The following is a 72,089-nucleotide window of genomic DNA, read 5'->3' as shown; positions in this document are numbered from 1 at the left end:
GGACACAGAAGAAGCAGGGACGTTTTCCACACATCTCAACCGATCATCTCCTCATACTGTGACAAAACTAACTCCCGCCAAGTTAGGTTGAGGAGGAGGCCTGACCTGCAGTGGATGCAGATGGGCACGTCATCGTGGGCCTGATAGGAACGCATCTCCTCCAACATCTCCAGAATGGGAGGAATGGTGTCCGGCACGCCGTGATCTGGCCAGTTGACGTAGTGCAGCTGTTTCAAAGTTCGGCTGCACTGGAGAAAACGATGAAAAGCATGGAAACAATTAGAATGCAACAACATGACTTAAACGACATGTTTAAGTCCAAGGTTATCGATCAAATACAAACTAACGCATTTACAAAGCTTCTTGCTATGTGTCACTATGAGAAATTATATAAATGAAATGATATAATCACTAGATCCTATCTCAAACATGTGATGTGTTTGTTTGTGATTTCAAGATTGAAATATTTGCACAACTGCCTCTAGCCACTGTAGCAACTAACAACATCTAGGCTTGATAATCTCTGTTTGAGATATGAGATTTATCCTGACAGTTACGCTCACAGTCGGGGTATAAACACGACTTACGTTGTGATAGGTCACCCTGAACGTCCTTGTGAGATAATCTCCTTTAGTTTCCTCAGAATCCTGTACAAACAGAGCCAGAGATGCAGCTTTAGATTATTGGAATGGAGAAAACCTTACTTTGGTGTTATTTAATTGACATGTGCATTTATTTTGTAACGCATTAATCACAGTATCAGCAAAACACTTTGTGGCACTCTAGATGCCCGGGGAAGATAGCAATGCAAAAACGTCAGCAGGCCAGTAGTGAGTTTCAGGAACCAGTTAAAGCAGGAAGCGGTCTAGCTGACAAAGTAAAGTGCTACTCACACAGTAAACTGTGAAAGGTGCGCAGACAAACGTCTCCTCTTTCTTCTCTGGCCAGTAGCGCTCACACTTTTTCTGCAAAGGAGTACAATCAGCTTGCAGGAGAATACATCCCAGTGAGCTAACGGCTACGCTAGCTCAGAGACTAGCCAATCACATGGATGGGACTCAATCAATCAAGCAACTTTTATTATCAGACACAAGGTCCATAGAAAAACACATACATGAACAACACTTAAGAAAAATAAAACACTATTTAAAACGGTTGTGATTTTTAAAGAAACAAACAAAACAAGACAAAAAAAAAAAAATGCATTTCAAACTACACGTTCAACTATGACGTTCAATGAACCATTCATACATTGATGATTTACCGTAATTCTGAGAATATAGTCTACAAAACGGCGCTAAGCTGAACAGAAATCCTCACATACAGTAATATGCATTCATACATTGCTGAATAAGTGATATGAAATATTACTGGCACTCGAGTGACAGTAGAAATGTGTTGAGTTTGGCGAGTGAATTAAGCGACTGTGTGTAGGTGAATGTGAGAAATGGTCGTACCTTGCCCATCTCAAACTCACGACAGGCCATCACTATGACCTGCAGCAGAAGAGAAGACCATGACAGATGCAGTGCACCAACATATATAAGCACAGAACAAAGTGTTTGTTCAGCAATGCTCTGTTGTTTATTCAAGCAAAGCAGGCCTCAGTGGATCATTTCAGCAATGAATTATTAAATATGAATAAATATGAAATATGAATTATGAATTATGCTCATGGCTGTTTTGTTGTTGCCTCACCTTTGTATCGTACTCCCACAGCATCCTCCAGAAGTCCAGCACCGTGTGGGGCAGAGGACCCTGCGTAGCGATGTAGGCCCTGGAGCCTGACGCACCCTGTCCACACCACAAGAGACACATATGAGAATTCATGGTAACACTTTTACAATAAGGGCAATTAATTAACAGTTAATTACAGTAACGTGTCTATTAATCATTTACTTAAGGTGTTCGTGTTTAAAGGGATACTCCACTTTGACGGGAGTTTAGCTCATTTGCCACATCCCCCCCACATAACCAAGATACACCATGCCTTTACCGGCACTGTCCACTCAGTTCACAGTGAGCTACAGTCGTGAAGTTAGTTAGTATCACCTTAGAATGGAGGCTAATGGTACAGCTGTTAAAAATCTGCCAAAACACACATCTCACGGCACCAAAATACATGTTGTGCTTCGGGTACTCACCACACGATGAAATATTAATCCAAAATGCACATAATCGGTCTTTTTGGAAGGAAAAGAGGTAGCCGGCACTACTCTCCAAACATGGCCGCCGACCCCTATCCTACTCAAAATCTTTTTTTTGATTACCACTGAGTCGCTGAGACACGTCATTTGACCCAGTGGTAATTAAAAGATCATTAAAATAAAATAAAAAAATAATTAAAAAAAGTAATACAAAATTGCCCTTGTCCTTGCACCCAGCGTAAGATATCGCTCAAAGGTCAAAGGTCGAGCATTCATGTCTACTGACCTTGATGAAACTGCCGTTGATGTAGTCGGTGTCATTCTTGGAGGTGCTGAGGGTGAGCACCACCCTGCTGTGGTCAACTGAGAGGAGAGACACAAGCAGGTTACATGAATATAACACTGTAGTCAGTTAGCCTGAGATTGCATATTGTACAGAGGTATTATTATGACTGTGAATCTGGGTTAATTCTGGATTGTGGCATCAATTCTTGCACCTGTGCCAGACAGTATTTGTGAATAATTCTCAGATAACAGATGGGTCTGATTCCACATAGTCAAATATACGGTAATGATTGCCAGGATGTTTTGTCATATTAGGCCTACCAGCATGAACAGACTGCACTCATCTTCTCTGTTTAATCAAGTAACTCTTCTTCATGTCGTTTTGAGATGAAACAGAATCCCACAGCCATATGTTCTGGCATTATGCGTTCCTCAGTGGTTGCGACTGAATAACCATCGCAGTATAATATAGTCTATCAACTTAATTAGTCACACCTGCAGACTATATTACATCATTACTATCATTATCTTTCAAAGTCAATTTGATAGACTTTCTTCTCATTCACATCTTGAATGAATGAATGAATGAATGAAAATGTATTTTGAACGTTAAAAAAAGGAAATATAAATGTACACATATATACAATCAATCAATCAATCAATCAATCAATCAATCAATCAAATATACATGTAATAAAATAAAATAAGAAATAAAAAGAGACCAAAAAAAACAAAATAACAAATAAAATGGTCATGTCCGAAAAGGAGTAGGAGTAAGCAGATGCTTGTCTAGTCCTACCTCTATTCTCTAATATAATCTGTTATATCATCTTCATCTGAGCTGCTCTGATGCAGACTTATTATTATTATGCGTAAGTATTATTTGCCACACATCTGGCCTGAGCAGAACTTTGAAAAGAGCTTCCTTACAGGGAACGATGTCCTTGTAGCGGTTCTTCTTGAAGTTCTCCTGCTTCTCTGCTGCCTTGGTGGAGTACGTCTTGTCAGTGCGGTACTTGGTCGACTGCCTTTTCAGCCTCTGGGGGGGGGGGGGGGAAATGTAAGAAATCAGTGAAATCAGAAGCACATTCGTGAACAAGGAAAATTCAGTCATGATTTGATTATTCTGAAACCCTTTCACTATGATGATTACATTTTCTACATGTGGAAAACCACATTTACATGGGTTTCACATGTAATCACATGGGAATTTACATGGGTTTTTTCCATTCCAAAACCATTCCAAAACCACACGCTTCCCATGGGCAAAGCACGTTTCACATGTGTTCCACATGTGAAATTGAACATGTTTTCATGTTTTTGATTTCGCACATGTGCAATTTCACATGTGATCACGTCATTTTGCACATGTGGTCACATGTGATCTCATGTGATCACTGTGATCACATGTCATTTTGCACATGTGATCACATGTGATCACATATCATTTTTCACATGTGATCACATGTGATCACATGTCATTTTGCACATGTGGTCACATGTGATCTCATGTGATCACTGTGATCACATGTCATTTTGCACATGTGATCACATATCATTTTTCACATGTGATCACATGTGATCACATGTGAAAAATGATTGCACATGTGAAGTTCATGTGGTTTCTCTGTAAGCGCGGTGAGGCACTTGTATTGTAAAGATCAGATCTTTTTGGCACATTTGCATTCTTTGTCATAGTTTTGGAGCCAGCAGAACACAGAACATGACTCATGTTTGGACTAGAAGGCTGTGACCCGGCAGACAGACAAACTGAAAGGATTTCCACTCGGCATGGACCCGGGCTGGAAGTCATGATGACACATGCTTTGCTTACAGGACTTTCCAAGAGACACTGGTGTTTTTGTTCAGAGCGCAGTTCTCACAGTTCACCACCGTGAGTTAAAGGCCCTGCAGACCCATCGGCACAGAGAACCTTGTTGTTCTTCGAGGAAGTGATGCAACGGAGCCGGAGTGCTCGGGGTGGTCGCAGGCATGAGACAGGCAGCAGGGGGGCGACGTGGAGCACATGGTGCCGTCCTCAGGGCAACCGACATGTCGCTCGTCGCCATGGCAACCGCCTGTTGGTGATGTCACCCGGAGGCACGAGACTGTGCGTATGTACTGTGTGCAGACGTGCGTGTGTGTGTGTGTGTGTGTGTGTGTGTGTGTAGTAGATTGATCAGTGATAACTGACAATGGCTCTGTATCGAGTCCATCACATTTGCCTACAGTTCTCCTTCCTCGTTCAGTGACAACATCAACACAAAGAGGAAGCTACAGTAGCTCTGTGGTGGCGACGGGGTCGTTGACACAATAGCAGTCTCACTACCCTAAAAAACATGTCATTTATGAAATCATTTAATATGCAACTTTGGAATCACTTTGCACTCTCTCACTATGTGTCCAATAATACACATTTCATACACTATCATCAAACAAGTTGCTCGTTCGTTACGGGCGGCTGTGGCTCAGGAGGTAGAGCGGGGTCGTTCCACTTAATCAGAAGGTCGGTGGTTCGATCCCCGGCAAGACACCGAACCCCAGATCGCTCCCGATGGCTGTGCCAGCACCCTGCGTGGCAGCTGGCCACCTTCGGTTTGGGAATGGGTGAATGTAGGTAAACTGTGCTAAACAAATTCAGTCCATTTAGTCTATTTACCATTCAAATGTCAGTGGAAAAAACCGCTCCATTCTTCGGGGGCTTCTTCAACTACACTTCAGGTGCCTACAGTGTTGTTCTACCAAGATGGACATGATGCTCGACTCACCAAGAACTCCGCCACAATGCCGTTCTCTGCGTCCCCGTGCACAGCCACCTTCCTCTCCAGCTCGTCCAGGAAGCTCCTCAGTATCCAGGCCTGCTCCTCCATGGCTGGTGGCTGTCGGCTGACCTGGGATAGGGCCACCTCTCTTCTCAGGCATGTCAGAAGACCTCCTCCATGTCAGAACAGAAGGTCCTCCTCCACGGCCTCATGGAGCCCACGGCAGCAGCAGGCAGGGGGGGTTACGGGCGGGCGGGGGGCACAGCACAGCCGCTCTGTGTACTGCTGCAACGAGCACGTCTCTGTTGCAACTGTCACATGAAGGAACTGAACGTGAGGGAGTGTATGAGCTGTCTTAGAGGAAGAAGCATGAGTGAGCTAACAGGTTCTGTGGTCAGATTAAAAATATCGCCTCCACCGCCGCCCCCCCTGGGTGTCTCTCCCTGGGTCCTAGAGCCAGCTAGTGTGCGATTGCATTTGGCTGCGTGTCGGAGAGAGGGAGTGGGGAGGGAAACACCCATAAACAGAGAGAGAGAGAGAGAGAGAGAGAGAGAGAGAGAGAGAGGGCCACACATCGTACTGTATGTTGCACTGCTGCATACCCAGGCGTGAACAGCTGTTCCTACCCAGAGTCAGAGTGCCAGAGTGCACACACTGCAGGCGGGCGGTCGAGCCTGTTGGACTACATTCAGGAGACACAGGAGGAGTGCAGGAGCGATGCATTGTGGGTAGAGATGGAGGCAGCGGGAGAGGTGAAGAGAGGGTGTCGCGGGGGTGGGGGGGGGGGGGGGTCCTGCCAGCCCACCCAACTGTCTGGACCTCTTCATCTGTACCTGCTTCATCTGCGCGCGCGCGCACACACACACACACACACACACACACACACACACACACACACACACACACACACACACACACGTGTTGCACAACATCCAGTATTTAAAACAATTAAGCGATCAAGCACTTGCAATCAATTTCCTCTTTCACCCCTTGCTGTTATACAAGTGTGCTATGAAGAGGAAACACACACACACACACACGCACACACACACACACACACACACACACACACACTATTTCCAGTTACATGTGAAAGAATGCCTTTTGTTAGATATGAGATCATGAAAGCCTGCACATTCATAACAGACTGCAGAGTTCAACAGGTAGGCTACATACTGTAGATTGGTAGCATGATGCCCTCTAGTGGCTCATTGGTGCATAAGACCATTCTGACATGGAACTGAGTGGTTCCTCACAGTCAAAGTGAACGTCACTTCCTGCTTCAGCACTGTACCAGAGATTTTCATCCGCCATTTATTTTCCAATAGACATTTCGTAAAATGCTTATAAAAACAGTTTTACTTGTTCAAACCAAACGGTACAGATATATTTAGAGACAGGAGAGACCACATAACATTTCACTCAGACCAAAACGTAAAAAACTGCGGATTTAAAGAAAATATTTTTTCGATTTCTTTTAAGTTTTGTTCCAAGTGAAATGTTCTATGGTCTCTCCTGATTCTAAATATATCTGAACCGTTTGGTTTGATCAAGTAAAAAAACTATTTTTATAAGCATTCTGCGAAATTTCTATGGGAAAATAAATGGCGGATGAAAATCTCTGGTACAGTGCTGAAGCAGGAAGTAGGCGTTCACTTTTCCTCTGTATTTAACCAGCCCCTCTTGGTGTGGGACAGTCTGACATGTTTGAGTCTAAAGTTGTACTGTGTGCTCTGCTCTCCCAATTAACTCAATACAATTATGATGGTATCATCACCTTCAGGTTAGAATGAAGACAGAAACATCAAATGTTCATCAAATCTAAATGTTGAAAATGCATTTTTCCTCTTGTAAAACCAAGTCCTATTCTATGTGACCGTAATACTACAATGAGACTAAAGTACAGGTGTTTTTGTGTGAGATCAGTCAGATGTGTTCTTCAGTGGCGTAGGAAAACCCAAAGGCTGCACTGCACCTGCCACACTGCAGCGAACCTATAGGTGACAGGAAGCGGCTCACCACCGTCCATCTCTTCAACTTCCTGCGTCTTCATTATGAACTTCATGAGTCAAAAGCTGACTTTTGCCAACATGATGAAGACACTGTGTCTGATGTTGCTGTTCCATGGTGAGTAGACTATTATTTACAGGAGTATTTATTATTATTATTATTATAACTTTCAAACTGTACAGTTGGAACAATAGTCCATTTCAATCTCTATTCTTCTATTCTTTTATTCTTTTCCCCCCCATTTTTGTAATTTTATTTTGCCCTGTTTCCATTTTATATAAGATTTTATAAGGAATACAATGATTCTTTTTTCTGTGCAGAAATTTAAAATACAATAATGACATTGTACATAGGAACTGTTTTCACAAATGTCTGCTTCACTCAAGTTTATATTAGTTTATTGTTCAACATAATCCTTGTAATAACAATAGGAACTTGGTCTTCATAAGAACTGATTTATGGATAATACTGGATCAATAATATTGTTCCTTCTGACATGAGTAACTCCGTATAACTGCGCGTCCATTTTGGTGAATCTGGTACCCCAGATTTTAACCACAGCAAAACCACTATTTGTGCTCAGGAGCAGCTACAGCCAGAAACAAATGAACTCCAAACACTCATTTGTCACGTGGTTAGTATTGAAATAAAATGTTGAAATAAAAAAGAATAAAAAAATAAAAATAAAAATAAAAAAATAAAACCAAAAGTCTTGAATAATGCAGCTGTACAACCTGAAACCATGTACCTATGTATGACAGTGATCAACCTCTGTTCCACCCTCAGCCAGTGTTCAGCTCCAGTGTGACAAAAGACAGATCAGGGCAATTGTTGGAAGTGAATTCACTCTGGTCTGCAGCTACGACACAAGCTTTCGCTTCAGTAAGAAGTACTGGTGCCGAGGAGACTCCAGAAGCACCTGTAAGATTCTGATGGATTCAGACGGCGTCGCCAGAACCGAATCCAGGCACAGGTCTCAGATCATCGACGCGGGACGGAGAGGGCTGTTTGTGAAGGTCACCGGCCTCCTGATAGAGGACACCGGAACCTATTGGGTTGGGATTGACAAAATATATGCCGACATCATGGCTTCAGTCAAAGTGGTGGTCACTGAAGGTAAGAACATGACCGAAGCTTTGAATGTTGGATGGGAAGGCATACATCACTAACATGATATTAATGCTAGCATGTATTCCTCTGTCTATATTGTCAAGTTAAAGTCGAATTAACTCATATTATTTTTACTTCCTGGAAAACACAGCATCTTTCATGGTGGCCTCATGCTGCACTAGTATGTGTAAGAATTAATTTCTAACCAATAAAACCATCAGATTTTTTTACAGCCCCCCCCCCCCCCCCCTCCTGCTTTTGTACTCTGTTAATTATTTGAAAACTACTAGGCTATTAATAGTGCTCTCACCATATAGATAGACAAGTCGAATCAATAAAAATAGTAACATTTAGCTGCATGACTTCATAATTATAAGTCACCATCACCATCTAAAATACAATGAAATAGCAACAATTAACAGCAATTAAATACTGTAAGGATATCTTGCCCTCTACTGGCCTAAAATGAGTACAACACTTTCGGTGTAGGCAGACAGTATGCTGCCTGGAGCTGTATGGCTAAATCTGAGAAAAAACCTGAAAAACTCAAATGTCCAATTAATTTAATGTGACTTGTGTCTCTGTGCCAGTGCCGGTGTCCAAACCCAGGCTGTGGCCCTTGAGCTCCCCCCTGGATAGGCTCACGTGCTGGGGGAAGCCGGTGAGCGTGCGCTGCAGCTCACCGGGCAGCACCAGCGTTCACTACGCCTGGTACCAACACAGCCCGCACCAGGACCAGGACGTCCTGCTCCACAGCACGTCAGACTTGGACCTGCACTGTGGCCGCCTGGAAGAGGACAGCCACCAATACTACTGCAACGCCAGCAACGCCATCAGCAGCCAGAGGAGCGACATCCTGTCTGTGCAGGTTCTGATGCGCGCAGACAGCAGCTGTGTCTATGTCGTTAACATACAGGGTAGGAATCAATGTGATTGATTGTGGCTGATTGGTTTTGATTGATTGCCCAAGGTTCAAATTGTTAAGGCATTCTAACACCTTTATTATTGAAGCCCTCTGAGACATGCTTGTGAATTAGGGCTATATAAATAAACTTGACTTGACTTGATTTCTGTTTTATCAGACCAACCCCCTTATGACTGTGCCGATAGACTGAGCACCAGCACCACAGCAGCCACAACTCTGGATCTGACCACCTGCCAGCCTCCCCATGAGCCGACCAGGAACACCACCCAGCTCTTTGAGAGGAGAAACATCACGTCTTCACACATCAACCAGACTGATCAAGATCTGCTTCCCAGCAGGTCAGAGTAGACTGTGTGTGAGATCCTCAATGATGCCTCTTCGTGTCATAAGAGGATGAACTGGAATTAATTTTCCAGTTATTCCATTTCCATGGTGTTGTGGAATAGAATTGGCCATCCCTCATCCGCTATATAATATTTATAACAGCTTATATAAACCAAATTGAATGAAGCCAAGAGTTTTGGATGTGTGTGTGTGTGTGTGTGTGTGTGTGTGTGTGTGTGTGTGTGTGTGTGTGTGTGTGTGTGTGTGTGTGTGTGCGCGCGTGTTCCCTAAGCAAGGTCACTTAACAAGTTTTTTCTAAAGGCCAGAGCAAAGGGGGAATCTCCTCCTTGATAACTGTCTGCCTGTGCGTCTCCATCATGGCGTGCATATCATGTGATAACTCATATCATCAATACAATGTGTATGCAATTATAGCTTATTGATTATTAAAGGAGCCAATGGAACTTAGGTTTTCTACAACGCTTGGTGCAAACGTGCTCCAGCAGTCACAGCACGTCTGTGTTTCTGTCAATCTTTTCTTTCTCCGAAAACAAAACAACCCGATCTCTCACTTTTCCGGACAGCTATTTACTATAGTGGAGGTTCGTGGCTAAAATATGGTGTTAGGAAAATGTCAAGTAAAAATATCTTACAGCGGCTTCATGAGTGTTAGTTTCCTGAAAACTGTTTCAAACCTTCCTTTTTTTCCCCTCTGTCTCTTATGTCGGTAGGGAATGGACCGGACTTCCACTCTGGTACACATCACTGAGATGGGCTTCCTTTGCGTTCCTGCTGATAGTTCTGTGCTCCGTGCACAGATACACAGAACCAAGAAGCCGGACCACATGTGGCTAGAGACAGAGGCGGGTTTACTTCAGACCAAACGTCCGATTCCGCTCATCATTGATCTACATGTTAGTTACATGTGGTAGTTAGTTGGAAAGCATATCAACTTACTTGGCATTGTTTTGATTGTTTTATATGTGCTTATTAACATGATAAAAATATTAATGATTTATGTATATACTATACTATAGCCTACTATACTATACTATACTATTATATGTGCTTATTAACATGATAAAAATATGAATGATTTATGTACAGTATATACTATACTATAGCCTACTATACTATACTATACTATACTATACTATACTATACTATACTACGGTATACTATACTATACATGAGATCCACATGTTTATCTTTGTGCTATCTTAGCACCATTTATCAACTTTGGTCATCATTCACACACACACACACACACACACACACACACGCACCTCAGGTTTGTCTCAAATGTAACTGTGTTGTATGGAATTGGTAACGATTTAATAAAGTGTAAGAAAAAAATAGACTATGAATCAAGCCCTAATTACGGTATGTTTGAAATTATGACCATTGCCAATGATGGGAGAGGAAACCAGGAAGTTCTCCGGGTGATTTCAGAACATGACTTTTGGTGAAACTGTGGTTCATTCTTATCAGCTATATAGTTAGGCTGAAACTGAAAGTGTTTATTTGCACCTACATTTTTTCCAGGAAACGGGCGGCCACACAGAACATGAGGTTAGGCCCCATGGTTAGGCCTAGGGGTGTGTTTTCAGGGCTGGACCTTTCACAATGGAAGACCAAACCCATCAGATCCTGACCAGAAATGACCTCATTCTACCAGCAGTATTCAGATCCTAATGCACTCCATAGAGTAGGTATTGCTGCTTCTAGTAAACTTATTTTTAGTGTTGGCTTGATGTTGTACCGACTGATGAGACCATGCACATGGGAACGCCCACGGCCGGATTCAAACCTAACGATGATGTCACTGCAGTTATGACATCACAGCAGGTGTCACCTGTGATGTCATCATCGGTGATGTCATAGTTGCTGCGATAGATAGATAGATAGATATACATGTAGATAGATAGATAGATAGATAGATGATAGATAGATAAATTATTCAAATTAAGATCTGTTATTAATTTCTCTGTATATTATGTCTTAAGGTGACACATAAACCATGGATTCAAGTTTTTACCCACTGACCTATGTTTATCCCATAACATATCAGACACTTAAGCTTATTCAGTAAAGTCGTGCTTACCTTCAGTCCTTTGAGACGCGAGGTTACCCTCAGTCATGTTACTGTCTCTTTAAGAACCGCGCCTCTTACCAACTGGAAATGACAACAGAGCAGAGCACCCTGAAAGAACGGAGAAAGAACCCGACAGAACAGGCAGCAGCTAATGTAGCTAACAGCAGCAGCAGCACAGCAGAAAGGTAAGAGTTGCTCCAGCAATAGTCTGTGCGCTAGCTCATTTTCTCGGTAAACCCCATTACCATTAACACAGAAGAAAACGATACCGCGCTGCGTGTATTGTGCTAATAATGTTACGACTAGATTATTATCGACTACCGTTAAGCCGCCTTCAGACTGTATGATGAGAGCAGGCGCAGAGCCATGCAAATACTAGAAGGCCTATCTCTCTCGCACACAAACGCGCTGTGAAGATATTATTGTTGTACAATTTAGGTCAAAGTCTGGTGCCGCGTCTATGTGCTGACAGGCCGCAATGCCGATAGCCCACAAGCAGAACCAGCTGAGCGAGGCGGCTCTTGCCGTTGACAGCTAACGCCAACCTCTCCCAGCCCCCACGCCAAACCTAACCTCCCCCCATGCCTAAACCTAACCTCCCCCAGACCCTAACCCAAAACCTAACCTCTCCCACCCCCACGCCTAAACCTAAGGTCGGCATTGCGGGTGGTCGGCATAGTGGGTGGACCCCCCAAAGTCTGGGGCCAAAACATGGGCCAAAGCGTAGCACCAGGGTCATCCGGCTATATGGGCGGAAACATACCACAGAAACACCGGGGCGTTCCGCTCTAACCTTGCTGCCTTCCGCTCAGAAATCATGGGTGGCGATCAAAACGGTAAAGAAGATGCGACGATACGCAAGAGTTTGTTTATTTTGTTCATTTTCTATTCGTAAGGTTACTCACGACGCGTCACGCGAGCAAGGGGGGCATTACCGGACCCGGTGTTATGCCGAGAAATGCCCCCCGGCGGCAAATGCCCCCCCTGTTCAATTTCAACAGCCACCTGAAGGGGGGGGGGGGGGGGCATATATCGGCAGCTGCAAAAACCACTCTGCCGAATATCGCACCCCCTGTCCCTCATAGTCTGAATGAGTTGGCTGTAAGTTATACAAATCATTTTCATAACTTAATTAATAATTCTGTAAATAATTCATAATTAAAAAAAAAAGTAAAGACAGACATAAAGGACTGATCAATTAGACTTCAGAGGGTTACACACTCCAAAAACATGTCATTTCTCTGTACTTACAGGGTAAGTAGAGGGTATGATGTGAATTTACCCTGTAAGAAGCCTACTTCTTACCTAAAATATCAGCCGGTAACTGTGTTTCACGCTAGAGTCTCTGAAAGGAAATTGAACAGGGGGGGGGGGGCATTTCTCGGCATAACACCGGTGGAAACCAATGTTACCAATGGAAACTATGAATACATCAATTATAGACATGTACAGTAGCGGTTACAGGTTATTTGTTATTGGCTAACGAATGTAACCTGCTACAGATGTCCAGAGAACATAATCTGTAACGTTACCTGTCTACAATGTTAACGTATTCACTGGGTGCAACGGTCGATCGCTGTGTGAAATCATCACTGGTATCAACATCAAAGAATTCAACCAAGGTTATTAAGCTATTGAACAGGGATTTTAAACTCGACAAACAGATTAACTCTGTAGTGAAATCTAGCTTTTTCCAGCTGAGGCTTTTATCTAAGGTCAAGCCTTTTTTAACCTTTTATGACCTGGAAAAACTTATTCATGCTTTTATCTCAAGCAGACTCGACTACTGTAACGCCCTTTATGTTGGGGTGAGCCAGGCCTCCCTCTCACGCTTACAGCTGGTCCAAAACGCTGCAGCTCGCCTTTTAACAGGAACTCACAAGCGTGAACACATCACCTGTACTGTACTGGCCTCCCTCCACTGGCTGCCTGTTCGTTTTAGAATCCATTTTAAGATTTGATTGTTTGCTTTTAAATCGCTAAATGGATTAGCCCCTAACCTATCTCTCTGAGCTTTTAACTCCGTATGCCCCGACTAGGTCACTCAGGTCCGCTGACCCCCAGTCTCTTCTGGCCGTCCAGAAGGCAAGGCTCAAGCTCAGGGGAGATCAGCCCCCAAACTGTGGAAGGAGCTCCCGCTGCATGTTAGGCTGGCCCCGCCCCTACACTGCCCATCTTTACATCTCGCCTCAAAACACACCTTTACGACTTTGCGTTTAATCAGAACCTAGTATGGGAGTCGCGTTTTTTCTACTTTCTGTTTTTTGTCACTATTTTAACTTCTGTCTTACTTGTCTGTGCTGAGTATTTTCTTTTGTCACTGCTATTTTTGTTTGAGTGTACAGCACTTTGGTCAACTCTGTTGTTTTAAATGTGCTTTATAAATAAAGTGGAGTGGATTGGATTGAACTAACGTCATGTTTCTCACATCTGAGTTTGTCATTTGCAGAAGAGTTCACCGACTTAAGCCAGACCTGCCGGATTACACCATGATGCCCGTGCGCGTCACCTACTTCCTCTTATGGTGCTGCCTTGGTCTTGCTGGCACCGCTCAAGGTCAGTGACAAGAGGGTGTGACCTTGTGACGTTAGCGTGATTAGATAAAAGGTTGATGTTTAGACTTGGTTGAACTTGTTTATTTAATAGTCATGTTTTTTTTCATCTGTATTTTATTTGTTCTTTTACAGCTCAAAATTGTTCCAAACCTGTTGGAGGAAGCAACATGGATTTGAGTGACGCTGACATCGTAAAGACAACATTTGTCGATGGATCAGTCGCAACCTTTAAATGTGCAACTGGCTATCAGAGTGCAGGGGGGGGGTCCCGGGCCCAGCGCATCACCTGTACTGCTGGCAACTGGAGTGCTGTGAACCTTCGATGCCAGCGTAAATATTTTGAACTTTATTTTTGTGTATTGTATACTGTTTAACTGTAATAATAGTCAATAATATAATAATAATATTTCAAAATATGTTTAAATCAGCAATACTTACAGTAGATAACTTTGTTACCGATTTTCCAATGCTCTTTGAGATGGATGACTGTTCTATTTCTCTGGACCAGTCTGTCATGTCAAGCGCATCACTTCGCCCAGTCATTGTTATGCCTCCGCCGGCGAAGCCAGGCCGAAGGCATTATGGATCCGGGTTGTCCGTCCGTACGGCCGGCCGTCCGTATGGATGTTTGTTAACGCCATATCTGAGGAACGCCTTGACGGAATTTCATCAGATTCGCCTTAAACATTCACTTAGGCTCAAGGATGATCTGATTAGATTTTGGTGGTCAAAGGTCAAGGTCACTGTGACCTCTCGAACGCCATTTTCAAGCTTGTTAACGCGATATCTGAGGAACGCCTTGACGGAATTTCATCAGATTCGCCTTAAACATTCACTTAGGCTCAAGGATGATCTGATTAGATTTTGGTGGTCAAAGGTCAAGGTCACTGTGACCTCTCGAACGCCATTTTCAAGCTTGTTAACGCGATATCTGAGGAACGCCTGGACGGAATTTCATCAGATTCGCCTTAAACATTCACTTAGGCTCAAGGATGATCTGATTAGATTTTGGTGGTCAAAGGTCAAGGTCACTGTGACCTCTCGAACACCATTTTCAAGCTTGTTAACGCGATATCTGAGGAACGCCTCGATGGAATTTCATCAGATTCGCCTTAAACATTCACTTAGGCTCAAGGATGATCTGATTAGATTTTGGTGGTCAAAGGTCAAAGGTCAAGGTCACTGTGACTCTCCAACGCCATTTTCAAGCTTGTTAACGCGATATCTGAGGAACGCCTGGACGGAATTTCATCACATTCACCTTAAACATTCAATTAGGCTCAAGGATGATCTGATTAGATTTTGAAGGTCAAAGGTCAAGGTCACTGTGACCTCTCAAACGCCATTTTCAACCTTGTTAACGCGATATCTGAGGAACGCCTGGACGGAATTTCATCAGATTCGCCTTAAACATTCACTTAGGCTCAAGGATGAACTGATTCCATTTATCAAAGGTCAAAGGTCAAGGTCACAGTGACCTAACAAATGCCATTTTCAAGCTCGGTAACGCCATATCTCAGTAACACCTTGACTAAATTTCTTCACATTTGACTCAAATATCCAATTCTGCAAAGAAACGCCTTGATGCAATTTCTTCCAATTTGGCTCCAACATCCACTTGGACTCAAGAATGAACTAATGGCGGAGGCATAAGTCCGCGTTGCGGTCGTTCTAGTTGATAGATGAATTCTCTCCTCCTGACAAGGTTCTTCTTCTCTTCAGGTAAAGATTGTGGCTCCCCTGGAGAAGTGGAACATGGACACTGGGAGATGGTTGGGACTGAGTTTGGGGACACCGTTACAGCCCTTTGCAACACTGGGTCAGTGATGAACCGTTGTTCTTGATAGTTGAGTAGAGAAGCTTTTTTTTTTTACCAAAAATAATTTTTATATTTTTCAACCCGGACCCTATTTTAATTTTTTTATCTATAACTAAGTAATGTGAACAGAAATATTTGAAATTGGAGCAGTATTGAACAAGATCGCTTCAGTTGGCAGCCGCTTTTCCCACATGCCCGTACTGCACTAAACAAGCTTGTTATTACCACTGACACGATCAGATTATTCCAAAGGGTTAGCTTCCATACCGCTCACCTGGCATAACCCAAGTCTCCACAAGCCCTGAGATGCCAAGTTGACTTGAAAATAAGTTATTTATTTTACACCCTGTTTTTAGCTGAAATATAGCCCATATGTACACCTGGACGTGCCTGATTTATTATTCCTCCAGCACCTGGCTACATATAAAATAATATGAAAATAGGATCCAGGTTGAAAAATACAGAAATTCTCCTTTTAAGTAGGTTAACTCTAAAAAGGTCAGTGTCTACCATTAAGTTTCCCAGTCCAAAAACAAATGACTCCTGTCAAAGTGGGTGTTGGGCTCACTTATTATCTAGCAGTGACCTTCCAGAGATTTCAGGAAGTCACAGTAACTTAACGACCTAACAGCTACGCCGGTCGTAACTTAACGACCTAACAGCTACGCCGGTTGCACCAAGAGGGCTTAAGCCTTATTTTCACTAAGCCCAGGCGTAACTCCTACGCCTGGTCAGGAGGAGGCGTAATGAAGTGCCTGCCTGTAACAGAGATCTCCGTCTATCCTTTTTGAGTCCTTACCGTCATCGTCACCGTCGTAACGTCGCCATCGAAGCATGATGTTAGATTATAACGAACTAGTTGTGTGGCTTAGCCTTCCCAAATGTTGCTGTTAGTTTTTTAGAATTTAATACATAGAATTGGGAATGTTACATTCAATTTCATTCAGACTGTCTGGCACTCAATCGCCGCCATTTTTCCCCCGGAGCGAGGGAGGGTGAGAGGAGGGAGGGTGTTTTACAGTAGTGGCTGATAGAGCGTAGTGGCACAGTGACGCGCCAAGCAGGTCGCGAGGCACATTTTTGCAACATCATCCAATCAGGGGGCATTCCCTGGCAATTCACATGGACGCGCATTGCTACGACCGGCGTAGTTAAGACCAGACGTAAGCCGTGTTGGTGCAACAGGCATAAATCCACTCTAAAGACTGGTCTTAACTAAGACCGACGTAGGAGTTATGACCAGGCATAGTTAAGACCACTTGGTGCAACCGGCCCCTGGTGTTTTCTGATTGTGTCAATTTATCCATACACCCAAAGCCGCAGTGATGAGTATGAAACATATTAATAACAAACCAGGAAACTGCATGCTATTGTATGCCTCACACTCTGTCATTTTTATTGCACAAAATGTTCTTTACCACTGCGTAGAGGCGGGAAATCAACGCAATCCACTGAACGGTCCAAACGGGTAAAACTGACAAACTCTGTCTAAAAAAATCTGTATTGTTACTTTTTTAGTTACCGTTTGGCCGACAGAAATTCTCAAAGGAATTGTCATGCCGATGGGTGGACAGGCAGGGTGCCCACATGTGAAGGTTGGTCATCTCTGTGTGTATTCATACACAGGCGCACAATGTCAGTTACACCAAAACCCTTGAGTGTCTGTTTCCATTCTAATAGTCATTTTTTATTTTGCAGCGGTTACTTGTGAGGAGCCGCCTGAGATTGGGAACGCAGACGTAAGTCACGTTAAAGACAGCTATTCGTACGGAGACGCCGTACAATACACCTGTCGGAGACCTTACACTCTGAATGGATCACCATCGATATCTTGTTCGGAAGATGGAAATTTCAAACCTGCTCCTCCAGCATGCATCCGTATGTGTGTTTGTCTTAAACATATTCTCCGTGTAATCTTGACTGTTGCTGCTGTGTTGTCACATTTGCTTGTATTGCAGTGAGTTGTGGATGATCTGTTGACCTCGTCTCTAAAATGTCGTTGCAGTGGTTGAGTGCACACTTGATGTTCCACATGGTAGGCGGGAACTAGGTGCGTTACCCCCGTACGGATACAAGCACTTTGTCACCATCAAGTGTGATCCTGGATATTCTATGGAAGGAGCAGCTGGTCTCTCATGTGAAATCGGTAACACCTGGTCACCTAAACCTCCAATATGTAAAGGTATGTCACAAAGAAGTAAGCTATGACTTGACACAGTCCCGGTTAAGCAAAGGCAACCATTTTGTGCATACATAGTCAAACATGAGTCTGTCTTATTGCCGTTTTAATGCTAACAGTACATGTGCTTATGGGTTTTCCACATAATGTTCTTATAATCCTACTCACTATCCCTGGTTTTCCTTCTAGTATAAACATGCATTTATCAATTAACTCAATGTTGCTGTGCTCGGAGTAAGAATCTGGATACATCATAGAAGTTGAAAGTTAAAGCAGCTACGAGCAAGATTTTCGATTGTTATTAAACAGTCTAAATTTAGTATCAATGCATCACATCTTACCTCTAATAGTAGACGAGACCAACGCAGAGTAGTCTCGCTTGAACCCCGAGTGAATCGGCCAGTGTTAGTCTGTCTGTGGCCGGGGCAGATCAGGAAGTGAAATGAAACGGTTTGCAGCAGCCACTTCGGCCATAACCACAAAATAACTTCCAAAAAACCTGTTAGAATATAACGAGAGATGTTCGCGAGAGTATGCATGGCGTTCTCCTTGTTTATGGTATGTTGCTAGGCAGCGCAAACGGGGGAAGGCAGGCAGCTGCGTTTCACTTCCGGGTTTCGCTTCCGGGTTTACCGGTCCGGCGGTAAGAGAGAGCCCCCTGGTGACGCGAGTTTAGACAGACACAGACTTAATAATCATCAAGAGAGCAATCTCCGATTCACACGGCTTTGGTATCAGCTACTATTATAGGTAAGATGTGATGCATCAATATTATAATTATACTGTTTAATAACAATCGAAAATCTTGCTCGTAGCTGCTTTCAAGTGAAAAGAATGTACACGTAGCTAAAAGGGGAAAAAAATGGACAAAGTTTTCAAAATGGAAGTATCTGTATTAATGTGATGTCATCGCATCCCTGTATTTATGGTCTGTGCTGAAATATCAAGAATACTGGCCTGATTAGTTTCAATGCCTTTGTAGCGATTCCAACCACAACTAAAGCTACCACTACTACAACTAAAGCTACCAGTACCACAACTAAAGCTACCAGTACCAGCACCACCACTCCTCCTCGCACCACAAAGACAGTCCGAGTCCCAGGTAGAGACCCTTTTAATACTAAAGCACCCTCCAGAGCACTGCAGTATGTAGGGCAATCTGGGAACCCAGAGTCCATTTTAATTTGAAAAATAGACTCTGGGACAGCCCTACCTTTTTCTCCAGCTTCCTGTACTCTCCTGCCACCGTCAATTCCTTTTCTGTCTCCGTTTATAATAACGTTAACGCAAAAACACTCTGCGTAGAAGATGTCAACTCGTCTCACAACAACAGTGGAAAATTACTGGAGGTGTTAGTTGTTGTGACGAGTAGTATTGACGCAAATTGCTATTTAGACTGTAAACAGTGGAGCACGGACACGGAAAAGGAAGTGACGGTGTCAGGAGAGGCGCTCTGTACAGGAAGCTGGGGAAAAAGGTCGGGCTGTTCCCAGAGTCTATTTAGATTCTGGGTTCCCAGATTGTTTGTATGTAGTGTGACATCTCTTGAATTTGGCTGTGGCTTCGCTTCACTATCCCCGAAGGTCTTTTTGTGATATTACAGCTATTTGCTATTCTCTTAGATTTGATTTGTTTGAGAACAACAAAACTAGTTGAATGGCCTTGCTTTCTAATCCTATTAATTCAATTCAGACGATACTAAATCAATATAATAAACTATGATCATTATGCAGATTGATTTGGAGCATAATCAAACGCTGCTGAAAAGCACAATTATTTGAACATTTCCTATGAATAAATATCCCCTCCCCTTCCTGTCCCTGTACTAAACTGAAACACTCGAGTTGAAATGTGTGTATGCATTGATATCATTTCATATGGTTGCATAATGTTTTTATATAAAAAGAAATAGAGTCCGCACACTGCTCGACTTGCTCCCAGTTGATTTATTTTTAAAGTTTCGGTCAACAAGGACCTTCTTCAGAAGAAGGACCTTCTTTAGAAGAAGGTCCTTGTTGACCGAACGAACGACCGAAACGTTAAAAATAAATCAACTGGGAGCAAGTCGAGCAGTGTGCGGACTCTATTTCTTTTTATATGATTCATTGCTTTTGTCCTGCACCTGCAATTTGAGTGGATGTGCGCGCTCTACTTTTTATATGCATAATGTTTTTAGCCATTTTGAATGAAGCACGTGTCTCAATTTTGGTATATAACCCTCTTATACTTCTGTTGCCAGGGCACCATGGTGCGATCGCTGTTAAAAGCATAGTCCAGCCTTACTAAGTGCTGTGAATGTACAGTACGCACTGTTTACTGACAAACCTGTCAGTAACGGTCAACATGTGCAGTGTTGGGGGGTAACTCATTACAAAAGTAACATATTACATGTAATATATTACTTTTAGCAGTAACTCAGTAAGGTACATATATATGTACTTATTATCAATAGGATTTCAGTAATATTATACCAGTTTGTCAAGTAACACAAGTTACAAATTTTGTTTTTTTTTAATCGATGCATATATTTTAATAGATACAATCATTTCCTAATCAAATTATGCACACACCAAGAGAGCAATCTCCGATTCACACGGCTTTGGTCTCAGCTACTATTATAGGTAAGATGTGATGCATCAATATTGTAATTATACTGTTTAATAACAATCGAAAATCTTGCTCGTAGCTGCTTTAAAGTGAAAAGAATGTACACGTAGCTAAAAGGGGAAAAAAATTGACAAAGTTTTCAAAATGGAAGTATCTGTATTAATGTGATGTCATCACATCCCTGCATTTATGGTCTGTGCTGAAATATCAAGAATACTGGCCTGATTAGTTTCAATGCCTTTGTAGCGATTCCAACCACAACTAAAGCTACCAGTACCAGCAGCACCACTCCTCCTCGCACCACAAAGACAGTCCGAGTCCCAGGTAGAGACCCTTTTAATACTAAAGCACCCTCCAGAGCACTGCAGTATGTAGGGCAATCTGGGAACCCAGAGTCCATTTTAATTTGAAAAATAGACTCTGGGAACAGCCCTACCTTTTTCTCCAGCTTCCTGTACAGAGCGCATCTCCTGCCACCGTCACTTCCTTTTCCAAGTCCGTTTCTAATAACGTTAACGCAAAAACACTGCGTAGAAGATGTCAACTCGTCTCACAACAACAGTGGAAAATTACTGGAGGTGTTAGTTGTTGTGACTAGTAGTATTGACGCAAATTGCTATTTAGACTGTAAACAGTGGAACACGGAACAGGAAGTGGCGGTGTCAGGAGAGGCGCTCTGTACAGGAAGCTGGGGAAAAGGTTGGGCTGTTCCCAGAGTCTATTCTTCAAATCAAAATAGACTCTGGGTTCCCAGATTGTTTGTATGTAGTGTGACATCTCTTGAATTTGGCTGTGGCTTCGCTTCACTATCCCCGAAGGTCTTTTTGTGATATTACAGCTATTTGCTATTCTCTTAGATTTGATTTGTTTGAGAACAACAAAACTAGTTGAATGGCCTTGCTTTCTAATCCTATTAATTCAATTCAGACGATACTAAATCAGTATAATAAACTATGATCGTTATGCAGATTGATTTGGAGCATAATCAAACGCTGCTGAAAAGCACAAATTATTTGAACATTTCCTATGAATAAATATCCCCTCCCCTTCCTGTCCCTGTACTAAACTGAAACACTCGAGTTGAAATGTGTGTATGCATTGATATGATTTCATATGGTTGCATAATGTTTTTATATAAAAAGAAATAGAGTCCGCACACTGCTCGACTTGCTCCCAGTTGATTTATTTTTAACGTTTCGGTCAACAAGGACCTTCTTCAGAAGAAGGTCCTTGTTGACCGAACGAACGACCGAAACGTTAAAAATAAATCAACTGGGAGCAAGTCGAGCAGTGTGCAGACTCTTATTTCTTTTTATATGATTCATTGCTTTTGTCCTGCACCTGCAATTTGAGTGGATGTGCGCGCTCTACTTTTTATATGCATAATGTTTTTAGCCATTTTGAATGAAGCACGTGTCTCAATTTTGGTATATAACCCTCTCCCTCTTATACTTCTGTTGCCAGGGCACCATGGTGCGATCGCTGTTAAAAGCATAGTCCAGCCTTACTGTGCTGTGAATGTACAGTACGCACTGTTTACTGACAAACCTGTCAGTAACGGTCAACATGTGCAGTGTTGGGGGTAACTCATTACAAAAGTAACATATTACATGTAATATATTACTTTTAGCAGTAACTCAGTAAGGTACATATATATGTACTTATTATCAATAGGATTTCAGTAATATTATACCAGTTTGTCAAGTAACACAAGTTACAAATTTAGTTTTTTTTTTAATCAATGCATATATTTTAATAGATACAATCATTTCCTAATCAAATTATGCACACACCAAGAGAGCAATCTCCGATTCACACGGCTTTGGTCTCAGCTACTATTATAGGTAAGATGTGATGCATCAATATTGTAATTATACTGTTTAATAACAATCGAAAATCTTGCTCGTAGCTGCTTTAAAGTGAAAAGAATGTACACGTAGCTAAAAGGGGAAAAAAATGGACAAAGTTTTCCAAATGGAAGTATCTGTATTAATGTGATGTCATCGCATCCCTGCATTTATGGTCTGTGCTGAAATATCAAGAATACTGGCCTGATTAGTTTCAATGCCTTTGTAGCGATTCCAACCACAACTAAAGCTACCACTACTACAACTAAAGCTACCAGTACCACAACTAAAGCTACCAGTACCAGCAGCACCACTCCTCCTCGCACCACAAAGACAGTCCGAGTCCCAGGTAGAGACCCTTTTAATACTAAAGCACCATCCAGAGCACTGCAGTATGTAGGGAAATCTGGGAACCCAGAGTCCATTTTAATTTGAAAAATAGACTCTGGGACAGCCCTACCTTTTTCCCCAGCTTCCTGTGCAGAGCGCCTCTCCTGCCACCGCCACCGTCACTTCCTTCCTTGCCACTTCTCTTGAATTTGGCTGTGGCTTCGCTTCACTATCCCCGAAGGTCTTTTTGTGATATTACAGCTATTTGCTATTCTCTTAGACTTGATTTGTTTGAGAACAACACCAAAAACTAGTTGAATGGCCTTGCTTTCTAATCCTATTAATTCAGATGATACTAAATCAGTATAATAAACTATGATCGTTATGCAGATTGATTTGGAGCATAATCAAACGCTGCTGAAAAGCACAATTATTTGAACATTTCCTATGAATAAATATCCCCTCCCCTTCCTGTCCCTGCACTAAACTGAAACACTCGAGTTGAAATGTGTGTATGCATTGATATGATTTCATATGGTTGCATAATGTTTTTAGCCATTTTGAATGAAGCACGTGTCTCAATTTTGGTATATAACCCTCTTATACTTCTGTTGCCAGGGCACCATGGTGCGATCGCTGTTAACACATTCACTGCCAGCCGTTTTTTTTTTACTGTAGGTAGCTTCTGCCAGAGGGTTTTTTTGAGGATTCTGGCTCATCTTTCAAGACCCGAGGATTCTTTTCTGCTGAGATTTTGTGAACACAAAATATCTCAAAAGAACTAATAGAATGTGTGCTTTCTCTGTCTAAAAGAGTTAGTTTGTAGAGTTAGTAGTTATGTAGGCATTAGCACTTGAATACAGCATGGTTTCAGCGTCTGAAAATTTAAGCTGAGATAAATAGCTTTTTGTGAAATTCGATAGAACAGTCACTTTAACCATTCATTTTTGGCATCAGTAAGACGTCAGACGTCTAAACAATAGTTTTGAACAGTAATTTCCTCCATAACAGCAGGAAACACCCCTCTCCTTCAAACTCCTCCTTCCGTGTGTGTTCTTCTTGGCTGCAGCGGGCGTGTCACAAGCTCGTTTCTGCTGCTGCTGCTGCGTGCTGCTGCTGCTCCTGTCTGCTGGCGGCCGCTGGGCGAGGATGGGCTCGCTCGTTTCTTGGGGTTTCGGTTGAGAAACCCCAAGAAACGGGGTTTCTTTTGCGATTCTGGTCTTATTTATGCTGCGTGTTTCAAAGTGTGTTGCACCCATAATCTATTATGCAAATTTGCAATCCCCCACCGCCAGCAATCAGCGCGAAAGCGTAAGCGTTTTCGCCAATCCATTTTACAGTATGAGAATGGTTTCATTGCGCGTTCCCCTGCAGTTTTGGCTCGGCTTTTTCTAGTCTGGAGAGGACTGTCGCCACTTAGTGGGTCGGTGGAATGGGTTGTACACGTTCGGCGGCTCCAATATTTATATAAGAGATGTAAAAGGGTTAGATCAACGTCCCACCGTCAAATTTTTTTTTTTTTTTTTTTGACGTATCAACTCGTCATTGGCAGTCAACCGTTGGATTTTTTTTGACGTATCAACTCGTCAATGGCAGTGAACGTGTTAAAAGCATAGTCCAGCCTTACTAAGTGCTGTGAATGTACAGTACGCACTGTTTACTGACAAACCTGTCAGTAACGGTCAACATGTGCAGTGTTGGGGGGTAACTCATTACAAAAGTAACATATTACATGTAATATATTACTTTTAGCAGTAACTCAGTAAGGTACATATATATGTACTTATTATCAATAGGATTTCAGTAATATTATACCAGTTTGTCAAGTAACACAAGTTACAAATTTAGTTTTTTTTTAATCAATGCATATATTTTAATAGATACAATCATTTCCTAATCAAATTATGCACACACCAAAAAACCCACTATAGATGACAATAACAAAGGAAAAGGATAACATTCAGAATTCTGGACACTTTACATTTGAAATTATTTTTCGGGATGGTTCCGGGGCGGCGATGTCATTCTGCTACTGCTGTTATTTTGGTGAAAGTAATGCAAAATTAGTGTAATAAGTAACGAGTTACTCTACACAGACAGTAATATTGTAAAGTAACTTATTACTTTCAAATGAAAGTAAATTACATTTTGAAAGTAACTTGCCCCAACACTGAACATGTGTTTGTGTGAGAAAGAGATAATAGACATCTTTTATGTTTAATTTTACATCTCTCAGATATCTCACATCCGACGGTACCTCGTCCCAAGCCCAACCCAACTGACCCATCCAGTCCGGTACCTCGCCCCGGGACCGACCCAACTGACCCACCCAGTAAGTCATTACTATAAACACACACACACACACACACATACACACACACACACACACACACACACACACATATTACACACAAGCATCAGATAAAATGTCCTTTTCCCCCATCAACTGCACTGTGAGACAACGGTCTGTTTTATTTAGTTTGTCTTGTCTTTCTCTTGCAGTAAACTGTGGACCATGTCTACACTGTGAACAATGTCCAGGTTGTCCAATATGTTACCCGTGGTATCGGTCATGGTGGTTTATTTTATTGGGTAAGTTCCAACTGGATTTCATCCTTGAACAGTGGAGTAAGACTATATACAAAGATCATTTAACCTTGAGTAAGAACAAGGTAGCCTCTCAGGAAAAGCAGTCTAGTAGTGCGTTCTTCTAATAACATAAACATCAACTTAAACATAAGCTATTAATGCTGCCACCTTGTGCATTGCCTTGGTTTATAATTTATTTGTGCCATCTACATTGCATGGAGAAGGTGAATTGTTTATATGAATTGCTATTGCTGTTCTAGCAATAGCAATTGTGCTGTCATAAAACAAGGAGAAGGCTAACAGAAGTTTAAGCTTGGCAGTCATGCTGAACTTTGTTTAGGTCTACATTTAAATGCTGAACATTTCAACATTTCATTTTTTTTGCAATTGCCAATTTATTATTTCTTCATGTCTTAACGGAGATGGTAAAAGCGGAGGTTTAAATGGCAAGTAGAACCACATTTTTTGGCCTTGTGGATTCAAACATCTCCTTCTCTTTCTCGTCAAAACAGCGATTATTTTGGTTGCTGGCTCCGGTGGTATATGTTTCATTAAATACAAGAGAATAAAACGGTAAGATGCTCCATCCAATTAGGCAAACTAACGACTAACAGCGCTTCGTCCTCGTTATGCTTCTCCCTTCTTTTTGTTTGCATTCGCTTTTAACTGTTTGCATCTCAGTTTTGTGTCTTTTCCAAACATTTTAACACTCAATCCAATCTGTCTAATCTTAATTAACTATTCGTTGTTGCATGAGGCTTGCATGCATCTGTGAAGCTTTTCTTCTTACCACAGCAATTGTAACCTACGATGTTTGTACGAATTCCTTCCTATTGTTGTCGTCGTCGTTCTTGACACAGAATGGTGCTGATTGGCCGGTGAGGGTGCCAGTCTAAGGCTCGTCCCCGCCCCCCGTCTCATAGAGATGTGGAAAATGTATCTGGACATGCTGGTTGGATTCTGCACTCAATTTATGGCTTATTATACGCCTTGCCATTTTTAAAACATGCACAAATGTCTCAGTGTAAAATCATGGCACAGTAATCAGTCCACTTGCAAATCCTGAAGATTCATCACAAACATCATTTTAAAGAGATCTACCAACTAGCCACATGTTGATATTTTCAGATTTGAAGAAAAACACGGACATTTTAAGTGCTGTGATCACAAATACTCTTCATAGCTGTGATGTGTTGTGGGGCAACACAGGAACTCAGCACATTCTGTGTCACACTGTGGTCACTTGTTCTTTGCTGCTGCTGGCAGTTATTTTTGTATTACAGACAAAAATGGTCTCATCTTTGCACGGCGCCTTTAAACACAGAGAGAGCTGGTGTTGGTGTTGTGTTGTTGATGGGTGGTGGTGGAGTAGGTGTTTGGGGGCATTCTGTATAGATAATGGGGTGGTGGTGGAGTAGGTGTTGGGGGCATTCTGTATAGACGATGGGGTGGAGGTGGAGTAGGTGTAGCCTCTCATCTGAAAGGGATGGTGGTGTGGAGTCTCTTAAACCTTCCTAGCTTCTTGTCTGCCTGGTCACGTGCATCAGCCTGGTAAACCAGCCGGTCACATGAACTCACATTTCATCTGGTTCTGCGGGACCGTCTGGCCTCAAGCCCTGGGAGGGCTTTAAGCAGAACCTGCAAAGTGGAACAGCCAATCAGCGACTGCCCTCAGTGCTCTGTGATTGACAGCGCAAGTTGGCTAATCAGGAATGCCACTGGCACTGCACTAACAAAACAATAATGCCCGCCTCTTTGCCTGATCGTCTCGAGGAGTCATGTCAGCGTTTGTCTAGTTTAAACAGCCATAAAGTGCAGTTATTGCAGAAATAGACTCAATAACAACAATTAAACAGTACAGGAGTATCGCCGCAACCGCAGAGTTTCTCGGCGGAAAATATGTTTTTGCCGTTCTCCCGAGTGGATTTGGGTTTGACTGGATCCAACGCTGATTGGCTGAAGGAGTTGTTGTCTGTCAAGGCGAGAACACCCGCCCAACCTCCGCCCACTGCAAAACACTGTTGTGAAGGCTTCAGGCCAGACGGGAACGAAGAAGGAAATGAAATGTGAGTTCAGGTGAGCGTCTGGTGGTTTACCAGCCTACATGGGCTTTGCTTTCATGATGACCAGTCATTTTTGGATTACAGCGCTCGGAGTGGCTACTCTAATCCCGTGAATCCCCTTGACACTTCAACTGGGGATCCCGTGATTCCCATGAAAGATGCAGAGGGAAAGGTATAGCACTCTTGGTAAGAAGAAGATGGACCAATCAGCACACTTTAATTAATTTGTGACAGATAATGAAATCATAATGTGATGTGATGGAGGAGGAATTAGCTTTCATATCCTTAACTGATTCAACCGCATGACGAATGCATTTTGCCTCCTTTCTCTCTTATTAACCTTGAGATGTTTGGCTAACCTGTTGAAAAAGCACTCGGCACCATTTCTGTCATAATCCATCATGTCTGCTCTTTTTCGCTGTGCGTCTAGGCTCTTTGAAACTTCCTGTGTGAAACGTCATTGTCTAAAAACAAACTAATTGACCCGCCCTCTACTTCCCTTTTCAGCAACAAGCGGAGTTATCCTGTGGTGTCGGCCGCCCCAGTATAACTGACTGCAACTTGACTCTCTTAACCCATTGATGCCTGATGCAGCATTTGTGTGTGTATCCCTTTAAGATACGCAAGTATCTTAAAGGGATACACACACAAATGAGGGATATACATGCAAATGCTGCATCAGGTATCAATGGGTTAAGAACGAGGCGTGTCACCGGACCAGTCTTTGAATGTACGCACAGCATCCACGATGTGCATGATGCCATTTGCACTGCAGACTTTAGTCAATGAAACGCAGAGGAGGAGGAGGGGCCCAGTCTGACGTCGAGGAAGTCTGCAACCAGTGGAAAATGGGCTGAGTCCCATGCTTATGTTGGCAACTATTTAATATTCGTCTGTGTGCTTCAAAGTCCACTCTTCTTCTCTTCTCTTCTCTCTGATTCAATTTCCCGGTATGTTTGTGATGCCGTCCTTTCCATTGCATCACATCTCAAGTGTTTTTCCATCCTGTAATCAGGAAGGAGTGAAGGACCTCATGATATATCATCAGAGATGTTTGGGATCTCCACTTTAAAATTGAACGTTATATATCTGAGCAGAGCCTGGCCATGACTGATCGCTTTATTATACACGTACACCTGTTGAAATGCACTGTTATTGCCTTTGAAGTAACTGTTTGATGTGTGAAGTGCACTTGTGTGTTCTAGCTTACATCACCCCGTGCTTTTTGAAGGGAAGTGGAAAGTCCCCACCCAAAGTATAAGTTTCACACGTAAAAGCGAAAGTCTTTCTTGCCGACAAACCAATACTCCGCCCTTTTTAGATTCAATTCACACAATAACTGGACTTGTTTATTAACCGGACTGTTTATGGCAACACATAATTGTAAAATTACTGAAGTGCACGTTTATTCTGGATTCATTGATTAACTGATGCTGAGAGAGCAAATGTGTAAATCACAAAAGAGACTTCACTCGCGTCATTAAAAACTAGAAATATCGTGCGCTCTGTTGTAGTTCAGCAATTGTGCGCCGCGCAACGGAACCCCTCCACCTTACTGATCTACTGTAGTGGAGTGAGATTTGAATATTCCATATGCCTTAAAACAGAAGTTACAGTATTTTATTTGCCAATTTAGTGTGTGTGTGTGTGTGTGTCTGGATGAACTAATCTACTGTAAATATTAACCTACTTGTTGGGTTCTCTCGAAGGAAGCTTTCTTTTAGGCTTACCAAAGGTTAATATTTATTATTTATAATAACCAACCAAAAGTAAATGACTTGGTTTTTACAGTGATGTCAGAGATTTGTAGAAATGTATATTCCAGAGCATCATTCACACGTTTTTTTTTTTTTATAATTTCAACAATTTAACATTTGTAAATATATATTTATTAACTTAAATGTGTCCAAATATTTGGTCGAGTTTGTGCATTTCGTTGAGGTGGACGTACAATTATTATTTTTTGCACTATGTTTTTGTAAATCAGTGAAAGCTCAATTAAAAGATTTTGTAGGCAATGGTGACTCCACATTGTCTTCTTGAAAATGTGCACAGCACTGATAACGTGCTTGTGTCTGTCTGTACACAGGCTTTGTGTTATGACTGAAGTTTGTTCTTGGGCCCAGCAGGTGTCACAATTTGCTGTCCTGCAAATGGAGTTTGAAAAATGACAGTGACTATTCAGAGAATATTTGTGGATCCTGGCAGGCAGCACTTGTATTCTACATGCACAGTGTCAATGAGATATTGTGAGACATGTATACAGTAGAAGAGGCAACAGATATGATTTGTTAGGAACAGGCAAACTAGCTGCAGTACATGGAATATTGTAGCCTATATATGCTGCATCAGTAGTCTGAAATATTTTTAGATCTGGTATGGGGGGATGCCCACTTTAAAAGTGTATAATCAAAATCCACATAAACACATTTCTATATACAAGTTTTGACGACACTGGAGTTGTGTTGTAGATCTGCATGTTCTTGAACAATAATTTATTTGTGGTGAAAAATTCCATTACATACAGATGGAGAGGAGGGGGGCATTTCTAGAAAGTTAGCCAGATCAGTGAATTGTGCTACAGTGCTCTTAGTGATACTGCTTTGAATCTGTAAGGCAAAACATTTTTTTTTTAAATAATTTTAGGAATAATATGATTCAGTCATGCATGTTTGCCAACAATAAAATAGATTACATGGCATTTTTCATAGCTGGTTAAAGGAAATAGAGAATAACACTAATATTTAACCATGATGACTAAAATGGAATCATAATAGCTAAAGCCATACAGCACCACACTGGGATTGAGACAAATCAAAATACAGTAAGAAGAGTGATGTGACATGTCATGATGATACAGTGCCACCTAGTGGATTTAACTCCAAAGAGCTGGCTTAAGTCGTCCATTTAAGGCGCGGTCTTAAAGAGACAGTAGCATGACTGAGGGTAACCTCGCGTCATCAGGCTCTCTCAAAGGACTGAAGGTAAGCACGACTTTACTGAATAAGCTTAAGCGTCTGTGTTATGGGATAAACATAGGTCAGTGGGTAAAAACTTGAATCCATGGTTTATGTGTCACCTTAAGACATAATATACAGAGAAATTAATAACATCTTAATTTGAATAATATATCTATCTACATGTATATACCAGGTAAGACTACGAGTAGCCAGTTCATATAAATTATACTAATTTCTGTTTAATCTCACTGTTTATTTTAAATTATTTAATCTGTTGACAAAAACACATTTGCTCATATTTATCACATTCTTCAACTTAATAATTGCTACACAGCTATTAATGAAACTGTTCAAACGTTGCTTTTGTTAGGATGATGTCATCATTCCTACTATGTTGTCACAGATCACTGATGATGTCGCAGACGGTGATGATGTCATGATTCATAAGTGTCTAAATCATGCCTCTCGGATGGTCTCACTGATGATGTCATAACACAAGGTGATGTCATATTCGGGACCCATAAGGGGTTTGCTCTGCAGGTCCTCTGCAGTTGTTCATAGACTAATCTCACGGCAACCTTCTGCAACAGTTCCCAACTTCGAACCTTGCAGACTCAGCTATCAAGTTCCACAGCGTAACTTCCTACTTATCGAGACTTCAGTTACCAAGTGTGTCTTGGCCATCAACTATCCGCACGTAAATCCACCAGTCTCACACCAACCCTAACAGCTTTTATATACTGACATAGTACATTATCATTTAAGAGTAAAGATTTAGATGTTAACAACAGTACAGGATTAACTAATTAATCCTGTCAAAAGTAACACCAGGTTCAACTCAATCATGTGGCAATATTGGTGAAAGAGCCTCTATGTATTATGACTCTTGATATAAAGGTCTATTGTTTTATATTTTTTCTATGTTTTGTATTGTATTGTAATGTGTTATGTTCTCCTATGGACCTTCCTAAGTGTCTGGAATAAAGTTGAATTGAATTGAGTACCGTACACATCTATTAGAGGAGATATTATGCTCCCAGGTGTATCTTATATGTATATAAGAATTAGCCAGTTCCAGATGTTTCCTCATCTAGACACTCTTTATCTCTAACTGGAAAGTACTTTTTACTTGTGTGAACTAGTGCACCTGGGATTCATCCTTGAACTCCAGCTTGCACAGACTATCTCGCATCAGTTATAGCACAAAAAAAGATCCTGTACAGGAAAAATCTAAATCTAGGCTATAAGTAAGTTGGGGTTTCAAGATTCAAGAACTTTATTTGTCCCCAATAGGGCAATTGGTTGTGCAATAAAAGAGAGCACATAAAACACAAACACAAAAACATACACAGTAAAAGTAACAGTAAATAACACGTACACAGTGAGGTGTAAACTAAAGTGCATTAAAATGTCAATAGCAACACCAGCAATGCTATATTTTCCTAAGCATAGAGGAGGGAGATGGCAGAGGGAATTAATGAGTGCTTATAACCATTGGTTTTGATTAGTGGAAGTCTGAGGAGGGAACCAGATGGCAGAAACTGAAACTGTTGATGTAAGGCACGGGAACAATTAGACAGGATGGATTTAGCTTTCTTACATGCTTGCTTGTTGTAAAGATCATGCAGAGTTACCTGAGTAGTGCCAGTCATTTTGTTACAGACAATAACCACCTTAGTTAGTACATTTTTGTGTTTGACCTTGAGAGAGTGAAACCAGCAGACTCATCAGGGTCCTGTCGACATGGAATTTAGCACGTTTCCTGAGACAATAGAGAAGCTGCTGGCTTTTCTTGTAAACCATGTCAGTGTTGCTCTCAAAGGTTAATTTATTGTCTAATAATAGTTCCCAAATACTTATAGGACCATCGGACCGTAGGAAGTTTCCTCACCATTCAACAGGCTCACTATGACTGTATCGTCAGCTAATTTAAATGTGATGGTTTTCAAATGCTGACACAATCATTTGTGTACAGTAAGAACAAAAAAGGAGAGAGAACGTAACTCTGGGGAGAGCCAGTAGATCTTATAGACAGCTTAGACAGTCGATCATTTACTCTCACTCTGTGTCCTACAGTAAATGTGAGGTGGTCTAAGATAGGATAGTGTCCATGGGATAATGTCCATATAAAATGTCCAGTAAAAGTCATTTTAGTGATATGTCCACGTCCATGCGGTCTTCCTTCTCCACAACCAGATGGCAACATGCTGCTCAATACATCAGGGTTTCCTTATGTGGTCTGCTTTCACGGTCTGGATACCTTTCCTGTTAAAGGAAGACACTTTAATGAAGACTTGAAATATGAAGTGGGCACATTTCCTCTCAACACTGGCTATTAGTGATGCGCTGGCTTCTGCAGGTGGTTTAAGTCAGCTAATTAGGAAAATATTGTGGGTGCGGGCGGGGCGGTTCAGAACGTAAACTCAGAATTATGACTTTAATCTCAGAAGTCTTTAGATTTTTTCCTCTCGGAATTCAGACTTTTTCCCAACCCAGAATTCGAACTTTATTTTATTACTTAATTCTCAGAATTCTGACTTAAACTCAGAACTCAAAAACATTTTTCACATGAGTCTAATCCTCTTTGTTAGTATTGAATTGTGTGTGGTGTGTCATACGCATTTCAGTTGTTGATGAGTTTACACTACCCGACTGCATCCAGAGCCGGTGTGGAAATTCAAACATGTTTGATATAATCGTTGTTGCTCTGACTGGTGTCGGGACAGTCTGTTCACATCACACACTTGATGATTGGAATCGGTTCCCACACTTACAAATTTTGGTGCCAACTGGCCACAACAACTGCAGACGAGTGTACAGTAGACAAAAGTGGTTTCTAAACATGCAGTGAACTCCTGCTCTTTAACACACCTTAGTCAAATGGGCTGCATGTTTAGAACCAATTCTCCGTTTTGAGCACACCCGCGACTGCGGAGCATAAACCACCCAGGCTCTAGTCCAACCTCCGCATCACTGGCACTGCAGCTCTAGTTTAGCAGGTTGCAGCTGATGCTCCCGGGCCGTGGAGGGGGCAGGCGGGAGGGGGCGTTGATGACCTGCTAAGCGAGCCACATACAAACCATTAAATGTCCCTGTGATATTTAATAATTTCATGCACGGACATAGTTACATGGCTGGATTATTTGGAAGAGAGAAAAATTGGTGAGTAAACAAGTAGCCTACAAGTTTAATCGTTTCTTTTCTTCAATCTGCCAGTTTGAAAATTTAACAAGGAGATGGTACTGCGCATTAGGCTATTGAATGACAAGTGCCCGGTCTTAACGTTCACGTACTGTATATTAATTAATCATTCAGCATATCAATGAATTCAACAGCAAACTCATGACAGCCACAGCCAGGTGGGAGAGATGAGAGAAGCAAAACTCCTCTCTCCACGGACGGGGGCGACTGAAGTTGTTAAAGGAGCCAAGTCTATACTGTAAGCTACTGAGTTGTTTAACCACCGGATAGCTTGGCTGACGCGCTTGCTCTGTTGATGTTCAATACGATACCATAATGTTGTGTGTTGCATAGGGAAACGATCGAGGCAGTCCTTCGGGTGAAAATGTGGATTTATTGCTCCAGTGCACAAACGTGAATACAGTCAATTTTGTTGTCCAAAACAGAAAACAAGGCAGAACACACCAAACAATTGTAGCGCCACAGCGAAGCGGTCAAAAACCATTTGCCCTCCCGGGTCAAACACCTAGTGAGTGGTGGTGAAGGCAGCACCTATATAGAATACCTGAGCCCAGGTAAGATGGCACAGCGACACCCCATGGTCATGCCAGACACCTGAAAAGTGTTTCGGCAAAGTTTGGAGGCGATTGGAGCAACGGTGTGCCACTGTGCTTTGCATCTCCGGACATGCACGCATACATACGGCTCTCCAATTATAGTAGTAGGATGTGCTCTCGCAAGATCGGATGCAATTCTCGGCAGGGATGCAGAATTCGGCAAAAAACCTGGTTGGGTTGGGTTCAGCATTAATGCATATTTTAGCAGGGCGGTCTGGCTGATAACAGGTTGGGTTGGTGCGGGCCTTAAAAACACTGATCAGCGCATCACTACTGGCTATGGTACACTTACACTATGGTGTGTGACGCAGTTCTCACATTTAACTTTATTATGGCATGATTAATCAAACTGTGAATAAGAAGGATTTCTTAATAGCAATCTGGGAACTCAGAGAGGCGATCAGTCTGACGACTAATAAGACTCTGGGACAGATGATATTTCAGGGTTTCCGGTGTAGAGCGGACGTCCACACCAAGACTTCCGCTTCCATCATTGTATACAGTCCGACTACATCTTATATGCAGCTACCTGTTTCTAGAGATTAGTGAAAGTGTAGTATGGACCTGAACAAAAACCTCAGTGCATGGAAGTGGAAATCTTCGCACGGACATCTGCACTACAACCAAAACCTACAAATATTAGCTGTCTGTCTGTCCCAGAGTCTTGTTAGTCATCAGACTTATTGTTACGGCCCTTTGCCTTATTTATTTCCATAATATTACACTTCTGGCTTATGCCTATTGTAACATTCAATTTAGCATTTTACCTACAGTATGTGATGGGGTTTTACAGCCTCTGTACCAAAGCCTGGCCTTGGTTTGGTGTGTGGCTCTGTTTATTTTCCTGCCTCACTATCTCTGTCCCAGACACTCCCCTCTGCTGCAGTGATTGAGGTGAGGAGCCCTCACCTGGAACTGGTTGGCAATCAATGCCGATTGGCTGAGTCGTCGCTGCTGATTGGCTGCTTCAGACCTGCATGTCCTACATAATCTCCAGTGTTCCAAAATGGCACTGTGGGTCAGTGTTAGCGGAGCGCTCTGCGTGCTTACACTGGCCCTCCACCCTCCTTGCTCTCTCCTCAAGCCCTTTTTGAATTAGCTCTTTTGTATTAGCCTTTTGCTACTTTCAGTTAACTGTAATTGTTTTTGGGTAGCTCTTTTTGTGGCCCTTGGTCACTTGACAGCCAAACGCTTGTTTGTGTGTGCTTTGAAGCTGTAGCTATTTCTATTAGCTGTCAGCCTATTTGCCCTCTGTAACTGTCTTAAGTTACTCATTGGCCTTGCCTTAGCCTATGCTTCTTGGCCTTTTGTTAGATGTAGCCTAACTATTTCTCATGCACACACTCATTGGTCTACTTAGCTACTTTGTATATCACTTGCCTTTTTGTTTGATTCCTGTTTATTGTTAATCTTAAGGAAGCCTTGTAGGGGTGTGTCACCCGTTTCTTTACACCCACTTTTCTCCTGTTTTTTTGTAGGTTTAAGGAGGAGTAGTTTTGTCTTTTTGTTTATAGTCTAGTTTATTTTATTTCTAGGTAAACTGATTGGGCTTTGGCCACCCTGATGTCACTGTGCTTCCTTATTTGAACCAACCTTTGTTAAAATAAATCATTGTTTTGGTACACTATAATTCAGCCTATTTCCCTTTTTCCTGGACTTCTTATGTTACACCTTTTCACCCTAGACACACATTTAAGGGACGTAACACTTATAGACTCTGGGTTCCCAGATTGTCCTAATAGTGATTCTTAACTGTTTTATGAATTGAATGAAAAGTAAGTGTTCTTGATTATTGCATGAGCGCAGGCCTCAGAATTGATCTCTCTACCTGTGTGATGATCTGATCCTCCTGCAGAGTGAAGTGCCAGAGGGAGTCCACTTCTTTCTCTTCATGTTCAACACCCACTCATTCAGCCTGGTTTCCTTATTTGCAGAAAAAAAATCATGTCTTTACATTCTAGCAGCAAATCATTTCAACCACTGGCTATATATATGGACGACACGTCCCCGCTTCCTACTGCTATGCAAAAGTGAAGCCAAAATTTCTAGTTTCAGCAAGCTGCCATCTTGTACTGGGGACGTCATTTGCAACTAGAGTCTGTGTAGTAGAGTCGGGCTGAGCACCCTCAGCCGTGCCGCGAGAGTGGCTGTCACAGCTGTCAATCACTTTTTTATATTGTCAAATAACTTTAAAAACAAACTGATCAGAAAAATGAGCACTTGACCATATATCAACGTGTGATAAGAACTAGCTAAAATGACAGAAACCATCTTTGGGGAAAACTAATTTGATGATTACTTTGATTTTTTTAGTTTGGCTAGTCCCATCTGCTAACATGTAGGGGGCAGGATATATGATGTATACTGCAGCCACCCACCAAGATGGCAAACAAGATGTTTTGGCTTTTTTGAGGAGCTGTCATGATGTGCATATTTCATACAGTCTATGATTTCAAGTGAACTTTGATGAAAACATGCATTATGACAAATATTTCTAGCATAACATGTTCAAATTGAACCATTTGGATTCTCTGTGTGGTAGCTAATTATTACTTCAGTCTCTTTTGCTGAGAAATTTACAATATTTATCAAGTGTCAACTTCATCAGCACACATTTCTCAGTTTAACTATCAATAAAGCAATAATGTGTTTACTAGAGCTGCAACAATTAATTGATTAATCGATTAGTTGCAACTATTAAATGAATCACCAGCTTAATAATGGATTGATTGGTTTGAGTCATAACATTTAAGTCTCAATCCTCTGATTCCAACTTCTTAAATGTGAATATGTTCTGGTTTCTGTCCTCCTCTATGACAGTAAACTTAATCTTTGGGTTGTGGACAAAAGACATTTGAGCACGCCATCTTGGGCTAGACCAAACAACTAATGTTAATCGATTACGGTAATTGAGAAAATGATCAACAGATTAATCGACAATGAGAATAATTGTTAGTTGCAGACCTAATATGTGCACACCTTCAGCTCTGAGGAGTTGGGTGTCAGGACATGTCCTCACATTCTACCCCGAATGGAAGCTCAATCTGTCTGGAGTGGCTTCTGGGATGTCAGTCAAAACATTGATGTGATGTCCTCCTGTCAGTGCATAAAAGAAAACGCACAATACAATTATATTTTAAATGTCTTGTCTTTATTGAGACATGTCCCAATGTCACTCCTTTAACTTCATGTTTGATAGGCTTTAGGCTAGGCTCCCTCAGGCTAGTGGCTTGTTTAGGTTGTTTAAATTAGATTAGGGATTGAAATGCTTGTGTTTAGCACAGAAGTGATTCTGCCATCGCTGCAGTCAGCACAGCGTTCTTGTAAACTAGCAACCAGCAACTAGTGTTAGCTAAGGTATTTATTTAGCATGCTAACGTTTCTGTACCTAGGCATAGAAACTGGCATTAACGTTATCTTGGAGAGCTATAAATGGCCTGCATTTATATAGCGCTTTTATCCAAAGCATACACCGATGGCGGCAGGCTGCCACGCAGGGTGCTTACACACCATCGGGAGCAAGGAGGGTTAAGTGTCTTGCCCAAGGACACAGCGACAGCAGCTGGGAGGGAGCGGGGATCGAACCGCCAACCCTTGCGTCATTGGCCGACCCGCTCTACCTCCTGAGCTAAAGCCGCCCCCGATAATCAGCTATAATCAGACATAGAGCTGCAATTAATCTGATCAATGTATTAATGGCTGCCCTCAATGCCCTGTAGTTTGCCATAGTGATTTAAGATAGCATTCGTACTGTCACCTAGCCTACTACTTGTAACATATTACAGAGAGGCAGTAGAGACTATACACTTGCTGTCATTCACCTTCACCGCAGCTCTGACTGAAATACAAGACGCTAATCTCAGAGATATGCTAACATTAGCCTGCTACTGGCTAGTCTCTTAGAACAGACGAGTTGGCTTCCGCAATTTTCAAATGCTTCGGCCATACCGTCTGTACTTCGTGGGGGAGAATCATGCACCAACCGGAATGGGAAGTAGAAAGGCGGGTCTTCCGCTCATTAGTCCAATCAGAATCCAATATGCCGCATTTTTCGTGGATACACGTGTCGTGATTGGTCGGATTCCGTCGAACTTCTTTCCTGTCTGAAGGTTTTTTTCCCAACTTCCTTGTGCATGTTCTGGGGGTGTAACGTACAGACTGTGTATAGCTGCATTCGCCGGATGTAGATGAGACAGTCTGTTTTAAGAGACTAGCTACTGGCTAACAGTGGGGTCTTACCTGGGTGAGAGCCTCCTTGCTCAGTAACGTTATAGCCAATAATGTCCCATTAACTACTGATAATGCCGCACCGGTCGATGGCCGAAAAACAAGACAATTGATATCCATAGTAACAATCATGACCAATAGCCAAATTTAACCGAGGCTAAGTTTACAGAGTGACAATATAGCCTACTTTTATTTTGACTTTCAGCAATTGACTTCCTGATCCTGTCTGTGGGCGTACCTTGAAGTGGGCGTACCCTGAAATGGTCATGTGACTTCTATTTTTCAATTTTCAATTTTCAATTTAGTATTTTCAGTTTTGAAATTTACTTTTCAGCGGACTCTTGGTTAATTTTGCATTTTTCCAATCCAAAATGAATAATGATAAAAAGGGAATGACCAAAATGAAAAATGGGGTCAGACTTAGCTTGTTTTTGTGTTTTTCGATTCAGTTTGAAAATTGATTTTGAGCTTCAATTTTCAATTTTTTTACTGTTTTTCATTCTTCAATTTCGATTTTTGAGTTTGACCATTTTCCAAGTCTCAATTAGAAAGGAAAATTGAATTATACTTTAGTACCCTGATCGCTGGGCTGGTGCTGCTTCGTACTTCTGGACCCAAGCAAAGTGATGGTCCATAGTCTGGGTGGTCTGGATCAGCGTTCGACCTCTCTTAATAGAACAGATAAAGAAAAGAGAACACTGCAATACTACCATAATCAGAATGTGACTCACTGCACAATATATCTCAATTTAAACAGATGTTCAGAGAAACAAGACTTTGGGGCCCAATTCATTTATTTGTAGAAAAGGCATGCCAAATAATGATACCATACACAATGGAACACCACTGTCATGTTATGTTTCAAGTCGACTGCTAGTAGCCTACTGTATGGGCTCTGCCTTACCTCAGCTAGATTGTCCCAATAAAAGCATTAGTGGAAGCTATAACTAATGTAGAGAGCTTCTTGTGGTGCTGTAAAGTTAAGTTAACAATGAAGAATACCCTACTCAAACGCAATCCTCATTCCTCTGGCATTATCAACATCAACTAAACTAGTTAGTTAACTTACTGGCCTTCAGCTCTCTCACACACACACACACAGACACAGACACAGACACAGACACACAGACACACACAGACACACACACACACACACACACACACACACACACACACACACACACACACACACACACACACACACACACACACACAACCCCAAATAACTTGTTTCTTTTATAATGAAAATTAACAATTTAGACAAAAGCTTACTTGCTTCCCACAAATTCGGTCATGGAGACGCTGCCAGGTTTTCCCAGCTCCCCGTCTTTCTGACTGTGTGTGACTGATACCAGCTGGAAGCCTGTCGACGCTGAATCCAGAGCTGTCTTTGGGCACGTTTGCTCTTCGCAGATGGAAATCTAAAAAAAATCCAAACATTTCTCCACTCTTTATCGTCACCCGGCACCCCCAAACACAGGAAGACCTAACCATTTCTCTTTTTTTTTATCGTTATCTCTGTCTGTTTACGTTGCTACGCACGGCTTAAACCATGGATTGTATAATAGAGCTTAAACCCATTGACAGTACTTAAACCCATCCACTTTTGCTATCCATCAAAGATGGCGGCGGCGCACCCAGAATGCTTTGCGGTGCCCATTCCCTATAACAACGGGGTTTGGAGTGTAGTTAGAGTATAACAACAGGGTTTAAGGAGTGTAGTTAGAGTATAACAACGGGGTTTAAGGAGTGGCCAGCAGGAATTTCACTCGGGTAAAAAAAAAAAAAAAAAAAAAAAAAAAAATCACTCGGGTTTAGTGATTTTGCCTTCAAAGTAAAAGCATGATAAAGTTCGTTTTTTTTAACCATAAAAATTGAAGTGTGTGTGCAACAATTGATTTTAGATCTTTAATCTTTATTTGAAATCGGAGCGTTTTCATGGTGTTCTGAATGGGAGCGGGCATGCTCACTTGACACTGTAGGGGAGAGTGGGGTGAGTTGTGCCACTTTTTACTTGAGGTGTCTTTAAAGTGAGGGCATGACAGTAATGCCTCCAACTAAAATATGTAAATATATTTCAGGATGTTGTGCACCACTGGGAACACTCCCTTTGGATCGTAAATAAACTGTTAAAAAAATATGGCTATTCTTAAAAAAGTGGTCTCTTGGCACAACTTGCCCCCGGTGCGGGGTAAGTTGTGCCTTTGGAGAGAATACGTTGGGGTAAATTGTGCCATTGATTACTGAAGTAAAACAGAACATTTTCATCTCATATACTGTAATGCTATATCAAAGCAAGACAAAATAAAGATAACACTAAAGTCCAGTGTACTATAACAGGGTTAAACAAGGCTAAACGGTAGCAGCAGTTGACCTACATTTTAACATTTTCAGAAATAAAAATTATGTTCAAAATGAACAAAATCAACTATCACAGAGCCAGGCTACACTTGCCAATACTGCAATATTCTTCAACAAGGTCTATTTAAACATTTAAGAACAAAATGAAATAAAATTTCACTAAATCAACTGCAACTGCACTGGCACAACTTAACCCAGGCCTTTTGGCACAAATCACCCCATCCCCACCATTTTAACAAACTTGTATCATATAGCTGGTTTGGAGCTAACATCATGCTATCAGTATAGCCTCATATTGTAGCTTACTAAAACACTAACACATGTGTGAAATGTTTTCAAGCTTGTCTATAATTGTTCAGACACAACAATCAATAAACCTTGATCATAAAAATTTTACTTTGAGAGGCAAAAAACAGTTTTTTGAACTTAAATGTGCTTAGCTCTTGTGCCATCTGCCTCCCTTCTTTGCAGAGTGAGTAAAATGGATGCCTCTTCAAAAATGTGTGGTCACATGACCAATTTCTTCTATGGTTTTCTAGATACAAGGGGTGGCACAACTTCCCCACTGGCACAACTCACCCCACTCTCCCCTACATTACATGTCCAAAACACAAAAATTGACACCCATCCAGCCTCAAGATGACTTCTCTATGATAGATGGACTATGCCTCTACATGGATCAAGTGAGTTTGACCTGGAACAATTGACTTTAGATTTTTAATCTTTATTTGAAATCGGACCGTTTTCATGGTGTTCTGACTGATTGGAGCAAGCTTAATATAATAATATAGAAGTAGTTAGTACTACAATACCAAAGGATATATAGATCTAAATGGAATATAACCTTTTCCATGTGTATTTTTATTCAATTTGTGTGATATAACTTCAATTTGTGTATTTTATCGAGTTTGAATGATCGCTTTTATTCTGAAAAATCCTGACTGAAAGTAAGAAATTCCTGCTCCGGATGGGAATTACGGCTCTTTGAAGGGAGCCGGATCTTATGGCTCTGTTCCTTTCTGAGAGCCGTTCAAAATAGCGTCTCCTCGTTCCTTTTTTTTTAATGGGGCGCGCACTACTGTTTCTCTGAGGAATCACTAATATAATGATATGGTATGATTTGGATCAGATTTGATTAGACCCACCACTATTTCATTTAAATTTCATTTCAGAAAGTCGGCAGATGCACTCCGGTTTTGATATTAAGCTGAGTCCGCCCACCCAGGCCAGCTACAGCATGCGCCTAACCAGTGCACCCGACCTATCCTCCCTGCCCCATGCTCCCTGCTCAGCGGACTAGCAGAGGGAGGGATGGAGGTCTAACCTGTGTGTGTGCTGGGGAGCGGCAGGCAGTGAAATTTGTGCACAACATTAAAACGAACGGCTCTCAAGTAGGACTCGGTTCCCTTCGTTCATAGCAAAGAGCCGTTCAATAGATTCGGGTCGTTCGCGAACGTCACTACACGCTGGTAAAGAACACGAGTCAGCAGCTAGTGCAGCAGCAGCAAGGTAAGAGTTGCACCAATAGTCTGTTCGCTAGCTCATTTTCTCGGTAAACCCCATCACCATTCACACTCTGAAGAAAACGATACCGCGCTGCATGTACTGAGCTAAAAATTTTACGTTTACTAGATTATTATCTACCGTTACGCCGCCTCCAGACTGTATACGAAAGCAGGCTGCATAGGCCTATCTCTCTCTCATACATACATGCGTCCACACGCTGTGAAGATTTTGTACAATTTAGGTCAAAGTTAGTCTGGGGTCAGAAGCGTAGCACCATGGTCATCGGCTATGGGTGGAAACATACCACAGAAACTCTCGCATTCCGCTCTAACCTTGCCTTCCGCTCACAAAACATGAGTGACACGAGTTCTAGCGTGAGCTACCCAAAAAAGGAAAAACAACTAAAACCAAATAGTGTAATGGCATCGCGTGACGCAAGAGTTTGTTTATTTTGTTCATTTTCTAAAAGGCCTAAACATAGTCGTCCGTCAGAGCCGTCCCTCAGTGTCACGAGCAATGTTACCAATGGAAACTATGCGTCACCTGCATCGGACACCTCACGATCCTCTCTAAAGCTGTGTGTGTCTCTCGAGCATAAGAGCACCTTTGTTAACTCACTGCGGTCTTTCTGCGCATGCCCGTTGTCAGCTCTCCCTCTCGAGGAAGAGCTCTGTCACACTTCAGAAAGGGAGGGGGAATCACATGGATACGTCAAACGCGTCAAACCGCGTCAGACACACCCGGCCACAGCAGCTGGCGAAACATGGCAGCTTCCAGAGTGGCTGTAGTGTTGACAGTTTCAAATGATGACAAATCAACCACTTTTGCAATATGCAATACATGTCCCGCAAGGTTTCTGAGATTAGAGGAAAGTCTGAGCTGGCGTTACGTTAAACCACCGTGGTGAGGAGGCAGCGGATTTGTTTGGCGTTAACGTTAGCCGTTGTGGTGGCTATGGCTAACTTTAGCTAGCTAGTTGTGGCTACCTTAACGTTACATGCAAGCTAACGTGAAGCTAGCTGCGGGGCAGTCATGATCTATAACGAAACGAATGCGCACATTTACATAAAAGTCAACATCACAGTGTCTTTTCTTTAATCTAGAGGCATCATTTTTCAGTCAAAAGTGAAACGGGCATGCGCAGAAAGACCGCAGTGAGTTAGAGAGGATTGAGATTGGATACTATTTTCTCTTGTAAACTCGCAGGAAATAACGATCAATGCGAATGATTTCATTCGAATGATTTCATTTCGAATTAAAAGGCCTCATGTAACCGTAGCCATTGCCTGTTTCGTCACGTCCGGGTCAGAGGTCTCTCGTCTCGACGTGGTTTCCGGTACTTATAGCGGGCATTTCAGATGCTGGATCGCCGCTTTGTGAAAGTGGAACTAATTTATACATCTATATGTGTCAATATGTGGAATTTCATATGAATATGTGCATGGTAACATGTCAAATTACTTTAGGAAAGTGACTTTGATGACAGAAAGCCATAAGACGTGCTTGGGCGACGAGAGTTACTGATCTTTAAATTTGCTAGCTTGCTAGCTAGCTAACGCTAGCTTTGTCTAAAACACAACAAGGCCAGCAGGTGGCAATATTGCAGCAAAATGGGACTCAGCGACCACTACAAGCCACTCTCTTTGTTGACTATGGCCCAATTTCAATCCGCCCCCTTACTGCCTCAAGCCCTTAGAGGCGCGTTCACGTGAAGGGAGTGAAATCACACAGTGAATGAGGGCTCGGAGTGAGCCCTTTCTGCCCCCTTACCGTAAGGGAGCAGCTATGGCCACTTACGGAAAGGGAATTGCCCACAATGCATAGCGTTGTGACCTATAAAACGGGGAAGGCTGCAAATATCTGTCAAAAAAATAAAAGAACACACGCGCGAAACAAACGGGGTGTTTGCGAGTGCGCTGGAATGCCTTAATTGACAATGAAACATTACATTAATAGGGATTTCAGATTAGACAAAAATATTATATCAGAGGAATGCAAGTAGTTATTTTACACAATCCTAGAATAATCATCGATCATTTCTATTACAATTGCAATCCACAACTTTTTGGATGAATGAGAAATAGTTTTACCGAATCTGTAGGCTATTGTACAGTATTGACATTGTGTATAATGTTGGGTGACATGTCATTATTATGCTTATTTTAATTATAATTACATATGTTGCAGATTGCAGATTTTGCAGTAGGCTACATTTATTTTTAAATGACCTGTTGTCCACTCGGAGCCAGAGCCTGGATGAGAACAGACTCATCAGGGAGTCTATTCCTCAAAGCGTCTTGACAATAAACAATATATAGCGAACCCCAAACGTGCCAGAGTCAACATCATCTTGTCAAGTGCAAAGGGCTCTGCTGTCCCAATCCTCTTATTTATCCAATGTGGATCCCTTCCACACTTGATGACTCAACCACTTTCAGATGGCGGCCATTAGAGGGACTGAGGGTTCAGGGCTTGAGTCTTTAGGGGGCGGATTGGAATTGGGCCTATTACTGGCTTGCTAACCACTGGCTTGCTAACCAGCAGAGCCGCAGAGTGAGCTGTCCGTAACAGGACAAGAGCAGCTTCCAGTTAAGACGCCAGCGGTAGCGTCCTTTCCCCGACTCTGGTAAATCAAAGACACAACTAAAATAAATTATTTCAACGGTATGTTGCTAGAAAGAAGTTCGACTTAACGTTTTCGCCGTTAAACTACACGGAAACATGACATGATCATTGTAGCAGTGTTTGAAGCACAATTTTAACAGAAGTTTTGTAAAAATATTGTCCGATGCAGGACACGCTTCCGTTACAGTAGCGCTTACAGGTTGTTATTGACCCCTTATACAGCTTGTCAACATTGAGCTGCGCGCGCATCGTGTAGGCAAAAAACCGTCAGCCCCGCATTGACAGACAGTGAAAACTGTGTGAAAGCCCCGCTGTCAGGACTGCTCTATGCCCATCTGCAACACACAGTTATATTTTAGTTTTAAAATGCAGTTCTCAGCTTACTACCACAGCTTATCGCCTAGTGATAAGCAATGTTATGCATCGAAATTAACGTTGTTTAATGGGATATGTCTTACAGACCCATACGCACTGGCGCTGTCAATTGGCCAAGCCTATGGCCAGCAATACATATCGTGCATTCCTTTATAACTGGGGATAGCGTAGATAATTATTCTGTAACTTGCAAAGATATATTGTTATGTTGATAATGCACACAACTCAATAATGACATTATGTAACGTTACTTGGTCCGTTAACTAACCGAGCGATGTTGAGCAGCCTACAGTTTCAGGCAGCTTACCTGATTATGAAGAGCACTACAAAGTCGGGCATTTTTAATGATGTCCTCGTTCCAATCAGTTCAACTCAATAATGACATTATTTAATGTTACTTGGTTGTTAACTAACCGAGCGATGTGGCTGTTACTAGCAGCCTACTACAGTTTACCTGATATGAAATGAGCGAGCACTGCAAAGTCGGCATTTTTAACGATTTCCTCTTTCGGCTTGCAACCAAAGACACTTACGGTTAGCATTAAAAGCAGTATGAGTTGACGGGATTTAGTAAAACTTTAGTCCTTGCTTTGTAGATAGTGTAACAGACTGTTCAGTGTTGTGTTGTGTTCTATTGCATGTGTGCGAGGCTGTGTATGTTCCCTCGAGTTGCGTAGAAGAGGATATGTGGGGAGAATTAGGTGAATTATAACGTTACAGCCTGGCTCTATCGTTTATTATTTTATTAACCAAGTGTGAATAGGCGGACCCGAATACTCTCCTACAATAGCTTTCCGATTCTGGCATCCCACTGTACAACACGAAGACATATCTAGCTCGAATAGTTTTCGGCGACTGGAAAACTACTTGACAGGGCTGCGCGGAGTCTGTCTTTCTGCCTCCGTCTTGCGCATCTGACGCTACTTGTTGTCATTGTGACGTAGGCGTATAATTGGTCTATTGACTAACGAATGTAACCTGATACAAATGTCCAGAGAACATAATCTGTAACGTTAGCTGTCTACAATGTTAACGTATTCACTGGGTGCAACGGTTGACAATCATCACTGGTATCAACATCAAATAATTTAACCAAGTTTATTGTAACGAATCAGGTATTCGTCCAGGAACCGGAGGCTTATAGTTGGTACAGGCTTTTATTCAGGGCTTCACACTCATAGCTTCTAGCTCTTAGCCACACACGGCTACGCTCCTAGCTAGCCCACGTCTACTCACGTTCATCACATAGCTTGACTGACATCACACACAAGACAGGAAGTCCCCCTGCTGGTATGCTGCCTTTACGTAACCCTGTAATCCCCACAGACATGTCAAACCCAGAATCGCCACACTATTAAACTATTGAACAAACGTTATGTTACTCACATCTGAGTTTGTCATTTGCAGAAGAGTTCACTGACTTAAGCCAGACCTGCCAGATTTCACCATGATGCTCATGTGCATCACCATCTTCCTCTTCATGTGCCGCCTTGGTCTTGCTGGCACCAAAGGTGAGTGACAAGAGTGTGTAACCTTAGCCCTTTTCCCACATGCGTACCGGAAAATTACCTGTAAGTCAATATCGGACATTTCCCTGAATTTCCCTTCACACCTCAGCGTTCGCATGTGGGAATCTTATCGTCAAATGTATGTTGGGGGGTGGGGCGGGGGGCGGGGGAGAGTGGCCTGGGGTCTGTGCTGCAGGCCACTGAGGCCAGTCAGAAAAAAACAACAAACAAACATGGAGCCGGCGTCCACTCTTTTGATAATATTGCTGATGCGCTTTTTCCTCAAACGTAGACAGCGACGCAGACAAATTAAGGCGAAAATGGAAAGGGATATACGTGCGATCAGAAACAGATTCATGTTCGCAGTCTTATACCCTATATGAAGATAGACTAAACCGGGGACAGATGATGACAGTGTTAAGTACCTCTGCGCTGCTGCGTGAGACTAGAGCCGTCTGGAAGCGAGAGAGACCAGGAGGGAATTTATTTTGGGAAGATGCTCTGAACAATTTTGACGACGTGGAATGGAAGCGTCATTTTCGCATGTCCCGGTGTACGTTCGACTACGTGCTGAGTCTGGTCCGACCCGCACTAACACGCAAGATCACCCGGTGGCGAAAACCACTGGAAGCGCGTTTGCGACTGGCAATAGTCCTTTGGTGGTACGCAACACCAGGGGAATATCGAACAATCAGCTGTGTATTTGGTGTTGGACTGTCTACTGTGTGCACTGATAGCGGAAAATGACTGGACCCCTTTCTCACCTGTCTGCCTATCGCGGCATACCGCTCTTCTGACTGGCTCAAAACGGGTGAAATGGCCGCGACGACGGGGTCGCGCTTATACCGGCACGGCGCCTTTCCCACATGCAGGCATTAGACCACGTTCCGGTCATTTTGCGGTACAAAGCGCATGTGGGAAAAGGGCTCTTGTGACATTAGCGTGATTAGATAAAGGTTGATGTTTAGACTTGTTTAATAGTCATGTTTTTTTCATCTGTATTTTATTTATTCTTTTACTGCTCAAGATTGTCCCAAACCTGTTGGAGGAAGCAACATGGATTTGACTTTCGCCGACACAGGAAAGACCGCATATGCCGATGGATCTGTCACTACGTTTCAGTGTGCAACCGGCTATCAGAGTGCGGGGGGTTCTCCGATGATTGCCTGTCTCGCAGGGAACTGGAGTGCTGTGAACCTTCAATGCCAGCGTAAATATTTGAACTTTGTTTTTGTATTTTGTTTACTATTTATCTGTAATAATAGTCAATAATATAATAATTCAAAATATGTTTAAATCAGCAATACTTACAGTAGATAACTTTGTACCGATTTTCCAATGCTCTTTGAGATGGATGACTGTTCTGTTTCTCTGGACCAGTCTGTCATGTCAAGTGCATCACTTCGCCCAGTCATTTTTGATAGATGAATTCTCTCCTCCTGACAAGGTTCTTCTACTCTTCAGGTAGAGATTGTGGCTCCCCTGGAGAAGTGGGAAACGGGTTCTGGAACATGGATGGGACTCAGTTTGGAGACACTGTTATGGCCGTTTGCAACACTGGGTCAGTGATGAACTGTTGTTCTTGATAGTTGAGTAGAGAAGCTTTTTCCTTTTTTTTAGCCTAAAAGAGAATTTTTATATTTTTCAACCTGGACCCTATTTAATTTTATTTATCTATAACTAAGTAATATGAACAGAAATCGTTGAAATTGGAGCAGTATTGACCAAGATCGTTTCAGTTGGCAGCCGTTTTTCCCACACGCCCCTACTGCACTAAACAAGCTTGTTATTACCACTGACACGATCAGATTATTCCAAAGGGTAAAGCTGTGTTCACACAGAGATATTTATTTTTCACTCTGTTGCTCGATTCAACCCCTTGGAATCGCTCTGTCGCTGTGTTTAAATCGCTCCGCAAACCGGGAGGGCACTCGGGCCGAGGTGTTCATACTCGGAGAGAGGGAGAGACTATTTTGTGCACAATTGGCAGCACCTGTATCGGCCTGATAGATGTGGGCGGGGTGCAGCGAGCTTCGAGAGAGATCTTCACTGTCAAGAAACAAGCAGCACACAGCTCTAACGTTAGACAGGATGAAAACACAAACACAACTGTTTTCCGCCGATGCAAGAATGAATAAATAATCCGGGGTTACGGCATCCTGCGACTGTTGGCAGCGAAATTTCACTCGAGTTGGGATATTTCATCTCGGGCGACGAGCGAATTTTGGCCCTATCGCTCTGTCTCTGTCGCTTGGATGCCCAGCGATTTTTCTCCAGGGCGAATATACGCTCAATCGCTCGTTTGCATTGACTTTGTATGTAAACTCAATGCCAGCGAAAAACTTTAATAGGTCAGTGTGAACGCACCTTGAGCTTCCATACCGCTCACCTGGCGTAACCCATGTCTCCACAAGCCCTGAGATGCCAAGTTGACTTGAAAATAAGTTATTTACACCCTGTTTTTAGCTGAAATATCAGAATCAGAATCAGAAAGACTTTAATGATCCCCGGGGGGAAATTGGGACAAGTTACAGTAGCTCGCTCACAGAACACACATAGCATCAAATAAAATAAAATAAAATAAAATAAAAATGAACCGTAGTAAATGCAATATTAAGCAAATAAGCAGAAAAACACAACATAGCATAGAATAACTAGTAAATGCGATAGAAGCAAAAAGCAAAAAATAAGTAGAATGTCTAAGTAGCAAAATACAAATACGTAGAGTAAGTATAGTATACATTCCGTGTCAATTATCCTTATTGCACATATTGCACATATTGCACGTGATTTATATTGTCGGCTTGCCCTATACGTTACACGTGGCTCAGCCAGGCACAGTTAACCTATCGGCTGGCTCAGTCTCAGGGGGACTGAGCGTCTCCGAGGTGCTCTTTTAAGAGAGGCATTAAATAGACCAATGGCCACGGGCAGGAATGATTTCCTGTGCCTCCGTATTGCATCTAGGTGGAATCAGTCTCTCACTGAACGTACTCCTGTGTTTGACGCCGTGGAGTGGGTGCGAGTCGTTGTTCATGATGGAGCGTAGCCTGGACAATGTTCTCTTCTCTGACACCGCAGTCAGAGAGCCCAGATCCAGCCCCACAATGTCCCTGGCCTTACGGATAAGTTTGTTGAGTCTGTTGGCATCCGCTGCCTTCAGCCTGCTGCCCCAGCACACAATAGCATACAGGAAGGCACTAGCCACTACCGACTCGTAGAACATCCTCAGCATGGTCCGGCAGACGTTGAAGGACCTCAGCCGTCTCAGAAAGTAGAGACGGCTTTGCCCCTTCTTGTAGAGTGCATCAGAGTTCTTAGCCCAGTCTAGTTTATTGTCAATGTACACTCCAAGGTACTTGTAATCCTCCACTATGTCAACACTGACCCCGTGGATTGAAACAGGGGTCACCGGTGCCTTGACCCTCCTCAGGTCCACCACCAGCTCCTTTGTCTTTGACACGTTGAGCTGCAGGTGGTTCAGCTCACACCATGTGACAAAGTTGGCCACCACATCCTGATACTCATCTTCATCACCATCTTTGATACATCCCACTATCGCAGAGTCATCAGAGAACTTCTGAAGGTGGCAAGACTCTGTCTGGTAGGTGAAGTCCGTGGTGTAGATGGAGAAGAAGAAGGGAGAGAAGACCGTCCCCTGTGGTGCTCCCGTATTGCTGACCACTCTGTCTGACACACAGTTCTGTAGGCGCACATACTGTGGTCTGCCAGACAGGTAGTCCACAATCCAGGCCACCAGGGGGGCATCCACTCGCATCGCTGTCAGCTTCTCACCCAGTAGAGCCGGCCTGATGGTGTTGAAAGCACTGGAGAAGTCAAAGAACATGACTCTCACAGTGCTGGCTGGGTTGTCCAGGTGAGCGTAGGTGCGGTTGGTAAGGTAGATGACCGCATCCTCCACTCCCAGTCGGGGCTGGTAGGCGAACTGGAGGGGGTCAAGGGATGGTTTGACCATAGGCCTGAGCTGCTCCAGGACGAGTTTCTCCAGGGTCTTCATGATGTGGGACGTCAAAGCTACCGGCCTGTAGTCGTTGGAGCCACTGGGTCTTGGCTTTTTCGGTACAGGAACGATACAGGACATTTTCCACATCACGGGGACCTTTTGGAGACTCAGGCTCTTGTTGAAGATCAGCTGTAGTACATCACACAGCTGGGGGGCACAGGCTTTGAGCACCATGGGACTGACGCCATCCGGGCCGGCTGCTTTCCTTGTGTGTAGTCTCAACAGCTGATTCTTCACCTGGTCAGCTGTGATGGTCAGCGTGGGTGGGGGGGGGAGTGGCATCATCAGCTCTGAGGCCCTTTGGGGGGGGGGGGGGGGGGGGGGGTGTGGCCTCGTCACTGGGAGACGGGGTATGGCCTGGAGGATGAGAGGGGGGGGGGGGGGGGGAGGTGGGCCATCAGCCGGGGCCAGAGGGAGAGAGAGGGGGGGGGGGGGGAGCCGTGTGGCGGGGGCTGCTGTTTGTATACTGCAGTCGGGGGAGGGGGCCCCCGGGCCAGCCGTATCAAATCTATTGAAAAACAAATTCAATTCGTTGGCCCGATCAACCCCCCCCCTCCACCCCCCCCACCCCCCGCTTGGTTAAAGCCAGTAATGGCTTTCACACCTCTCCACACCTCCCTCATGCTGTTTTGCTGGAGCTTTGCCTCAAGCTTCGACCTGTAGCATTCTTTAGCCACTTTAATGCTCGCTTTCAGTTCCCCCTGGATGGCTCGGATCCTATCTCTGTCCCCCGACCTAAACGCTCTTTTCTTGGCGTTCAGAATGGCCTTGATGTCTTTAGTAACCCAAGGTTTATTATTCGGGAAACATTTTATTTCCTTTGTGGGTATGTTACAATCCACACAAAAGTTAATGTAGTCCGTAATGCACTCAGTGATCCCGTCGATATCTTCACCATGTGTGTCACAGAGTGCCTGCCAGTCTGTTATCTCAAAACAGGCTCTAAGAGCCTCCGTTCCTTCCTCTGACCATACCCTCACTGTCCTAGAGGTCACAGGCAGTGTTTTCACCCTCGGGGTATATCTGGATCTGAGGGAGACTAGATTGTGGTCGGAGCGGCCAAGCGGGGGGAGGGGTGACGAGGAGTAAGCATCCTTCACGTTTGCATACATCAAGTCTATTGTTCTGTCACCCCTAGTGCTACAGCTCACGTACTGTTTAAAGTTAGGCAGTGTCTTTGTCATAGTCACGTGATTAAAATCCCCTGATATCAGTATCAATGCACTCGGATGCTTAGTCTGTAGACCAGCAATGGCGTTGTGGATAGTGTCACACGCTGCTGTCGGATTAGCGGATATAGATTGCCACAACAATCACATGAGAATACTCCCTTGGCAAATAATATGACCGTAGTCCTACAGCTAAAAGCTCAGTGTCCGGTGAGCACAAGCGTTCTTTAATGCTGATATGAGCCGGGTTGCACCATCTGTTGTTAACGAGAATGGCAAGCCCACCTCCTTTCCTCTTACCACACAGGGTGCTGTCCTGATCTGCTCGTATCGTTTGGAATCCGTCAATTGATGCATTAGAGTCCGGTATATCTTTGTTTAGCCAGGATTCCGTGAAGCACATTAAGCTGCACTCCCGAAATTCTCTCTGTGTCCTCGCCAGTCCTGTTAGTTCCTCCATCTTATTCGCTAACGATCTTACGTTGCCCATAATCAGAGAGGGGAGACTTGGCTTGAATCTCCTACGTTCCCTCCTTGCCTCGTTTTTTCTCTGCCTCTAACACATATGTGCACCTGGACGTGCCTGATTTATTATTCCTCGAGCACCTGGCTACATATAAAATAATATGAAAATAGGATCCAGGTTGAAAAATACCGAAATTCTCCTTTTAAGTAGGTTAACTGTAAAAAGGTCAGTGTCTACCATTAAGTTTCCCAGTCCAAAAACAAATGACTCCTGTCAAAGTGGGTGTTGGGCTCCCTTATTATCTAGCAGTGACCTTCCAGAGATTCCAGGAAGTCACAGTCATGCCTACAGTAGTTGATTAGTTTGATACCTTTGTCTAACACTGTACCTCTGAATATGAAGCACATTGGATAAAAATGGTTTCTAAGTGCAAATTTGGACAGTGCTCTGAATGTACGATCTAATGGGTAATGGACGACAACGCTGATGACTTATTAAATTTCTCAAAGGACATTTTTGAGTGCTGGTCTACTTCTTCTATAACCATTGTGACTTTGTGTGGCCATGCACCTTAATGCAACTCGATTTTTGAGTGTGCTCGTATTCGGTGAGTTTGGACAATCTAATGGGTAGCCAGGATATGCTCTTGTGTCTCCTGATTGTGCCAATTTATCCATACACCCAAAGCCGCAGTGATGAGTATGAAACGTATTGATAACAAACCAGGAAACTGCATGCTATTGTAACCCTCACACTCCGTCATTTTTATTGCACAGAATGTTCTTTACTTAAAAAAATCTGTATTGTTACTTTTTTAGTTACCGTTTAGCCGACCAAAATGCTCAAAGGACTTGTCATGCCGAAGGATGGACGGGCAGGGTGCCTACATGTGAAGGTTAGTTCATCTCTGTTTCTATTCATACACAGGCGCACAATGTCAGTTACACCAAAATGCTTGAGTGTCTGTTTCCATTCTAAAATACAAAATGCACCCTATGTGTGTTTGTTTTAACACGTTCACTGCCATTGACGAGATATCTCGGCTTACAGAATCCAACGGTTCACTGCCAATGACGAGATATCTCGGCTTAAAATTTTTTTTTTTTTTTTTGACGGTGGGACGTGGATCAACGCTCCCCACGTCTCCTATAAAAATATTGGAGTCAGCGAACGTGTACAACCCATTCCACGGACCCACTAAGTGGCGACAGTGCTCTCCACACTAGAAAAATCAGAGCCAAAACTGTAAGGGAACGCGCGAGGAAACCATTCTCTACTGTAAAATGGATTGGTGAAAACGCTTTCACTTTCGCGCATTATCGCGCTGGGAGCTGGCGGTGGGGGATTCCAAAAATAGACTGGGTGGAAAACACACTTTGAAACACGCAGCATAAAGCCTAGAATCGCACAAAGCTTCATCAAAGCTCTCAAACCCAAGAAACGAGTGAGCCCTATCCACACTCGCTGCCAGGGAGGGAGGCTGCTCAAACTCGCAGCAGCAGCAGCAGCACACTCGCTTGTGACAAACGCTGCTGAAAGCCACTAGACACGCCCACGGAGGGAGGAGTTTGAAGGAGAGGGCGTTCAGAACTATATTGTTTAGATGTCTGATCTCTCACTGATGCCAAAAATAAATGGTTAAAGTGACTGTTCTGCCTGTTTGATTGAATTTCACAAAACTGCGATTATCTCAGCTTTCAGTCTCAGACCCTGAAACCATGCTGTACTCAACGGCTAATATCTACATAACTACTAACTCTACAAACTAACTCTTTTAGACAGAGAAAGCACACATTCTATTAGTACTTTTGTGAACTTTGTGTTCACAAAGTCCAAGCAGAAAATAATCCTCGGCTCTTGTAAAATGAGCCAGAATCCTCAAAAAAAACCTCTGGCAGAACCTACCTACAGTAAAAAAAAAAAGGCTGGCAGTGAATGTGTTAAACATATTCTCCGTGTAATCTTGACTAATGCTGGTGTTGTCATATTTGGTTGAGTGGATGATTTGTTGAACTATGTTCTATAATCCTACTCACTATCCATGGTTTTCCTTCTAGTATAAACATGCATTTATCAATTAATTCAATGTTGCTGTGCTCGGAATAAGAATCTGGATACATCATAGAAGTTGAAAGTTAAAGTGAAAAGAATGTATACGTAAGGTCTTTTTGTGATATTACAGCTATTTGCTATATCTTAGATTTTGTTTGTTTGAGAACAACAACAAAACTAGTTGCAAGTTGGCCTTGCTTTCTAATCCTAATAATTCAATTCAGACGATACTAAATCAGTATAATAAACTATGATCATTATGCAGATTGATTTGGAGCATAATCAAACACTGCTGAAAAGCACAATTATTTGAACATTTCCTATGAATAAATATCCCCTCCCCTTCCTGTCCCTGTACTAAACTGAAACACTTGAGTTGAAATGTGTGTATGCATTGATATGATTTCATATGGTTGCATAATGTTTTTAGCCATTTTGAATGAAGCACGTGTCTCAATTTTGGTATATAACCCTCTTATACTTCTGTTGCCAGGGCACCATGGTGCGATCGCTGTTAAAAGCATAGTCCAGCCTTACTAAGTGCTGTGAATGTACAGTACGCACTGTTTACTGACAAACCTGTCAGTAACGGTCAACATGTGCAGTGTTGGGGGTAACTCATTACAAAAGTATGTCATATATTACTTTTAGCAGTAACTCAATGCTAAAAGAAACCAACAGGATTTCAGTAATATTATACCAGTTACTTCATCAAGTAACACAAGTTACAAATTGAATAATTCTTTTAAATCAAAGCATATGTTTTAATAGATACAATAATGTCCTAATCAAATTGTGTGTTTTTATGCAAAAAGACAACCCACTATAGATGACAATAACAAAGGAAAAGAATAACATTTAGAATTTTGGACACTTTACACTGACTTCAAGACACTTGAAATTATTTTTCGGGATGGTTCCAGGGCGGCGATGTCATTCTACTACATTCTGCTGTTATTTTGGTGAAAGTAATGCAAAAGTAGTGTAATAAGTAACTGTCTCTCTCTGGGATGCAGCGCAAACCTCCAGACAGCTGCTTTGCTTATCGTTAAAACACTGGGATGCTGGTGACTTGATTGTTGCAGCTTGCGCATTTCTCGTTCACAACGAGGAAATACCAGCTGCAACAATACGCCCTGTCACACCTGAAGCGTTCTGTTTCTGCGTGCCTGCCATGACCCAATCCCTCCATGAGGCATTGGCTTGTTTGCAGTGTTGCCAGGTATATGGTGAGTTTCAACCCCCATTTGGTGTTCCAGAGGGCCACAAACCTGGCAACCACACAGTTTGTTTGACACTGCAGTGAGGGAATGGTTTTGACACGATTGTATTATTTCTATCAGCTGCGAGCCGTGAGCCACCAATGAGAGTAAAGAGAATCTAGGATCTACAAGAGAATAAAACGGTAAGATGCTCCATCCAATTAGGCAAACTAAGGACTAACAGCGCTTCGTCCTCGTTATGCTTCTCCCTTCTTTTTGTTTGCATTCGCTTTTAACTGTTTGCATCTCAGTTTTGTGTCTTTTCCAAACATTTTAACACTCAATCCAATCTGTCTAATCTTAATTAACTATGCGTTGTTGCATGAGGCTTGCATGCATCTGTGAAGCTTTTCTTCTTACCACAGCATTTGTAACCTACGATGTTTGTACGAATTCCTTCCTATTGTTGTCGTCGTCGTTCTTGACACAGAATGGTGCTGATTGGCCGGTGAGGGTGCCAGTCTGTCCCCGCCCCCCGTCTCATAGAGATGTGGAAAAGTGGTACACATGTATCTGGACATGCTGGTTGGATTTTGCCTCAATTTATGGCTTGCCATTTTTAAAACATGCACAAATGTCTCACTGTAAAAGCATGGCACAGTAATCAGTCCACTTGCGAATCCTGAAGATTCATCACAAACATCATTTTAAAGAGATCTACCAACTAGCCACATGTTGATATTTTGAGATTCGAAGAAAAACAGCCATTTGAACTTGTGTGTGATCACAAATACTCTTAATAATAATAATAATAATAATTCATTTATTTTGTATAGCGCTTTTCAAAACCCAAAGACGCTTAACAGTAAAACAAAAAAGACAAGCAACAGGAGGGAGGGGCAGGGGGGAGAGGGGGAAGGAGGGTGATGGTTTGGAGGAGGTGGTCAGGGGTGGGGGAGGTTGTAAGCTTGGGAGAACAGATAGGTTTTAAGCCGGGTTTTGAAAGTGGGGAGTGAGGGAGAGTCTCGGACGGTCTGGGGGAGGGAGTTCCAAAGTCGGGGTGCGGCGCGGGAGAAAGCACGGTCACCAAAGGTTTTGAGTCTGGATGGGGGGATGATGAGGGTGGCAGTAGAAGAGGATCTGAGTGTACGTGAGGGGCGATGGGGGATGAGGTCAGTCAGGTAGGGGGGGGCTAGGCTGTGGAGGGCTTTGAAGGTGAGGAGGAGTAGTTTGAAGTAGGGCTGGGCGATTAATCGAATTTTAATCATGATTACGATTTGGGCTGTCCACGATTATGAAAACAAGATAATCGACATCAAACGATTTTGCGGCTCTTGTCTCTCTCGTTCTGTCTTGTGTTATAAATCAAGCGCACCCCTTCCTTTGCTCTGCCCCTCCCCCAAAGCCCAAAGCACACCAGCTCGAGTTGTGAATGGCTGTCATGTGAACAGAGAGCCACGGCACGTTTCTCCTCCCCGCTTATTTCCGTGGTAGCACAAGAATAAATGACAGAAGTCACAGAAAGAGAGCCGCTGGTCGAGAAGAGAGGTGAAACAACGTATGTGGGGTGGAAACACTATGGGTTCGCCGAGTTTAAAGGTCCTTACACTGCGCATATCTTGCACTGTTTGTTCCAAGTCTGTGGCTGTGACAGGTGGGTCAAAACTCGCATCGCAATTCCGTGCTGTATATTCACATCGCTCTTGATGTGTAACTGATGTGTAACTTACACATCAAGAGTGATGCGAATATACAGCACGGAATTGCGATGCGAGTTTTGACCCAACCTGTCAAGATATGCGCGGTCATGGCAGCACCCCGCAACACGACCTCTCCCTCTTTCGTTTAATCACTTGAAATCCACTCACAAAGTGGTCTATGACCAAGAAATAACGCTAAACGAACAAAAAGACAAAGCCCCATCTAGTTACTCCTGCCACCGCAAAGTGTCATCGATTCAGTCACTCTTTACAATGCGACCGCATATTCAACAGCTAACGAGCTCACAGATAAACATTAACAATAGCCTATTATGAACCTAAACGTAAGTCGCTTTGGATAAAAGCATCTGCCAAATGAGTAATTTAATGTAATGTAAACAAACGTTACTCAATAGCGTTCTCATTTCGTTAGATTTGAGGTTTAAGGACTACTAGTTCAGATGTTTACCAACATATTGAATGTAGATTAATAGTTGCAGTTGGTTGTGGCAGTTCACTGCAACATAGTAGGCCTACATATACTGTATATTTATTTTAGTTTTTATTTTATTTCTAAATCTTTGCACTTTTATTATTTATTTTCACTTATTTATTTATTTATTTATTTTCAATTATATCTAAAATCCAAAGACATCCAATGTTAAAAAGAAAAGCCAGTGTCAATGTTCAATAAATTCATGATGTTCTCAATGTCAATGAGTAATCGTGTTAAATAATCGTGATCTCAATATCAATCAAAATAATCGTGATTATGATTTTTGCCATAATCGAGCAGCCCTAGTTTGAAGTCAATACGTTGCTTAACGGGGAGCCAGTGGAGAGAGTGGAGGACAGGGGTGATGTGATCACGGGACCGGGTGTGAGTGAGCAGGCGGGCAGCTGAGTTTTGAACCATCTGGAGTCTATGGAGGGAACGGGAGGTGATGCCAGTGAGGAGGGAGTTGCAATAGTCGAGGCGGGAGGAGATGAAGGCATGGATGAGGGATTGAGCAGCAGGGGGGGAGAGGCAGTGTCTGACTTTGGCGACATTGCGGAGATGGAAATATGAGGTTTTTACAACAGAGCTGATGTGGGGATCGAAGGAGAGGGTGGGGTGCAGGATGAAACCAAGGTTGCGAGCCAGGGGGGAGGGCGTGATGGTGGAGTCGTCAATGGTGAGGGTGATGGGTCCGGTTTTATTGAGGGTGGATTTGGTGCCAATGAGGAGGGGTTCGGTAAGGTTTTGTCGCTGTTGAGTTGGAGGAAGTTGTGGGTTAGCCAGGTGTTTATTGCGGATATGCAGTTTTCGATGTGGGTTCTGGAGGGCTTTGGTGCTGATGTAGAGCTGAGTGTCGTTTTTGAGGATGGGGGTGATGGCGGCGAGTTTGTAGACAGAGGGGACGTGACCTTGGGAGAGTGACTGATTGAAAAGGGCAGTGAGGTGGGGGATGAGGGCGGGGAGGCAGGCCTTGGTCAGGGGGGTGGGGAGGGGGTCGAGGGAGCAGGTGGTAGACTTGGAGGCGGTGATAATGTCGGTGATGAGGGAGGAGTCAACAGGGGAGAAGGCAGTGAGGGAGGGGGGAGGGAAGATGAGTGTTGAGACAGTAACTGCATTTTATTTTGAAATTCAGTTGACTTTGCCATTTCCCACGGATATTGTCGCGTTTTTCTTTCATGGCTTGACAGAAGAAGCCTGCCTGCACGCGCCTAGTTGGCTTGAAAATAGAACTCACGCCTAAACGATAAAATCGGCAAGGCACAGGCGAGGCGTGGGTACACGCAGGGTTCACGCTCAGGCGCACGGTGTACACAGCCTCGTTGACTAAAACGGACGCCTATTTAAAAGCATGGGTAAAGGCAAGGCCTAGGCAAGGCTTGGGTGGCCGGTGTGAACTAACGGCGGGTTCACACATACGCCTAGAGCGACGCTTTAAGCAACGCATAAAATTTAGGCGTCCTTGTTAACAGATGAGAGCGTTCACACAGACCGCTGCTGCGCTGAAGCCACGCTCTCGCTGCGCTGCATTTATCATTCAGGCGTATTTTTTAGCGTCTAGGCGCGCTGAACTGTCAAGCTATGCAGGAAGTGAGCAACAAGAATGGCAAAGAGCGTCCTGTTTATTTTCACAATTGAACCAATTTCAAATAAAAATATTATTAATCACATTGTTGGCTTTTGTTTCTGACGGACTTGGGCCATATTTTCTACCGAGTTTGCCCAAAAGCGAATCAACGATAGGCTACCTTATTAAACACAGACCCGCAAATGTAAATGGGTGGCGGGCATGCATGGTGGGACTCTATGTCTCGGATATCATTAAGCTACAGACCGAAATAAAATAGGCTGGTTAAAATTACAACACTTTATTGTTTGTGCACACTCCATTGTGCTATAGCCTATGTCAGCGCAAATTCATTCACATGATTACCCGAGGGAAAATAACAATTACAGCCGGCCAGGAAATAGACAGACATCGTCACTTGCACATTACAATAAAAAAGAGGTTTATATTACTCACCCATGCTATAAATCAGATCTGAAAAGTGTAAAAAACCGCTGCTCATGTGATCAGCGTAGCGCAGAGCGGGGCTTCAGTGTGGCGTCCTGTGTGAACGCAAATAGGCGCCTAGCATGCATGAAGCGATGCCTATATGCGTAGGCGTAGCTTTAAGCGTCACTCTAGGCGTATGTGTGAACCCGCCGTAACGCTACGTTCACACAGGGCACCTACGCCTTGCCTTGCCTCAACCCACGCCTACGCCTACAGACCTTGAGCTGTGCGTGAACCTATCACAACGCTTTTGCGATCACACTGCACGCCTATTCCACGTTCACCTGAGCCGAGTCACAAGCGCCTCTCCTCTCTCCCGAGTGTTTTTTTTTGTCACGTGTGGTCCCAAATTATCATGGGTAGGTAAAATAAATCGCATATATTTAATGTGCTATTGATGCTGGATATGTATAACCAGGTCTCCTTCTTGGGTGACTGCTGTCATAGAGAACTGTATGCTGTTGTACTAAGTGGATTAACTTTTCATTGTCCATCTTGCTTCTTCGGTCGCTATTCTCTCTCCTGAAGATGTGTTTACCGACGGGGAGAAAGCCCCACGTGATAGCCCCCGTCAATCTCTCTCTCTCTCTCTCTCTCTGCTGAACACTGTTGTAGTAACACCATTTTATTTTGAAATTCAGTTGCCTTTGCCATTTCCCACGGATATTATATGGCTTGACAGAAGAAGCCTGCCTTCACGCGCCTAGTCGGCTTGAAAATAGAACTCACGCCTAAACTATAAAATCGGCGCAGGTCAGGCAAGGCGTGCGTACACGAAAGGTTCACGTTGAGGCGCCCTGTGTACACAGCCTCATTGACTGAAGAGGACGCCTATTTAAAAGCGTGGGTAAAGGCAAGGCGTAGGCAAGGCTTGGGTGCCCTGTGTGAACGTAGCCTAACGCTATCTCCACAGTCCACACTTTGCACTGTGCGAGGCTGCCAGGCAGCGCTTCATACCAATCGCTCATAAGATCATGGTGATTTTGCAATGTCAGCGGAGGTAATTGTATATTCACTTTATTGCAACTTCGGGATGGCAATATCTGCTGCTTTTACCTTGTCACAACAGCCAACCAGTCGAGTCCGCTGCACTGTGCACTCGCTTACAGGCAGCAGAGCCCCGACGGCCGACGAGCCTCGCTCTGTCCCTCTGTGCAGGCTGAACAGAGAGCACTGAGGTGTCAAGATTTAATCTCTGAGCCTTCTGATAGGCTATTGCTCGATGTGTAACCAATCAGATAGCGATGTGGGCGGGACATTGCTCCAGATCACACAGAGGGAACTAGGAGACAGGCTTCTTCCAGCTGCAGCAGCCCCAAATTAGCGATTTTTTTAATTAAATTATTATATCGGCAAACAGCCAATGAAAATGCCGATACAGATAATCGGCAAAATGCTGAATATCGACACCGATAATCAAAAATGCTGATAATCGGTCGACCCCTATTCTGTATAGATGATGGGGTGGTGGAGGTGGTGTAGGTGTTTGGGGCATTCTGTATAGATGATGGGGTGGAGGTGGTGTAGGTGTTTGGGGCATTCTGTATAGATGATGGGGTGGAGGTGGAGTAGGTGTTTGGGGCATTCTGTATAGATGATGGGGTGGAGGTGGAGTAGGTGTTTGGGGCATTCTGTATAGATGATGGGGTGGAGGTGGAGTAGGTGTTTGGGGCATTCTGTATAGATGATGGGGTGGAGGTGGTGTAGGTGTTTGGGGCATTCTGTATAGATGATGGGGTGGAGGTGGAGTAGGTGTTTGGGGCATTCTGTATAGATGATGGGGTGGAGGTGGTGTAGGTGTTTGGGGCATTCTGTATAGATGATGGGGTGGAGGTGGTGTAGGTGTTTGGGGCATTCTGTATAGATGATGGGGTGGAGGTGGAGTAGGTGTTTGGGGCATTCTGTATAGATGATGGGGTGGAGGTGGTGGAGGTGTTTCGGGCATTCTGTATAGATGATGGGGTGGAGGTGGAGTAGGTGTTTGGGGCATTCTGTATAGATGATGGGTGGTGGTGGAGTAGGTGTTTGGGGCATTCTGTATAGATGATGGGGTGGAGGTGGTGTAGGTGTTTGGGGCATTCTGTATAGATGATGGGGTGGAGGTGGAGTAGGTGTTTGGGGCATTCTGTATAGATGATGGGGTGGAGGTGGAGTAGGTGTTTGGGGCATTCTGTATAGATGATGGGTGGTGGTGGAGTAGGTGTTTGGGGCATTCTGTATAGATGATGGGGTGGAGGTGGAGTAGGTGTTTGGGGCATTCTGTATAGATGATGGGGTGGAGGTGGAGTAGGTGTTTGGGGCATTCTGTATAGATGATGGGGTGGAGGTGGAGTAGGTGTTTGGGGCATTCTGTATAGATGATGGGGTGGAGGTGGAGTAGGTGTTTGGGGCATTCTGTATAGATGATGGGGTGGAGGTGGAGTAGGTGTTTGGGGCATTCTGTATAGATGATGGGGTGGAGGTGGTGTAGGTGTTTGGGGCATTCTGTATAGATGATGGGGTGGAGGTGGAGTAGGTGTTTGGGGCATTCTGTATAGATGATGGGGTGGAGGTGGAGTAGGTGTTTGGGGCATTCTGTATAGATGATGGGGTGGAGGTGGAGTAGGTGTTTGGGGCATTCTGTATAGATGATGGGGTGGAGGTGGAGTAGGTGTTTGGGGCATTCTGTATAGATGATGGGGTGGAGGTGGAGTAGGTGTTTGGGGCATTCTGTATAGATGATGGGTGGTGGTGGAGTAGGTGTTTGGGGCATTCTGTATAGATGATGGGGTGGAGGGGTGTTTGGGGCATTCTGTATAGATGATGGGGTGGAGGTGGTGTAGGTGTTTGGGGCATTCTGTATAGATGATGGGGTGGAGGTGGTGTAGGTGTTTGGGGCATTCTGTATAGATGATGGGGTGGAGGTGGTGTAGGTGTTTGGGGCATTCTGTATAGATGATGGGGTGGAGGTGGAGTAGGTGTTTGGGGCATTCTGTATAGATGATGGGGTGGTGGTGGAGTAGGTGTTTGGGGCATTCTGTATAGATGATGGGGTGGAGGTGGAGTAGGTGTTTGGGGCATTCTGTATAGATGATGGGGTGGAGGTGGAGTAGGTGTTTGGGGCATTCTGTATAGATGATGGGGTGGAGGTGGAGTAGGTGTTTGGGGCATTCTGTATAGATGATGGGGTGGAGGTGGAGTAGGTGTTTGGGGCATTCTGTATAGATGATGGGGTGGAGGTGGAGTAGGTGTTTGGGGCATTCTGTATAGATGATGGGGTGGAGGTGGAGTAGGTGTTTGGGGCATTCTGTATAGATGATGGGTGGTGGTGGAGTAGGTGTTTGGGGCATTCTGTATAGATGATGGGGTGGAGGTGGTGTAGGTGTTTGGGGCATTCTGTATAGATGATGGGGTGGAGGTGGAGTAGGTGTTTGGGGCATTCTGTATAGATGATGGGGTGGAGGTGGAGTAGGTGTTTGGGGCATTCTGTATAGATGATGGGGTGGAGGTGGAGTAGGTGTTTGGGGCATTCTGTATAGATGATGGGGTGGAGGTGGAGTAGGTGTTTGGGGCATTCTGTATAGATGATGGGGTGGAGGTGGTGTAGGTGTTTGGGGCATTCTGTATAGATGATGGGGTGGAGGTGGAGTAGGTGTTTGGGGCATTCTGTATAGATGATGGGGTGGAGGTGGAGTAGGTGTTTGGGGCATTCTGTATAGATGATGGGGTGGAGGTGGTGTAGGTGTTTGGGGCATTCTGTATAGATGATGGGGTGGAGGTGGAGTAGGTGTTTGGGGCATTCTGTATAGATGATGGGGTGGAGGTGGAGTAGGTGTTTGGGGCATTCTGTATAGATGATGAGGTGGAGTAGGTGTTTGGGGCATTCTGTATAGATGATGGGGTGGAGGTGGAGTAGGTGTTTGGGGCATTCTGTATAGATGATGGGGTGGAGGTGGTGTAGGTGTTTGGGGCATTCTGTATAGATGATGGGGTGGAGGTGGAGTAGGTGTTTGGGGCATTCTGTATAGATGATGGGGTGGAGGTGGTGTAGGTGTTTGGGGCATTCTGTATAGATGATGGGGTGGAGGTGGAGTAGGTGTTTGGGGCATTCTGTATAGATGATGGGGTGGAGGTGGAGTAGGTGTTTGGGGCATTCTGTATAGATGATCGGGTGGAGGTGGAGTAGGTGTTTGGGGCATTCTGTATAGATGATGGGGTGGAGGTGGAGTAGGTGTTTGGGGCATTCTGTATAGATGATGGGGTGGAGGTGGAGTAGGTGTTTGGGGCATTCTGTATAGATGATGGGGTGGAGGTGGAGTAGGTGTTTGGGGCATTCTGTATAGATGATGGGGTGGAGGTGGAGTAGGTGTTTGGGGCATTCTGTATAGATGATGGGGTGGAGGTGGAGTAGGTGTTTGGGGCATTCTGTATAGATGATGGGGTGGAGGTGGAGTAGGTGTTTGGGGCATTCTGTATAGATGATGGGGTGGAGGTGGTGTAGGTGTTTGGGGCATTCTGTATAGATGATCGGGTGGAGGTGGAGTAGGTGTTTGGGGCATTCTGTATAGATGATGGGGTGGAGGTGGAGTAGGTGTTTGGGGCATTCTGTATAGATGATGGGGTGGAGGTGGAGTAGGTGTTTGGGGCATTCTGTATAGATGATGGGGTGGAGGTGGAGTAGGTGTTTGGGGCATTCTGTATAGATGATGGGGTGGAGGTGGTGTAGGTGTTTGGGGCATTCTGTATAGATGATCGGGTGGAGGTGGAGTAGGTGTTTGGGGCATTCTGTATAGATGATGGGGTGGAGGTGGAGTAGGTGTTTGGGGCATTCTGTATAGATGATGGGGTGGAGGTGGTGTAGGTGTTTGGGGCATTCTGTATAGATGATGGGGTGGAGGTGGTGTAGGTGTTTGGGGCATTCTGTATAGATGATGGGGTGGAGGTGGAGTAGGTGTTTGGGGCATTCTGTATAGATGATGGGGTGGAGGTGGTGTAGGTGTTTGGGGCATTCTGTATAGATGATGGGGTGGAGGTGGAGTAGGTGTTTGGGGCATTCTGTATAGATGATGGGGTGGAGGTGGTGTAGGTGTTTGGGGCATTCTGTATAGATGATGGGGTGGAGGTGGAGTAGGTGTTTGGGGCATTCTGTATAGATGATCGGGTGGAGGTGGTGTAGGTGTTTGGGGCATTCTGTATAGATGATGGGGTGGAGGTGGAGTAGGTGTTTGGGGCATTCTGTATAGATGATGGGGTGGAGGTGGAGTAGGTGTTTGGGGCATTCTGTATAGATGATGGGGTGGAGGTGGAGTAGGTGTTTGGGGCATTCTGTATAGATGATGGGGTGGAGGTGGTGTAGGTGTTTGGGGCATTCTGTATAGATGATGGGGTGGAGGTGGAGTAGGTGTTTGGGGCATTCTGTATAGATGATGGGGTGGAGGTGGTGTAGGTGTTTGGGGCATTCTGTATAGATGATGGGGTGGAGGTGGTGTAGGTGTTTGGGGCATTCTGTATAGATGATGGGGTGGAGGTGGTGTAGGTGTTTGGGGCATTCTGTATAGATGATGGGGTGGAGGTGGTGTAGGTGTTTGGGGCATTCTGTATAGATGATGGGGTGGAGGTGGAGTAGGTGTTTGGGGCATTCTGTATAGATGATGGGTGGTGGTGGAGTAGGTGTTTGGGGCATTCTGTATAGATGATGGGGTGGAGGTGGAGTAGGTGTTTGGGGCATTCTGTATAGATGATGGGGTGGAGGTGGTGTAGGTGTTTGGGGCATTCTGTATAGATGATGGGGTGGAGGTGGTGTAGGTGTTTGGGGCATTCTGTATAGATGATGGGGTGGTGGAGGTGGTGTAGGTGTTTGGGGCATTCTGTATAGATGATGGGGTGGAGGTGGTGTAGGTGTTTGGGGCATTCTGTATAGATGATGGGGTGGTGGAGGTGGTGTAGGTGTTTGGGGCATTCTGTATAGATGATGGGGTGGAGGTGTAGGTGTTTGGGGCATTCTGTATAGATGATGGGGTGGAGGTGGTGTAGGTGTTTGGGGCATTCTGTATAGATGATGGGGTGGAGGTGGAGTAGGTGTTTGGGGCATTCTGTATAGATGATGGGGTGGAGGTGGTGTAGGTGTTTGGGGCATTCTGTATAGATGATGGGGTGGTGGAGGTGGTGTAGGTGTTTGGGGCATTCTGTATAGATGATGGGGTGGAGGTGGAGTAGGTGTTTGGGGCATTCTGTATAGATGATGGGGTGGAGGTGGAGTAGGTGTTTGGGGCATTCTGTATAGATGATGGGGTGGAGGTGGTGTAGGTGTTTGGGGCATTCTGTATAGATGATGGGGTGGAGGTGGAGTAGGTGTTTGGGGCATTCTGTATAGATGATGGGGTGGAGGTGGAGTAGGTGTTTGGGGCATTCTGTATAGATGATGGGGTGGAGGTGGTGTAGGTGTTTGGGGCATTCTGTATAGATGATGGGGTGGAGGTTGTGTAGGTGTTTGGGGCATTCTGTATAGATGATGGGGTGGAGGTGGAGTAGGTGTTTGGGGCATTCTGTATAGATGATGGGGTGGAGGTGGTGTAGGTGTTTGGGGCATTCTGTATAGATGATGGGGTGGAGGTGGAGTAGGTGTTTGGGGGCATTCTGTATAGATGATGGGGTGGTGGAGGTGGTGTAGGTGTTTGGGGCATTCTGTATAGATGATCGGGTGGAGGTGGAGTAGGTGTTTGGGGCATTCTGTATAGATGATGGGGTGGTGGTGGAGTAGGTGTTTGGGGCATTCTGTATAGATGATGGGGTGGAGGTGGAGTAGGTGTTTGGGGCATTCTGTATAGATGATGGGGTGGAGGTGGAGTAGGTGTTTGGCCTCAAGCCCTGGGAGGGCTTTACGCAGAACCTGCAAAGTGGAAGAGCCAATCAGCGACTGCGCTCGCTCAGTGCCCTGTGATTGACAGCGCAAGTTGGCCAATCAGGAACACCACTAGCACTGCACTAACAAAACAATAATGGCCGCCTCTTTGCCTGTCCGTCTCGAGGAGTAATGTCAATGTTTGTCTAGTTTAAACAGCCATAAAGTGCAGTTATTGCAGAAATAGACTCAATAACAACAATTAAACAAGTACAGGAGTATCGCCACAACCGCGGAGTTTCTCGACAGAAAATATGTTTTTTGCCATTCTCCAGAGTGGATTTGGGTTTGACTGGATCCAACACTGATTGGCTGTCAAGGTGAACACCCGCCCAACCTCGGCCCACTGCAAAACACTGTTGTGAAGGCTTCAGGCCAGACGGGAACGAAGAACGAAATGAAATGTGAGTTCAGGTGAGCGTCTGGTGGTTTACCAGCCTACATGGGCTTTGCTTTCATGACCAGTCGTTTTTGGATTGCAGCTCTCGGAGTGGCTACTCTTCAACTGTGGCCGTGAAAGATGAAGAGGGGGATTTATAGTAGGGATGGGCATTTCTAGCAAAAACACTATTCGAAATTCGCTGGCCAAAGTCGACTTTTAATCGAAATTCGGAAAAAAAAAAAAATGTTTTTTTTTTTTTTTGGTGAGTGAAATGTTGCATTGTCTCCCCTGATTCTAAATCTAAGGCTTTATTAATTAATAGAAACAGCTTCTGCTGTGGATTTTTAGCTCAAACAAGCATTGCACCACTGAAGTAAAGAACATTTTTGAAAATAAAAAACAGTTTTGACAATCATGAGTGGTTCATTAAATATTTAGTAGGCTCAGGTCTGAGTGCCAAAGGGGTGCCAAAGTCACCCCCTCTCCCTCTTCATGGGATTTCATCCACCATTCATTTTTCCATAAACCTTGCTTAAAATGCTTATAGAAATTGTTTTACTTGCTCAAACCAAGCGATTTGACTATACTTAGAATCAGGGAAGACAATGCAACATTTCACGCAATTCTTTTTCTTTTCTTTTTTTTCGAATTTCGAATTTCAATAATAAAAGTCGACCTTGATAATAACAACGATTATTCGAAAATTCGATGCCCATCCCTAATTTATAGCACTCTTGGTAAGAAGAAGATGGACGACCACCAAGATCATGAAATCATAATGTGATGAGCGGGAACATGATGTGATGGAGGAGGAATTAGCTTTCATATCCTTAACTGATTCACCCGCATGACGAATGCATTTTGCCTCCTTTCTCTTATTAACCTTGATACGTTTGGCTGACCTGTTGAAAAAGCTCTCGGCACCATTTCTCTCATAATCCATCATGTCTGCTCTTTTTCGCTGTGCGTCTAGGCTCTTTGAAACTTCCTGTGTGAAACGTCATTGTCTAAAAACAAACTAATTGACCCGCCCTCTACTTCCCTTTTCAGCAACAAGCGGAGTTATCCTGTGGGGTCGGCCGCCCCAGTATAACTGACTGCAATTTGCCTATCAATGGGTTAAGAAAGAGGCGTGGCCATGACTGATCGCTTTATTATACACCTGTTAAAATGCACTGTTATTGCCTTTGAAGTTTTGATGTGACAGAACTAGGGATGCAACGGTATGAGTTTTTGACTGTATGATAACCTTGGACAAAAATACCACGGTATCGCGGGATTGCTTACCATTTGTGTTTCAGCAATTGTGCGCCGCGCAACGGATCCCCTCCACCTTACTGATCCACTGTAGTGGAGTGAGATTTGAATATTCCATATGCCTTAAAACAGAAGTTACAGTATTTTATTTGCCAATTTAGTGTGTGTGTGTGTCTGGATGTGCACGTTTATTCTGGATTTATTGATTAACTGATGCTGAGAGAAAATGTGTAAATCACAAAAGAGACTTCACTCACATCATTAATAACTGCGCAACGGAACCCCTCCACCTTACTGATCCACTGTAGTGGAGTGAGATTCGAATATTTCATATGCATTAAAACAGAAGTTGCAGTATTTTATTTGTAAATTTAGTGTGTGTGTGTGTGTGTCTGGATGAACTAATAACCAACCAAAACGAAGTAACTTTTTGTAATTTGGTTGCTTATTAGTTTAATAGATTTGTAGAAATTTATATTCCAGAGCATCATGAGATTTGTAAATATATATTTGTTAACTTAAAATTTGTTGTCGAAATATTTGGTCTACTTTGTGTATTTTGTTTTTGTTGTCAAATTATTTGCCGTTTTTATAACATAAAGATTTTGTAGGCAATGGCGACTCCACATTGTCTTCTTGAAAATGTGCACGGCACTAAGTGTCTGTCTGTACACAGGCTTTGTGTTATGACTGAAGTTTGTTCTTGGGCCCAGCAGGTGTCACAATTTGCTGTCCTGCAAATGGAGTTTGAAAAATGACAGTGACTATTCAGAGAATATTTGTGGATCCTGGCAGGCAGCACTTGTATTCTACATGCACAGTGTCAATGAGATATTGTCAGACATGTATACAGTAGAAGAGGCAGCAGATATGATTTGTACATGGAATATTGTAGCCTCCTATAATATGCTGCATCAGTAGTCTGAAATATTTTTAGATCTGGTATGGGGGGATGCCCACTTTAAAAGTGTATAATCAAAATCCACATAAACACATTTCTATATACAAGTTTTGACGACACCGGAGTTGTGTTGTAGATCTGCATGTTCTTGAACAATAATTTATTTGTGGTGAAAAATTCCATTACATACAGATGGAGAGGAGGGGGGCATTTCTAGAAAGTTAGCCAGATAAGTGAATTGTGCTACAGTGCTCTTAGTGATACTGTTTTGAATCTGTAAGGCAAAACATTTTTTTTTTAAATAATTTTAGGAATAATATGATTCAGTCATGCATGTTTGCCAACAATAAAATAGATTACATGGCATTTTTCATAGCTGGTTAAAGGAAATAGAGAATAACACTAATATTTAACCATGATGACTAAAATGGAATCATAATAGCTAAAGCCGTACAGCACCATGATTGAGACAAATCAAAATACAGTAAGAAGAGTGATGTGACATGTCATGATGATACAGTGCCACCTAGTGGATTTAACTCCAAAGAGCTGGCTTAAGTCGTCCATTTATTATTGGAGAGAAGCTCAATTTAATGAATGAATAATTGATGGCCCACAAGTCATCAAGGCTGTGTTTTAATCCCTCAACAAGATGGCAGATAGTCTAATTAATGAATCACAGTGTGATTATGAATGAGAAACATTGTCATGAACAACAATGAATATTTTATTTAGCATTTCTTCATAGCGATGCACAGACGGGACAAAGAAACACGCTCAGACACAGAAAAAAAACGGTACCGTACATATATCATCGTAATTCAACATTACAATGTGTTTACCAGCTGCATAACGTACTTATGTGCTCGTGAGAGATATTGTGCCTGAGCTCCCACGCAAGGGGTCCATGCCAGCCTAGGCGAGTCACCCATCACCTAACCTCGTCGAGGTTCCCAAATGGTTGAACACTTTTTAAGTGAAATGGTCCTCAGGAACCTAAGTCTCTCCATCCGTATAACAGAGGTCATGTCCGAAGGTGAAGAGGAGGACTTCCATTCCTTCAAAATATGTTTTTTGGCAACAGTTGTCCCCTGTGTCAGAGACTGCTGCACGGCTGTAGGGAAGTTCAGAGAGGACTCAGAGTAGCCGAAGACGGAGAGTTCTGCCTCCGGCTGCAGGGTTATTTTGTAGGCCTTAGAGTATAATAAAGAAAGAGTCAAATATTTTTGCCCAAAATTCCGTTAGTGATGGGCAGAACCATAAGGCATGAGACAGAGTGCCCTCTGACACCTGACTGTCACAAACACATTTGAACATGGCTATCTATCTTCTTGAAGAGTTTAGCATATTCCCTTGTGACTTATTCCGCTGTGGTCAATTTTCTTTTCACCCAAACACACAATGTGAAAAGGTTTAACCACACAGATCCCCCCCCCCCTACAGGCCTACATATCCACCTTATGCAGCCCCGCCACACTCCCCCCCCCCCCCCCCCCTACAGGCCTACATATCCACCTTATGCAGCCCCGCCCACTTGACCCATTGTATCACAACTTCCTGTTCAAAACGCCGGCTGTTCTACCTGCTCCAAACTAGTCTGACTCACCTGGTCACACCTAGTTTGACTCACATTATGAGTCAGACTCGGTTTATGAGTCACAGGGATTGTACCGGTAAATACAATCGGAACATTCAATTGTATTTACACTTCCTGTTAGTCTTTCAAGCCAGACGGTCTCTTCTGCATAAGGTGAATAATCCATTGTAGATGTTCTGTGCCTCCACCTAACCATATCCACTTCCTGGTGCCTCCACCTAACCATATCCACTTCCTGGTGCCTCCACCTAACCATATCCACTTCCTGGTAGTTAAGCCTACTGCCAAGTCAAGATGAGATCTGTCCTTCATTGTAACCGATTTCAAATGGTGCTAGAAACACAAGAAGACTCTGAACACCAAAAGAAATCGGTCAACCTTGGAGAGAGGACAAAGAGCTGGACTAAACGTCGCTGTTGACCGCTGGCTTCTAGCCCCTCTTGAGTGCCGCTTTCCCGGGGACCGATACTTTCCAGGTTGTTCCTTCCTTTCTTTCACTGCTGACACGGTTGCCCGTCGCTGGCCAGAGCCACAGAGAAACACAGTTCCCACCCCAAGAACACTGATTTCAAATGGTGCTAGATCGATGACATTACTCTAAGCCACCATCTGAAACCAGCTTCCAAGGGGAGCATTTTCCATCCAAAGCTAGAAGACGCCGTCCATGAGCCATGATCCTGTAGACAACAGAGAGAAAACACAGAGAATGACAATCAAGTTTACAAACATTTCATATCTGACAAGTGCTTTGATAAGAGTTTCTGGTTGAAATGAGAAAATAGTTGAGTGAAAAGAGATTAAGCCCATTTTGATATAGCTTGATCTCAATATGTAATTCAGTAGTATAGGGCCTAGGATTAGATCTTGAAAGATCTGATTCTACCAGCTATGAAATATTTAT

At 43.5% G+C, this 72,089-nt stretch overlaps 3 protein-coding genes across 5 annotated transcripts in view; 2 read left to right on the top strand and 1 right to left on the bottom strand.

Annotated features, from left to right (window-relative positions):
* The window catches only part of ptpn22 (protein tyrosine phosphatase non-receptor type 22), a 15,239-nt gene extending 9,665 nt beyond the window's left edge, over nucleotides 1-5,574 (bottom strand). For all 3 annotated transcript variants that reach the window (XM_083656408.1, XM_083656409.1, XM_083656410.1), the window contains exons 1-8: nucleotides 5,201-5,574; nucleotides 3,363-3,471; nucleotides 2,434-2,510; nucleotides 1,699-1,794; nucleotides 1,458-1,496; nucleotides 894-965; nucleotides 588-647; nucleotides 106-248 (exon numbers count right to left, since the gene is read on the bottom strand). In XM_083656408.1, coding sequence (XP_083512534.1) covers nucleotides 106-248; nucleotides 588-647; nucleotides 894-965; nucleotides 1,458-1,496; nucleotides 1,699-1,794; nucleotides 2,434-2,510; nucleotides 3,363-3,471; nucleotides 5,201-5,302 — 698 coding nt within the window. In that variant the 5' untranslated portion in view covers nucleotides 5,303-5,574. The remainder of the gene's footprint in view (nucleotides 1-105; nucleotides 249-587; nucleotides 648-893; nucleotides 966-1,457; nucleotides 1,497-1,698; nucleotides 1,795-2,433; nucleotides 2,511-3,362; nucleotides 3,472-5,200) is intronic.
* Nucleotides 5,575-7,284: 1,710 nt separating this feature from the next.
* On the top strand, nucleotides 7,285-29,655 carry LOC310794496 (uncharacterized protein; the record flags this gene model as incomplete). Its single annotated transcript, XM_083656476.1, has 18 exons — nucleotides 7,285-7,321; nucleotides 7,991-8,320; nucleotides 8,905-9,231; nucleotides 9,397-9,577; nucleotides 10,363-10,477; nucleotides 11,674-11,843; nucleotides 14,108-14,214; nucleotides 14,346-14,543; nucleotides 15,936-16,032; nucleotides 17,551-17,627; nucleotides 17,731-17,910; nucleotides 18,038-18,214; nucleotides 19,194-19,313; nucleotides 22,895-23,014; nucleotides 25,232-25,327; nucleotides 25,498-25,587; nucleotides 26,097-26,157; nucleotides 28,155-29,655. The coding sequence occupies 18 exons, from the start codon at nucleotides 7,285-7,287 to the stop codon at nucleotides 28,195-28,197; spliced, it is 2,526 nt and encodes an 841-aa protein (XP_083512602.1). The 3' UTR covers nucleotides 28,198-29,655.
* Nucleotides 29,656-42,462: 12,807 nt separating this feature from the next.
* Nucleotides 42,463-69,220, top strand: LOC310795129 (complement factor H-like). The gene is made up of 7 exons (XM_083657169.1): nucleotides 42,463-42,501; nucleotides 46,906-47,009; nucleotides 48,034-48,216; nucleotides 48,471-48,567; nucleotides 53,484-53,560; nucleotides 56,061-56,122; nucleotides 68,484-69,220. The coding sequence occupies exons 2-6, from the start codon at nucleotides 46,946-46,948 to the stop codon at nucleotides 56,099-56,101; spliced, it is 462 nt and encodes a 153-aa protein (XP_083513295.1). The 5' UTR covers nucleotides 42,463-42,501; nucleotides 46,906-46,945; the 3' UTR covers nucleotides 56,102-56,122; nucleotides 68,484-69,220.
* The last annotated feature ends 2,869 nt before the right edge of the window (nucleotides 69,221-72,089 follow it).

This window comes from Poromitra crassiceps, assembly GCF_964638095.1.
Source record: "Poromitra crassiceps genome assembly, chromosome: 20".
Classification (NCBI taxonomy): Eukaryota; Metazoa; Chordata; class Actinopteri; order Beryciformes; family Melamphaidae; genus Poromitra; species Poromitra crassiceps.
Note: the sequence above shows the minus strand (reverse complement) of the source record. Positions and strands in the feature narration are given on the sequence as shown.

What these genes read in the sequence shown, in the direction of transcription:
- LOC310795129 (XM_083657169.1), top strand. Translation starts at nt 46,946, where the DNA reads ATGATGCTCATGTGCATCACCATCTTCCTCTTCATGTGCCGCCTTGGT. An exon ending in TGTGAACCTTCAATGCCAGC is followed by an intron (nt 48,217 to 48,470) that starts GTAAATATTTGA and finishes TCTACTCTTCAG; the next exon opens with GTAGAGATTGTGGCTCCCCT. An exon ending in CAGGGTGCCTACATGTGAAG is followed by an intron (nt 53,561 to 56,060) that starts GTTAGTTCATCT and finishes TATTTCTATCAG; the next exon opens with CTGCGAGCCGTGAGCCACCA.